The sequence below is a fragment of the Barbatula barbatula genome, assembly GCF_947034865.1.
Source record: "Barbatula barbatula genome assembly, chromosome: 6".
Lineage (NCBI taxonomy): Eukaryota > Metazoa > Chordata > Actinopteri > Cypriniformes > Nemacheilidae > Barbatula > Barbatula barbatula.
This window is the reverse complement of record NC_136765.1, coordinates 15,342,733-15,414,821: the sequence shown is the minus strand read 5'-3', so window position 1 is coordinate 15,414,821 and position 72,089 is coordinate 15,342,733. Positions and strand designations below refer to the sequence as shown.

General features: G+C 38.3%; 1 protein-coding gene across 1 annotated transcript; it reads left to right on the top strand.

Moving 5' to 3' along the window:
• Window positions 1–33,529: 33,529 nt before the first annotated feature.
• spata17 (spermatogenesis associated 17) lies at window positions 33,530–63,005 on the top strand. The gene is made up of 10 exons (XM_079457955.1): window positions 33,530–33,660; window positions 33,878–33,967; window positions 35,888–35,969; window positions 37,091–37,141; window positions 38,811–38,914; window positions 42,485–42,608; window positions 45,097–45,273; window positions 46,620–46,768; window positions 50,309–50,444; window positions 62,872–63,005. Exons 1-10 carry the CDS (start codon window positions 33,593–33,595, stop codon window positions 62,950–62,952), a joined length of 1,062 nt encoding a protein of 353 aa, XP_079314081.1. The 5' UTR covers window positions 33,530–33,592; the 3' UTR covers window positions 62,953–63,005.
• The last annotated feature ends 9,084 nt before the right edge of the window (window positions 63,006–72,089 follow it).

Below are 72,089 nucleotides of genomic sequence, written 5' to 3'. Positions count from 1 at the left end.
AACTCCAAAACTATCAGGCTGTCAGGGGCTTGCTGCGGTAAAGGGCCTGGCTCGAGAGATGTTGGATGGGAGACAAGCGGTATAAATTTACCTGTTGTGGCATCCCAACTACACACACGCAGACACACAGACAGTGTCTTGGACAGGTGAGCCCGAGGAACACCTTAAAGCTCGCTTTAGTTTTGCCCTCGTAGACGTGACAGCAGTAAAAGCTTGTCTGCCGAGACATTAATTTGTAAAGGATACTCTTAGTGTCAGACAAAAGAGAAAATAAAAATAACAGGCGGTAAACGAGCAACAAAACAACACATAAAACATCATGCCAGGGTAACTCCAGAAGTGAGAAGATTGAAGCCACCATTCATGTTTATCAAACATAATTTTGTTGCCTGACAAAATGCTCTGCACTCACACCCTGACACTATAAATTGTAACATGGATGAATTCAATGTGCTTAATTCTGAAAATCTGGACATCTCTTTGTTACATTAAAAAAGGTATTGCATCCGTAGCATGACAGCCATCCAGTAGATGAGTAGATATTACAAACAGATGACACTTTATTATCTTCAGTGTAGTGTAAGCCGTACTATGTCACAAGCATACAATGCATTTGACATTTTGGATACAGCAAAGAGCAGCACAACAATAACAACTAGTAACAAGATCATGAGCCTTATTATATAGTCAAATCCTTTTATGCTTAAGTACCTGTGTTTTAATTTGACTTTACTCTCAATAAAACAGTCTAAAATGTAATAAAATTAACTGTTTTATTAAATAAAACATAACTGGAAATATGGATTCAAATGTGCAGAACAAATTGATTTAGATCCTTGTCCAATTTGCTTGATTTAAGTTAATTTTACAAAATTTTTACAGCTTTTTTCATTTTGAATGATCAAATCCTAATCCAAATGAAGTTTGAAGAATTACATGAAGGATCTGTGTTGTGTTATTATAAAATTGTCTAAATTTCCTGTTCAGATTCATCAAAGACTTTTAAAATACTTTATTACATTTCTTTGTGCCGAGATAACCATCGTTCAGAAGACTGTTGCTTCTGCTCTCAATGGTTGTTTATAGCTACCTGATATTTCTGTAAATGTTATATCATGGAAAAGATAAATAAACATGTGAACATTTTAAGTCAAATTAACTTAAAATATTTGTTTAATTCTTCTTTTAATATCTGACTAATAATAAATACTAATAATCTGAATCTGAAAGCCATAGTAGGGAAATTTACAATGGTAATCAAAAGTGTCCAGAACAGTTTGCTTTTCCTACATCAAAATATCTTCTTTTCAACGGAAAAAAGACATTTATTAAGCATTTTTTCTACTATGGTAGTCAATGGTGGCACAGAGAAAAATAGTTGCTGGTAACCAAACAGTTCTGTGTTTATCAGAACACAGAAATGTATACAGATTTCGAACAACTTGAGTGTGAGTAAATTAAGACAGAACTGTTCCTTTGATAAATACATCCAGTTCTGAGTTGAAAGTTCCCAGCTTCATATTGTCATGTTGTCTGTTACCATACAGTCTCTAAAACAGTGGCTCAAATTGACTCTACAGTCGAATTAAAACCTACAGATGTGGCATCATGATAACAAACACATCGAACCACACCCCCATCCCAGCTCTCTTACACACACACACACACACACACACACAGAAGGTGAAGGCTTTAATCACCTCTGTGCGCTCCGACTCTAATGTCCTAATGGAGAGTCACAGCGCACCTCAATGTATTTATCATAAAACCCAGTGCCAGTGTAAAAAACCTAAACAGCTTGACCTTTCTCCCTCTCTTTTTCTCTTTCTCTCTCACCTCTCCCCTCTCCCTCTATTCCTGCGTCCCCCCGGTGAAAACATGTAATTCGACTTCCATTAAGCAGAATATGCAGCCCTTCACGTCGGGGAGGAAGCGAGGCACGGGTTCAGTTCTTCTGCATTCAGTGCATACAGTAGGTGCGGGCGGTTAATTTTATAGCAAGGAGAAGGAGGCAACCCTGGAGGTAAGGTGAACCAAGTCAGCCTCTACCTATTTTTGAGAGGTGAGACTTCAGCTACATAGATTGTTTATATCGCCAGTATAGGGGAAAATTCATATGTTATGGGAATTGACAGATGATGCTGTGAGGAATAGTTTTATTTGCCATTGTATTAAATAAAGACAGGCCATTAATTTAAGTGGAGAGGAAAGGGGAATGGGATCTGGTTTAAACCTGCACGAGCACCACAGCTCCACATTTGTGAAGCCAGGTTAAAGTGCAGTTTATAGTCAGGCGTCGTGTATAAGCGGTAGGTACGGTGTAGCCTACGCAGAGACGAGTACCCAACGCCGTAGCCTGACGTGCACCTTTCCAAAAATGTAACAGCATGTCAGTGCGACATGGAACCAAACTCTGTGATTGGTCTGCTAGAACCCCCTCCCTTCATATAAAAAAACTCTGCGATAGCATTGGGATTACTGAATTGTCTAAATAAATTATGTGTTTTTCTGTATTTTCTGTTTTTACGGTTTACTTGCCGCTATCACTGCTAAATGCTTCTCAGACAGCCTACACCATAGATATAAATAACTAGATGCCGCATTAGCATCTGTTTCTATGGGCAGCTATTCATAGGCCGTCAGCCATATTGGAACGGTACGAGCCGGTCCGTTAACACTCAAGATCAGGCTTACTGTGTATGGTTATGAAAACATATTTATTGTTTTGTAAACTCAAACATTATATGTACTGCAATAAGATAATAACTACGAAAGGTCATCGTATTTTTCTGGAATTTTAATCCCCGTAGTGGTGGAGCATTCTAGTCAACTTTGAGTGACATCAGTGGGCTGTTCCAAGATGGCGGACACGTTAACGTGCCTGGAGCGCTTTAATACGGCATCTACAGTTGTTATTGATATCTATGGCGTACACAACAAACCGCTTCTTCTTTGGCTCTGTCTTGGTAACACAAGCAACATGCCTGTGGACAATGACGCCTAGTGCCTGTCGATGCAGACAACAATGCACAAATATAAATGAAAACCCAATGTAGAGGCTACGCCGTAGATCCGATGGAGAAGTGAAAAAAACACAGGTGTGTACTCTGAAAATTCACTTCATCTCAGAGGTTCAAGTTTAGCGTAGTCATGCACATTTTCTAGTGTTTATCAGTGCAGGCCATGTGGCACAAGTTGTGAAACACACTTACATGCAAACACGTCTGGCTCCTGGTCGCCTTTTCTCTCTGCATTTATTCCAGTTTGTTAACCTTGCACTGTAAGCAAGAGAACATGAACAGAGACACCTCGCATGAGATATTTGCTTTTGAAAAAAATGTCCAGGCAAGATCGCATAGCCCGAGAGCCTGGCGTCTGATGCAGTTGTGACAGCTCTGTGTGTCAACAAGGATCAAGAATGAAGAGTAAAAAACAGGTACTCTCTCACTTTGTCTCTCGACCTATCTTTCTCTCTCTCTTGTCAGTCAGTGGATCAGCAGCAGTGGCTTGCTCGTGCCCCCCGGCCCGTACCGGCCCAAAGGCGGCTTGCTGCCACCAGGCCGCCTGAAACGGGCAGATGTGACTATGGTTCCTGGCATTTGGCAAGACTGCTCAGCGTCAAGAAGACGGGGATGGGGGAGGACAGAGCATCAGCTGTAGCACCAGCGCGGGGGGCCCTGGCAGTGTCACAACATAAGGGGGGCACAGAATCTCTCTTTTCCTCCCTCGTCCACACACTCGTCGCACACCGGCCCGATGCGATCACGACCCGCCACAGCCAACAGCACCCACTGTCACAAGCAATCACTACCCCACAGGGAAAACTGCAAGTGCACAGCACAGACGAAAGAGTAGCTAGCAAGCTAAGTGGCCGCAAAAGGCGCCGTCACAAGCGATATTACAAATGTCCTCTTGAGGTGCTTTTTGCACTGTGATTTTTAACATTGCCAAGTCGGATACAGAATAACTTGCCAGGGCCAGCTAAACAAACTTGCAACGGAAGACAAAACAGAGCGTTTAGAAAACCAAACAAAAGGGCAAGAAGATAACCCGTGGCGAGATCTGAGCAGGGGGAAATTGTTGAAGACATCAGCAAGATGTAAGTCTTGGCCCAAGCTCGAGAGGACATAAAAAATATAAGAAAATAAAACCAGCTGAACTGTGCAAAAGGGATCATGCAAGTAAAACCAAGAACAGTCTTGCTCCTGTAAACAAATTGCACAATTAACAACAAATAAAACTGTTGAAATCTGGCGCGCTTCCCCACGCAATGATAGAGTGTGAGAAAAGCTGTCATGTGACAGTGAGCAGTCTGTGTCACCGCTCTGACGTGTTGTGGTGTGACACTTGTCTTGTTTCATTGGCGCGGCTTGCGGGAAAGGGGCAGCCCCGCGGATACGCTCAGACTCGGAGAGCAAAGTTTCTTTCTTTCGCCTGTTGTCTGAGGTTGAGTGCATTAATCTTCATTAGAGTGCGACTGGCACCACACTGAAAGCATCGAATCCTCAATTGTTTTACTGGAGATCTTGTTGTGTTGAACACAACAAACGTCATGACGAATGACCCATTAGCTCGCAACAGCTGCCAGTCATCACCTCGAGAATTACAACAATTTCAGGCACTGCTAGCACATATTTTTTAAAACAGCACTTGACAGATACGGATATTTTAGAAACGATACAGATTCCGATATGGATATGAACTGATTACCGATATATCTGTCACTAATTTTATTTTTAAACATGATGCAAATACCCATTTCTTTATAAACTGAATACAATGAGTTTGAGTAAAACAGCTTCGCTTTGAGTTTATTATTCAGCAACACATTTACATTGTAAATAATAATATCAATAACAGTGGTACAGTAATACTAATACTACAGTAATAATAAAACAATCATTTAAATAAGCAGTTTAAGACATATCATAATTTGTATAGAGATCCACTGATATATCGGCCAATAATCGGTATTGATCTATCTGCCAACTATTTAAAATCAGCCGATAATCCAGCCAATCAAAAGAGGAACAGGAAAATGCAATGAATTTGTGCCCTTTATAAAGAAAACGTTTAGAAACATTGTCAGTTTGATGTTCAATAGTAAAAGGCTTCATATGAATTAATAACATTCTGAAAGTAAAAGAAAAATCATTTCATCTTTAGAATCGGCATTGGCAGAAGTCACTATGAATAATCGGCTATCGGTATCTGTGGAGACATTTAGTATCAGTGCATCAAATTTATTTTTATTATTTTTATCTTTATTATCAATTAAACAAAATACCTGGGAATGAGTTATTTAGCCAACGTACCCATTCCACCCAATACTCAATATATCTGATGTTTAATTCATGGATAATAAAATGTATCAATTGATAGGTTAGATTTAAAAACTGTGTATTTCCACTGCACCTTCAGCCTTCTTATACTTTTGTAACATTTGGATCTAGAAATATGATCATGTGCCAGCACACACTATATTCACATTTCAATGAACGGTTGAATGAATCATTACAAAAATCTCAAATGATCTCTTCCATAAACAACATTTGTGTCAAAGATCACCAAATGAAATAAACCAAATGAAAGACTATGAGGATGGGGTATCAAGTTGCACTGAAGATTAATAACAGCTGACTAATTTGCTTTGTTGGGCCGGGGTGATAAAAGGCAGTGATTTGTATCCACTGATGAACATCGGAAAAGGCCTCAGTGTTGTAAATGAAACTATCCCTCAATGGCCAGCACCTGTCTTACCTCTGTATGAGCATAAGTCATGGGGTCTGAGGAAGTTGGCACCTTACAACGATTTGAGAACGGTTGTGTGGTTTGGTTCACTGTGTCAGGGCAAATCTATCCAAAGGCTGTTTTGTAGAATTTCTCACATGGAAATTTATTCTGTATCCTGTAAGCAATTCATTTAAATTAAGCAGCTGTTTATAGATTGTTTTTTAACAAGTTCTCTATGTAAAGTACATGGATTTATTAAATGTTTTTTTTATTGCTAACTATAATTAGTGCCACTAATTGCCCCCCAAAGCCAGATTTCTTCCACCAATTGAAAGTGCAGATCATCATCAACATTGCTGGCTGCTGGTACACTGAAGACAGTATATTTCATGATTGACAGTCACACAATGCATTTCAAGCACTGTTAAGTCAGGACAGGATCAGCCAGGGTGAAAACGCCACACAGAAAAACAGAAGAAGCTATGATGCTGAGGAGCTCGGTTCAAAAATGAAGGGACAGGGGGATGAGAAGCAGATGCGTACAAAAGAAAAGAGACTTTACCTGCTGGCAGTTTTTAATGAGCACTGTACTTCTTATGGCCAACCACATACACAAACACGCACACACAAACAGACCAATATGTCTCTCATGTAGCAAAGTATATATATGAGAATGTATAAAAAAATATCCTATTGTGTCACAAACACATTTAAACAATGGTGAGTAACAGGCTAATAATAATGATAATCGGACATATCGTACCTATTTAGGCGATCAAAACAAAATAAAATTGCATACTTAGATTCTGTGTAAAGCTTGTATTTGTATCTTTGTGTTTATGGACTGGTATCTATTCACTTTTAATTTAAATGCCCCATTTTAATGGTGAATTTTAAGTAAATATAGTCACAACTTTTTTTATAGCTTCTACAAGTTCTGTTGACTGATCTTAACTTGAACATGGGATATTTTTGTACATGCTTAAATTAAATTTGTAGACGGATAAATTGGACATTTCAATTATTAATGTTTTATTGTCACAATAAAATATCCACTTTCATACTTTAATTATTCATTTTGACCTTTTTTTGTCATTTCCAGTGTCCATTTTGATGCATACGGGCCAAGGCCTGCACAGTTTCCTGAAGACAAACAGGGCAGAGAGTGCAGTTTTCCTGCCAATAGAAAGAAAGTCTTGTAAAGTCATTCTTCACTGATCCACAAACTCCTAGATCTGATCTGTAGTAATACTCCTGAATTATGAATAGTTCGGTCAGCAAATTTCATTTCAAGCTTTCACACACCTTCATCTTTCCTCCAGTTTCTCATTGTTTGCTGTGCATTAACAGTAGGGTAAAAACTGAGCCGAAGCAATTCAAGAACCATATTGCACAATGGACTTTCCCACAATCTTCACCTTTATCTAATTTCAGTTTTATCTTCAAGGAAATCTTGTCATTAGAACTTACAAACCCGGCTGACTGCTGACTCCTCTCTGATACTTTATTCTATCTCCCTCTCAAATGTGAGAATCTATTTTCAAGATTCATTTTTCATTCATTTTCTCTATTAATGGTGGTGTTGGTGCATATCAAAGTGGCGTAATGAAGATTCACAGCGTTTTCTCTCTTGTTCTAATACCTTATCAAAGTTAAATCCCTTTCTGGAAAATCAATTCTCTTTCATATCATTAAGTTCTTCTCTGGCGTGATTACATGCCTGCTGTGACTGCTTAGCGCAAGGCAACGGGAAAAAACCAAAGCATGGTAATCTATGCATTCAATGGGATACTGCTTCATAGTCTGGGAAATATCTGATATCAATATTTGCCATCATGATATTGATTGCCTTGATGGTGTAACACATTAAGCAAAAAAGAGGGGGAAAAGGATGAAATGAAAACAGAGGCTAAGATTTAACCTTAAATTGAAATGTTTTGGGCAGCGTCTACCTGAAATAAGCTTATCACCAGAGAATAGGAGAAGATAAGAGTGGCGGTTGACCAAAGACAGAAGTAATTTCTGTTACTGAATACATTTTAATCAAATTATTTTTAGGATTTATTTTTTTCAGACATTCACTCTGGAACTGATATATTTTTATTTACACGACACACCAAAAACTTTTCTTTAAAAAAGTGTAAAATAGTGAAATAATTTAAAATGCACTCTTTTTGTGATATGATTATAAAAGACATCAGATTAATAGAATTGTATTATTCTAATTCATCAAAAGCAATATACCAGTATTGCCAATAACCATGATATTAACAACAGTCATCGATATTGTATCAATACCTCACAGCATGTTTATACTGTAAATAATTCAGCAACAATATCCGACACCCTTTGACATTTTACCCAAATCCAATAGCTGCAATGGCTACAAACGTTCTCTCTTCATTTCCGTACAGGAATTTCAGTGAGATTATCAAACAATAGATATCATGATAATAGCGTTACCGTGAATTGATACACCACAATAATAATGACAATCTGTGGCCCTACCTTCACACAGCCAAGTCAAAAAAATCAAAGAGGGGGACAAAAAGTGGGTGGAGGAGAGAGGAAAAGAGACATAAATAGCACAGGGAATAAATGGATAATAAAGGGAGAATGCGGAGGGAGAAGTGCATCTGACTGGAAGGAGGGTGGTGATGTATGCGGGCCTGTCAGCAGGGGGAAGATGCAGTGCGCTCTTCCTCGGGGAGGCTATCTCCCTCCCACCGTGCACTGAGTGTACACACACCAGTAATGAAGTGGTCCACCGGCAGTCGGCACAAACACACACGTGCACACAAACTCTTATCATCTTGGCCTCCCGCAACCTCCCGCCAGGCCCAAATTACATACCGGCAAGCAGACGGCATTCGTATTTAATCATACTTTAACCTAATTGCACAGAGACCGACTGTATAGTAATTTGTTGTTGTTATTGTTACGTGTCATTCGCTTTGAGTGATTTAAATAACACCATCAAAACCGCAACTCACTGAAATCACCATCAGGAGATGCCGAGCAAAATAAAGTGCGAGGTTCGCTCTCCCTCAGTGCACGGGAATGCAAGAGAATGGAAATGTGTGTAATCCAAGTGTGAGAGTGTCGAAAGGCAAATGATTCATGGAATAAGCATTAAAAAGTGAGAGAAAATGAGGGGGGAAGAGAAATCGATGTAAATGGGTCCCAGAGGACTGTGGGTAATAAGGATTACTTCTGTAAATATACCAATCCATACAACGGGCCGATGAAAACTTGTCAAATGCAGAGATTGTGCGAGTGTTTCTCGCATTGGGTTGTGTGTGTGTGACTGCGGCTTGCAGATTATCGAAGCGTAAGCATGTTAGCATGTCCTCGGAATTGATTTGCATTTTATATTCTGAATTGTGTATATGTGTGTGAAAACAGTGTTAAGTATATTTGTTGGTTTGTGTTTTTGAATTTACGCTTGACAATGTGTGACTTGAATCTGTGGGTTTTAAAGAGAAAACAATTGCTTTTTGGCTTTTGGCCTGTCTATCATCTTATTATATGAAGACGTGAGGTGTGCTAGTGTACTCCTTAAAGTTGACAAAACACATTTTTAACACATGTACACCTTTTTTATCTTCTAGGAAAACACACTGAACTCATCTTCTAAAACACAAACTAAAATGAGAATGCCCGTTCCTCTAATCCCGACTGCAATTTAAAGGGATAGTTTTACTCATCCTCTTGTCTTCTCAAACCTGTATAACTTTCTTTCTTCTGCAGAACACTAAAGAAGATATTTTAATGAATGTTGCTAACCAAACAATGTTGGTGCCCATTCACTTCTTTTCAATTGGACAAAAAAATTCAAGTCAATGGGTACTGTCGGTTCATCAATTATACATTTTTGACAATTCAAAATGCGATAACCAAACCCTTCTTACATACTGCTCCAATTTTCTGTTTCAACAGGAAATGCATCAACAACCGCTCTCGTCAGGCATCACAGGGCCTTTCCCAAACCAACACACAGCTGTACAACCACTTCTTTTCGTGCTTAAACACTTTATGTCGAGTATGTGTGTCGGCGGTGTGCACGGCCCATGTTAGTGTGCATGTTTTGGCTGGCTACATGCGTGTGTGCACTTTAATCTGGCTGCTATCTCAGTGGCAGGTTGAAAATGGGTCTACGGCGTGCCACTGGAGCTCTGTAATCCATTCTCAACAGTAAGGCATGGAGGCAGAGGAGCCTGCGCCCATTGTCATGCTGAGTTACATGGACTCATGATCACATTATCTGGCCCTGGACCCCACTGATTCATTCAGTTTACAGTATTCTCTGTTCACAGCCAACTTATTTCCTTTAGCCCGGCCTGCCGACAACCTCTTCTACGCCGTATTAATCTTATTTATGGACTTATCGTAGCGCAAATATCACAATACCATTCTGCGCTGGGCTCTCTCCCTCACACTGCTAGAAAATAAACATGAGGCTGATGGAAGCTGAGGCTATTCTTGAGAATAAAATTGGTTGTTTACTACCTGTGGGTTTAAGAAAGTAGTGGTTTGAGAAGTGGGAGGCACAGAGTGGGAAAGATATGTACGTTGTGAAACGAGCTGTTTGTAAGAAACAAAGACTAACATGAGGATTCACAATGGCCAAGAAAATCTTTGTGGGTTGGCATTAACCTTAAAGGGATAAATGAAAGTTCTGTCATTTCTTACTCTTTTGTCATTTCAAACCTCTATGACAGAACACAAAAAGAAGATATTATGAAGAATGTCGATAACCGAACAACGGTGGTACCCACTGACTTGCATTGGTTTTGTGTCCGTCTAATAGAAGTGAATGGGTACCCCCGTTGTTCCGTTCTTCAACCTTGTTCTTGTTTGGGTATCCAATCGATGTGGAAAAAGTGTCTCAACCAATGGCGTAAGTTTGTGTCAGGACTTTCTGTTTGACTGACCAACAGAAAATGGGTTGAGTGTTCGGGAAACCTGTTATAATTATTTGTTATAAAAATCGTTATTTGTTATAATCAAAATACTGTAAATACAATTCCAGTGGAGCAGAAATTGCATTTAAGCTTCATTGGGTTTTTTCTGTAAACGTTAACCATATTTTCCTTATTAAATATGTTGCAGGCACTACAGTAAATGAGGAGAAACATTTATTATAACTGCATCAAATCTATAGTCACGGTGGGATTACGGCCAATCACATCATCGCAGCATTACAGGTCATTCGCATGACACCGAGCGTCTGAACGTCCTCACTCTGCGAACCCGAGAGCCTGAGTTTATGATGCGTATGATTATTGGAATGTCATTACCCTGTTACTGTATACAGAATTATGACAGCCTCGGGGACCGATTACAGGAAAAGATTCATTCCAAACGCTGGAATTTTCTGCACAGATAGAGAGAGCGAGAGAGTCATCCTGTATAAAGACAAGAGGCATGTTAGAGAATGATTAGGTTTATTCTCTCCTATGCCTTCATCAGCGTAATATTTACATTAACTCCCGCCAATCGAAGAAAGCATGCGGAATGAGACTCGCAATGCATGAAAGCAGCACATACGTCTTCATTTCTGAGGCTTTATTTCTTCACTCTCTTTATATCCCGACGGTTTCAAAGCTGTGGACTATATTGATTTGACTTCCCTTTTCCCTGGTAAAGCTAGAATAGTGAATGAATGAGCATTAGGAGGGCGAGGGGAGCTGGTAGGATTAGAATGATTTCATTAGTCCTCCGTGGTGGATTTGGTCGTGAATCCCGGGCTTAGGCTGACAGAAACACTTCCCTTTTTTAATTTCTCAGGCGGATCACGGCGTAGTGCACGCTTCTGTATGACAGGATGAGCCGCCGAGTTGAGTGGGGGAAGGAGACGCGTGTTTCTCATCTGAACTCTAGCCAGTTTTTAAAGAATGAGATTAAGCTTGATCAAGTTACCCTGATTAAGTTCCCATCCGCTCCACGAGCAAAAACAAGTAAATATTGTTAACACTTCTGATCACGTTTAAAGCGCACTAAACCTGTTATATTTTGAGAATAATTTTTCAAAAATGTATCCAATAAAATATTTTTGTCCTTCTAAACATAATAAAGTAATACATTTTATAATATAATAAAGAACAATTCTTTACAATAAGATCGCATTATGTGTGATTTTCTTTCTTCTGCAAAACGCGAAAGATATTTGGAAAAATGTTGGCTAACCAAAAACCGTTGGTCCCCCTTGACTTCTATTGTATGGACACAAATCCAATGCAGGTCAATAGAGACCAACAGTTTTCTGTTACCAACATTTTTCTAAATATATTTTGTGTTATGTAGAAGAAAGAAAATCTTCGGTCAAAGGTTTGAAATGACGACAGAATTTTCATTTTGAAGGTGATCTACTCCTTTAACATTATAGTAAATTAGCTTATATGAATTATCAATAAGCTCAATATTTTACAACATTTATTTAAAAGAATTAAAGAAACATATTACATTACATAACAATTAATGTTAACACACATTGCATTTGATTTTAAATATATTCATTAATGTTGAAATGATGTGCTAAAATGAATTAATGCTGTAGAAGTATTGCTAATTTTTATTTCATGTTAACTAATATAGTTCACAAAAAGACCTTATTGCAAAGTGTTACCAAGTAAACATCAAATACTCTGATATCACAGTATAAACAGACAAGGATAAAAAGCCATATGTGAGCGTGTGATGAATCTAAAAGATGACACTCGGAGGTGATTTTAGAGCCCCGTGATGGCATGTGTAACATGGTGCGCTTGTGCAAAATGACACCTGTATTTACTGCCTTTCGGCTCTCCCCTGTAATCCACATGCCTCACATTCATCATCGGCCGATCAATTGTCCAGACTCCAGTTAATATTTTTTCATGGATAAATCATTTATCAGCTTTTAAGAGCGACTGACTGAGGATTTTCTGCATCGGATCAGCCTACAAAGCTGAATGAGACACAAGCCGCGCAAAACCATGCCCGTGTCTCCCCATACCAAAAGTATATGAGCATTGAAAAATATTCAATAAAGAGTTTCAGAATATTTGCTAGCACCGTGTATAGAAAATCTTTATTAATGAACGAATAAAATACGTAGCCAAAGTGTATTGTTTATCATAAAAATAACACAAATATCAGCATGCATTGCGAACTACAGTTTAATGCAGGGAATGCTTTGTGTTTGCATGTAAAGCATGCTAATGAATTTGTACAGGCATGTGAAGCAGATGTGTGTGCGTGACTGTGGGAATGTGTGTGTGTGTGGAGGCAGGCACTGAGATGCAGAGCAGCGTCTGACTGTCAGCTGTATGATATGCTGTGAGTGGCCTCTGCTGGCTAACTCAGGGCAACATGAGTCATGGAGCAAAAACCCTACAAACACACACAGACACAAAGACACACAGACACACAAAGTGTCTTACACACCACAGAACATCATCTATTGCACTACTGTTGTAATACACTTTACTGAAACAAAGCCTAGGAGGAGCAGCAGACTGGAAGGGGTCCAATTTAATGTCCAACATCCACCCCTCTTTTTGCCCCTGGCCGCCACATGCCACTGAACACATCCACGTCTATGCATTCCCCTTCCTACACTCACGAAGAAAAAAGTATCGCGACAACCCTACACAACTACCTAAGCCCTTAATTGTAGTATGTATTAGTTCTATACAGGGGCTGCTATTGTTTGAAGTTACATGAGGTTGGGCTTTATAAAGATGTGGTCATACAGTGATTTCATCAGAGCCGCCCTTACAAACGGTGCTATGAAAATACTGGATAGATATATTGATGTGAACGAACGGTGTTATGAACGCAGAGGAGGTCCTCAGGGGAGCTTTTCGGCAGAAATAATCAATAGCACGGCTCGCAGTAGGGAGATTTATCAGAGGATCGCTTTTGACTATTTTTGCGAGGCACTACAAAAATGTGCTTTCAATGTTTAATGGGGGCTGAGTTGATTCCCACCGAGGTGTTTAAAGAATCGTAATCATCTCAATGTCGGAGGCGGGAGAGTTTTTATCTCAATAACGAAAGGTTCTTACAGTACAAACCGAGTGTCGAAAACTATTTTATATTCTATCAAATACTGTTATTTTTAGTGGGGGTTTTCTATCATCCATTCATTTAAAAGAAGCAAAACAATATTATTTCTAAAAAAATAAACAAGGTGTAATTTTAGTACAGTATAATTTAAGTCTTAAAGCAAATTTACAGTGAAGTGAAAGGAAAGGGTGTGCATTGATTGAATTACATTACAAGTAAAAACAATCTATGTTTTACAAAAAAGGTCTAAGTAAAATAAAGTATTTTTAATCATTTAAAAATCATTGAATCATATTTTTTTAACAGAAACTGTATATAAGTGTCTGGTTAATGATTTTCAACTTTAACATTAACAGACACAAAATACTACAATTCCTGTTCTTAAAGTAAATCGGCTGTAAAAGCTTAGGAAGTTTAATAACAACTAATGTATTTAACACTAAATGTCTCCGACCGATTATAAACAAAAAAAACGTTTGTCCCTATCTGACAGAAAATGAGTACAGCAGATGCTGAGGTGACAATGTCTTGACCTCATATGAAAGCAGTCATGTGACACAAACAGCCGTCAGTATGCATTTGAGGACAGAATTTCCAGTTTCACTGGGAAGCTGTAGCTTTGATTCTGATGTTTGGTGATGAGTAAAAAAACACAACAGTTACGACTGTAGGAGTGTGAGGAGGGTGGACATAAGTGACATGTCTCATGCATTGACCAAACGTAGACTACAGTCTAGCGTCAGTAAAATTATTTTTTAAACTTTCAGTAAGAAATAACAACATTTATCTAATAAAAGCAAATGTGTTTTTAACACAGGCACAAGGATTCGACAGATCTAATGTGATATGTGATCTGATGTTGAAGTGCACCAAATTAATTATTGAAGACAATTTAAAGCGTTAAATGTATAGTTTTATCCATTTAAATGACAAAGCAATCTAGTAATGTTTAATTTGTGTTGTTGTTAAACCAACCAATAATTTAATGAAACATATTTAAATTGATCTCTTTTCAATAAACTGTTTTGATATGTTAATATCAAAATTATAATAGCTGATCATTTATTTTAAGTGATTATTCAAGGTTAATATTAAATATTAATTTGAGGTAAACATTTTTTACGGTTTTATTTCAGCAATGCGTGTATTGTACTGGTTAAGAATGATTAGTCGGATAAATTAAGTTAGATGAAATTTCAGTAATAAAATCCCATCAGGCTCTAGGCAGGAATCGCAGTGAAAACAAATAAATATGTCAGAGCTGTGAGCTGGTAAAAAGCAGGTATCTATTTAACATACACAGAACATTCAGTCCTTGAGACGGCGAGTATCCAGTCACATCCATCACTCCTCTCTCATGCCATCATCAGAGCTCTCAGAGACATCAGCCATGAAAACGCCGGTAAATTACAGTGATGGATCTAACATGCACTGGCCACAGCCTGATTATCAGTGTGTGTTAACTCTCAAGCACATAAAACATTATGTGTGTACACACCTTCCGCAATTTAGGGATGTGCTTAATATTGTAACATTTGAAGTTGTTCAAAAAAGAAAGAAAGTTTTTAAAGTAGAAAAACAGTATTATAACAAATATTTAACTTTTTTATATATTACTTTGATCTAACTAATAAATCATTTATCTAACTAAAATGCAACTATCATCATTATGCTCACAGTTAAAAACTAGGAAACATTATTAAACTACACTACAATACTCATGAAACAAATGTAAAACGAAGGTAGGCTTTAATCAAAGAACACTGTGTTGTATAGGATTTGTTCTGTTTAATGTCAGGTTTGTTTCTAAACCGAAAACTGACTTTCAAAATTGATTGAGAAATATTCACTGGAGGCAAAAGTACGACAACCATTTACATTTACATTTAGTCATTTAGCAGACGCTTTTATCCAAAGCGACTTACAGATGAGGAAACATTGGAAGCAATTATAACAACATTATACATTATATAAGGCAACAAAATACATAAGTGCATCAAACTAGTCCATTAAAGCCTAGCACAGGCTTATTACTGAACAACCAGCCCCAGTTGCCCCTAAGATACCACATAACTATATGAACAGGGTGTCTGCGGACAATTTCAGTAATAAGTTTAACACACCCCGTGCATGTGTGTATGTGTGAGAGAGTGAGAGAGAGCAAGAGCGAACACCAACAATGCTGAGAATATAACGTTCAAGGGGGAGTTTGGGGCCGGACAGTGATGAAAAGTCCATATGTTACAGTGCCACCATAAATTATGTGGAAACGTATGGTAAGGCCACCAAAGGGGCCTCCAAAAATAGGCCACAGAACAGCCTTTGACTGGGTGGAAAAAAATTGCCTAAATTTTACTTCGTGATGTCTGTAGCTCCTGACACCCCTGTTTATACAGCAATCGAGAGTCAAGAGAGAGGGAGAGAGGAGGGGGGAGAGTGGGGGGCATGGTTGGGTCTTGCTTCATCGCCCTCTCACCCCACACACCCATATGCATCAGTCCAGCACCTCTCAGGGAGCTAAAGATTTATCACTACTTGCAATACAAAGACGAAAGGGGATTCTCAGGGTCTGGGTCCAAGACCCACAGGTCACTGATGAGCCATGTACAGGAACAGTACAGCAAGCTGCTCCAACTCACAGATAGTTTATTACTCACAGGAAGTATTGACTCAAGGCATTAGTGATCAGTTTGTGCCAACTTATAAAAAATATATCGGTACAAATTGGGCCCTATGATTTCCGCTAAGAGGGAAATGATGAACTCATAAAAACAGAATTTGCTATATAAAACAGAATGGCACGTAAACTGGAAAATGTATTATTTCTTAACCAGAAAGGAGGCTGAACAGCTAACAAAATTCAAATTGTGCTATAAATAACATTAGAAATATTCAGATGTGGTTTAAATATGTTATCTGATTGATTTGTGTGAGTGAAAGAGTGGTGGGATACATGTACTGCATGCACGATGCAGCGTCCATCTCCCTTGAATATTTTTTTACCGGACCACTATGTATATTATTTAATATAATTGGAGTAAATGTGTAGTTAAAAATAGTACTTATTCTTAAAAATATGTTACCTTATAGATACAAAATAGATACAATTTTATTTTAGGTGTAAGATACTTGTACTGCATACTGACAAAATATAAGCTGCTTTGGATACAAATGTCTGGCATAAATAATATTACGCTGCTGTTCCATCATCTTAATATGTTTAGAATATAGATTTGTATTACTTAGAGTAAGCTAGTGTGTATGGGGCGTTCTGGCACAATATGGCTGCCGTCGCATCATCCAGGTGGATACTGCACATTGGTGGTGATTGAGGAGACCCCCCCCCCCTTCAAGCGATTTGAGTGCCCAGAAAATGTAATGTAATGATTATTATTACTTTTGAAACTTACATAATAGTACACAATTCTAAACAGCCACCCACATTTGCTAAGTATTTGCTAAGTGCCTAGCCTGGTCTCTCTCGCTGAGACTGAGCGTCCGATACCAATCTGAGGTGATAGACAGCTTTAGTCTGACTGGTCTGAGAAGGGGGTAGGTAGAACAGGGGGGGGAATCCCATTTGCAGCATACCAGATGGGACTGGCTGGTCCAGTGCAAACAACACATCTCTCTTTTGGGCCTGCATGTCCGGCTCACCTTAGCGTGGGGCCTGGCAGGTAATGATGGATCTTGAAAGCCTGGCGTAAGTGGGTGACACCGGCTGCCTTGTTATAGCTGCCAGTCTTCTCCCTGCTCCTGTCATTATTACACGCTGAAGATTTATTTGAGTTTGGAGTTGTGCGCTGGGTGCCAGCCATTTGCAATTCATCACCGGGGCTGCACAAGCAGCCGGACGCGGCCAGTAGTCGGGCCTGTAATTGCCAGCGTCACCTGCCGGCGGAAATGATGAGGGGTCGGAGGAAGGGTCAAGCCCCTGTCCCGGCCGGCCCTCATCACCAGGGGGTTCTGCTCGGCTCATGCGTGCATGAACTTCAGAACACACACAGATATATAAGATGTTTTTAAATAGTGACAGAACCATTGTATATTTTTATCAGGAATTTTATTTTTTAATATACTTTATGAAATGGAAGCTTGGCATGATAATTACACAAACATTAGATAAGATTCAGATATTTCTTTCTATGCTATACCAAGGTTGAATAGTCCAAAGTTGTGCCTCTGGTATGATATTTCATTATCGACACTAAATCATTATCCTGAACAACAAATAAACAGCCTCAGGTGACTAATCACATAAAAGTAGGGCAGTCGTTACGTTCAATAACATTTTGTAATTAATCTCATAGAAGCTCATACACGTCGAACATTTTAGGGAAATCAAATAAGAACAACTAAAATACTATATTCAATAATATAAAGTAATACACTTTCACACATACGTTTTTATTATTTCTTCCTCTCAGCCTCATTGCAGCACCTATTGCCCATACAAACTTTTTTGTTTTCATGTCCTACGTTTCTTTGGAATAAACAAAGCAAAAACAACAGCCGAAATACAAAGAGGCACCTTTCTGTCCCACCAGAGCAGCTGTCCTCGCAAATATATTTATTTACTCTATAAATCATCACAATTAAACATCATAAGTAGGCCATCATAATTAATTGGTCTAGTGAGAGTTGGTGTGACAGGCAGGCACCAGCAGTGGGAAACTGAAACAGCTTCTCCCACATGGCTCCATCCATCTCCACACTGTTCCGGCGCTCAAGACAATGACACAGAAAACAGGTGGAAACAGACCGCCTATCACCGCCAGCACCAGAATGCTCTTAGAAACCATCATCTCTAAAACAGCACAATCCATATTGTCTGTTTTGGACTGAGACGACTCGCTTTAAAATCTGGTGTAAGTGGACGGCAAGAAATGTTGTCTTACTTATGAAAACACAGCTCATTTATTTGGGTAGAATTAACTACTGTACATAAGGCCATTTTGGCTGATAAGATTTGATGTGTTAACATTTAAATGCTTCTGCTAACATGAACACACAATAAGCAATATTATTTTTTAGCATTTATTCCATTTTAATGTTAATAAACACTAGTACAATTGTTCGTCAGACACAACATTAGCTATAAAACATGTATTAGGAAATGTTGCCATTAACATGAAGATGTTAACAAATACAAACTTTCCTTTTAGAGCTTGAATTATAAAGCACATACAGTAAGCAAAAAAACTATTACATTTACACTTAATATCACCAATTAAATTAGAACAAAACATAACTGATATGACCAAGTGAAAAACACTGATAAACAGTCAAATTTAACTAAATACAGTATTCTAATCTGTTTTATATGAAACGGCTTCAGGGTTCTTTTTCATGAAATGCCAGACAAACCAAATTATTAAAATAAAAGAGAATTTAATGCTTTACACAAACAGATAATTTAATTAATACCTTCATTTGTTCTGCTATAACTTCGAATAGATAAAACAATGTTTTAAAATGAGTACATATACCCAATAATGCTGGTTTCTGGTTTATTTTTCCATTAAGCTACTTCAACTTTCCTAAAACATGTAAAGTTTAAATGCAGTTACTTACTCCCCCGAACTGTTTAAATACAGCATACTGTATGATATCACACAACGTTTATCAATACAGCCAATACCAAGCTTCTAACTAACATCACTTTCACAAAGTTTACACACGGACACCCAGACCAATGTTGTCCTTCAAAGCCTTTTCTCTTGCCGTTCCCTCATGCTAATGAATTCTCAGTGTTGTGTGTGTCACGCATCACACACACACACTCTCATGTAAGCTCTCACGCCGGAACTCTGCTACTTTCAATCTCAAGCATCTCATTGTGCCCTTATCCCTTAGATGTCCTCTCCTTTTTCGTCCCCTCATTGTGTCTCTGATTAAATCCTATACCACACACACACACACACACACCTCACACACTCTTTCTCTTTCTCCTAATGGCACGGGCAGCACATTGTTTCCCATGCTTAGAAGAAGTTGCGTTTAAAGCAATAAATCTCATGCACAGTTAGACGAAGGTCACCAGGCCTGGATGCAAAACATAATGAGAGAGTACAAGGTTAAAGTTGTCTTTTCCTAAGAGCAAAGGTGCTTTGGATAGCTGAACTGAGGCGAGATCACAGCGGTCTTTTAAAAGGAGAAAGGAGAGGTCACCTTTATCGGGAAGAATGGATGACCGGTGATATCCATCTTTTGATCGAGGGAAACAGGTGTGATTGTGTTGTGAATTATTTAAAAGACATTTTGAGAAGCGACAGGAAGGATCTGTTCCTGCACAAACGCTAATGCAAACAAGAAAAGCGCTTTAGAAAACAATTTTCGTTTTACGATAAAATAACTGATTGTACGGAATGTGCAAAACGCAGTTTATCCGAACACATGGACAATGAATGCATGATGTCCTCGGAAATGGCATACGCTATAAAACAACATGCCACGAAGATCATTGAATGATGTGACAATTTAAAACATTTGAAATGCACTTTTACTTTTATGATCATCTCATCTTACTTTTTCCTTTCGTGATTCAACTGTTATACAGTCTATTATTAGAACTATTTTGTATTATTACTTTGTCTGTAAAGAGAAATTAATGTTGATCTACACATTATTAAAAAAACACGAAATTATAAAAACAGGAAGCGCATACATTACTGGTGGTAAATGCAACCAAAATGAATAGCAATACCAATATACAGTGCCCTCCACTAATACCGGCACACTTGGTAAATAGGAGCAAAGGCGGCTGTAAAAGAATCTGTATTGTTTCTTCTTTGATCTTTTATACAAACAAATCTACAAAATTCAATTCAATTTCATTTCACTTAAGTAAAACAATTTGTAGTGTGGGGAATATCACATTGTGACATGTGGGGGAAAGAATTATTGGGACCCTTGAATTCAAAACTTTCTGCAACCTCCATTTGCATGAAAAACAGCTCATATTATTTTCTTCTATGTCTGACGAGGTTTGAGAATAGGCAAGTCATCCTAGTCCATTCCTTCATACAGAATCTTTTAAGATCCTTCAAATGTCGGTGCTCTCTTATCTTCAGTTCATCCCTCTCGGAGTGTTCAGATCAGGGAACGGGGATGGCTTGAACCAGTGTGCTGATGGAAGATCTAACCACGAATCATTATAACATTTCTAGCAGAGCAAGTCAAGTTTAGATTTTTTTATTTGTTGGTTTCGATATAAAACATGTTGCCATTTATCTGAACAAGATGTCCAGGACCTCTGGTATAAAAGTATGTTCACAACAATAAAGATCTGGCGAGATATGTGGACATGGGGCTTTTTTGATCCCTGAATATGTTGAAGGCGAGGTGACGAACAATGGAAAGAGTTTCTGTGAAATAATATGAGTTGAAATTTCAGTCATCATTTGCTTGATCAAACTCCCTCCTATATTTTGCCGCATATTATCCTATCTGCCTCCAAATGACGTCACATAGCTTGATGACAAAAAAATACTTGACTTTGCTGTAACATTTAACACAATCTTTATGAAACTCTTGCAGCATTTACATTTAGACGAGTGAAAATTTGCAAACAGCAGGCTTTAATGTAAGTGATGTCTACAGCCACAGAGAGGCGGCGAGATTTATTGGCTTAATTTGCTGACCTCTAGCTCGTGGATCTTGAGGCCAACGTGAGTGTGCATCGGCAGCCGACGGTGCAAGATGGTCTGCGAGGAGTGGTGGAGGGGGGTTCAAGGTCAGCTCGTTTTAGCTGGGTCAAGTTCAACCTGCTTCCACAGCCTCCCTTATGCATTCAATTACACAGTCACCTGACATTAAATTAGCATGACAACCTAATTTACCTTTTCACCCCGTTCGCGTATGCATTCTTCCCTCTCCCAAAGCTGAAAAGCTAAAGAAAGGTGAGTATGAGAAAATTTGATAAAGAAACAAAGAGAGAAGAGTCAAATGGACAGACTTAAAAATAGAGACAAAGGTGGAAAGAGAGAGAGAGAGAGAGAGGTTGCTTGTTCAGCAAAAGCTCCTCCTGAAGCCCACTGACTCAAGACCAATAATATTTTCGAAATGTCTGACTATATTAATTATCGAGGAATTGGAAAATGGCCTCAATCAGGTCCTTAAGTCCATGCTCAATCCCATTAACTCCATCAGCGACGGGTGCTGAAGGTACAGTGTGCAGTAATGAGTGGAACCTTCACGCCTGCAAGCTGACCTAATGAAGTGCTGCCTACTTAGAACAGCTCCGCACCGCCAGAGCACACGAAACAAATGACAGGCAACCATAAAAAGCAACTGTAAAAAGGGAAATTAATCCCAGTCTGTGATGCCTGTTCTCATCACTGACCTTGTTATCGTACATGCGTTTGGCCTTGTGTTGAGGTGGTGGGCCCATAAGGAGTAGATGTATCATAATACGAGCGAGCTGATGGCTGTTGAAAGCTAGGGTTTGAGGTGCTACGATCGCAATTTTTAGGAAAGCATGTAGTGTACAAGTATATTGTGTGGACCTTCTCTGAGGATAGAAATGCGAGTGGACAAAGTTTCGGTAAACTAAGAATAGCACCCTTAGAAACAATCCAGTTGCGACCTGACTTTTGTTTTTGTGTCGATAGGAAAAAGTAAAATTGCATTAAAACTACAGACAGTTTCATCGGATGCACAGGCATGGCCCAAAGTTAACTTTCGGTCTGTGTTTGGTTATAGGTCTGGATAATGGCTGGTAATATAACAATTTATTTTATATTTCATTTATATTAATATTGATTTATATCAATATTTAATTGTATATTAATAGCATTAAATTAAAACTACTCAACAGGTATTAATTATTTGCGGATGTCTATACCAGAAGTTAAGTGTGTATAATGTTTATGTTGTTGCTGCTGAAACATTTCAGCTGCTTTTCACAAAGTCAAAAGTTCAAATTGCAAAGAAATGTTACAGGTTTAATAATCGCAATACTTATGTAAAATACTACTGAAATAAACTTTTTAAATGTTTTGAAGATAAACTTAAAGAGATTTTAAGTAAATATTTCAGTAATTTAAGTAAATTATTTAGGTCAAAGGGGTTCAGCTGACAAAAAAAAGTTGGAAAACCCTTGACATACTGTTGGAGAACAAATGGAGCTGAATCACAGATTTTTCAATTTCTCTTTAAAGGATTTACTCATCACAGATAAGGGATTTTTAATCTCTTTAAAATTGAAAATATCAGAGAGAAAACAAAGAGTGATTTAAGACTGATTTGATAGTTATATAATTTACAATTAAAAGGTATTGCAGGAAAAACATCTGAGACAAAGTTGATACCTTAATTAAACCAAACTTAAACTTCTTGAGTTATTAAAAAACCTATGATCATAAAATTATCTTTTGATAGATTTAATTTACATTTTCCAGAGCAATTTACTGTGAATTCAAGATACTGTATACAATATTATTAGCTTATGTTTGACAGTAATCGAAACCACTCGACTTTGGCCACAAATGACCTACCAAGCAGAAGGTACTGTAAATATAATCATAGAATACAAACTACAGTCCATAAAAAATTACTAATAATATGCAACCATAAAACCTCCGGTCTCAACAACTAAGTCACCTAGAAGTGACACACCACATGTGTACAAAGGAAGCCAACAAATTGTGCAAAACAGACTTATTTTGTTTTGACATTAGCGATCTGCGTCCCAGAGGAGGAGGCTGTTTTCAGTTCCCCGTGTGAACATTTTCAGCATCAAACCGTCGGCCTCTTGCCCTTCATAGTCCTCACAAGGTAACTGCACTCTCATGAGTCTAGCCGTGTCGCTGCTATATCGGGACAGTACAGCATCCTTCGAAACCTAGCCCCACACGAAGACTCGATCAATTCTGCGTTCCTCCGACTTTTCCCCTCCGCTCTTTGTTTCAGTTTAAACTTAGCGTGCGAGCACAAACCTTCCTCATTGATCAGAAATTCAATTCAAAAGTCTATAAATAAAAATAAATGAGCGGTAGTCACCCGGTACCTCCCAGAAGGTGCCAGCTGTATGGAAATCAAATGTATAATCCTTCAACTGCCGACAGGAACGCATCCAATAATGGCCCAAGCCAAATAATTCACATGCAAGAATTGAATGTCGCAGAATTAAATGAATTCTATAATAATGGAACGAGCGGCGCAGCTTGAAAGCGACGTTCGCAATTTCTCATACATGACTAGTTTAAGAAGAAAGATGGAACGAGAGAGGGATAGCAAAGGGAAAAGATGGCTAAATCTAAATTAAGATGTTAGATGTGTAGTTTCCAATAGGACCTTGACATAACTGTTGACCTACTCATGACACGATCACAGTGGCGAGGATTTGAAATTCTATTAGTATTACCAATGGGAAAAAGTCAAGGAGTCATCAGGAAAGCAAATCTATAGCATCTACTCTACCAGACAATTACTGTTGTTAAAGTAGAATTAGATGGGTATTGACAATGAGAGGAGGAATGGGATTAGGTTGACAGGGCCACTGCACCGGGGAGAGACAGAGAGAGAATGAGAGCGAGAGATGGCTACAGCTGAAGGATGTGTCATAAACTTCATCTTCATCTGGTTCATTTCCAACGTTTATAGTATTCGGAATCAGCCTGGTTGGCTAATTCTCAGAACACCAATTTTTTTTTAATCTTTTATGAGTCTATACAAAATTTATTAAAATCGAGAGTTGTAGCACACTCTACTGTTTTAAAACAAAATAATATATATTTCTAGATTACAGTGTTCATTTGTAAATTGATAATAGGAAAGAAGTCATATATAGATGTACAAATGAACATTGTATAACAGGCGTAATGGGATGTGGACAAATACAGCAACAACACAATTCATTGTAGAACACTCAGCTTTTAAATACGGTTCATTATGTTTCAATTGATGATAAAATGTTTACATAAAACTTGTGACAACTAAACTCAGACAGCTAATAGAGAGAGAAAAAGAGAAACAGAGAGAGAAACAGAGTGAGAGAGAGAGAGAGAGAGAGAGAGAGAGAGAGAGAGAGAGTCTCTGCCCGCCCGGCAGATCTTTACTTCATATTGGAAAACTAGCTGCAGTTAATATTGACACAGCGAGGTGTGAATCAATACATTGAGAATGAGCAATACATTTTAATTTCAAACTGCTCATACTTCAGCAGCAAATCCATGCAGTTAAGCTGTGTGGGAGTGGATGGGAGGGGGGATGGAAGAGATAGAAAGTTGCTGTAGATCCGATCCTGGATCAGCCTCCTCCAGCGTGACATTTCCTGTCAGCTGATATAGACTGGCTGAAGTGACTTTTTAACCCGTGGTTCAGCCTGTTTAGCCCATTGCTCTGTTGTAGTTCACTGTGAGGAGTGTTCATAAATGCTACGCACATTTAAAGCAGAAAATGTCTAAAACAAATATTTAAAATGTATGTACACTAACCCTCTCTCTTTCTCTCAACAGGTAGTGGTCTAGCTTATGTTGACAAGTAACTTTGTATTAGCACCTATTGTATTATTGCTCCTGTGTGAGATATCGCTATTGCTCCCTGAACTCTTTGTATGTCGCTTTGGATAAAAGCATCTGCTAAATGACAATTTCAATGAAATGTTAATGTAAATGTAAATCTGAATTGCTAAATCTAAACAACAAAATTGCTAATAAATGAAATAGTTCGTAGTATAAACAATGAATTATTTATAAGATAGTATGTACTGTAAAGGTGCTCAAAGATGCTTAAAGGGATAGTTTATAAAAAAAAATGCCGTCTTCATTTACTCACTCTCAAGTTTTTCCAGAACTGTATAAATGTTGTTGTTCTGCTGAACACAAAAAAGTAAACTTGGAAGAATGTTTGTGACCAAACAGTTCTGTGACATTATTGACTACTATATTGTAGGAAACAACTACAATAGTTCCTCAGAACTGTTTAGTGTCCCAAATTCATTAAGATATCATCTTTTGTGACATACATAAAGAAATGTGTGAAGGTATATAACAACTGGAGGATGAGTAAATGACGACAGAATTTTAATTTTTGGGTGAACTATTCGTTTAAATGTACACTGCGTTATACATTTTCAATTAACCTGTATGTTTGTCCAGTATTTCAACAATAATACGTTTTATTTTTAAAATCACAAGCTGCATTATAAATCATTGATCATTGTAAATACAATACATAAAAAAAATTAAAGGTCATCATAGTGCCGTTGTGACCATAATACAAACCAAATAAGCCGATGGTTTTTAGTTTAGGCGCTTCGTGTCACACACACATACACAAACAACATTCATTCCTGGTTATAAGAGACTTCTTTGAGTTAAGTGCGAAGGTAGTAAACATCTTGTTAAAGTGCTTTTAGCCACAACTCTCTGCCATCGAAGCTAAATTACATTGAGCAGAGCAATGTGAGGAACGGCCTCACGCTTACCCAATGTACATGAGCATGCGCCAAAACCCACTGCAAATGGATCTATGTCTCCTCCTTGCTATCGATAACAGTTTATATCACAGCAGACAGCTCGTGTCTCTTTATCTACAATTTCTCTCTCACACTCCACATGCAGTGCATTGCTTAGTCAGTTTCAGAATCAACCCCATATCATTAAATTCCAGAAAATAGATTTTTTATGTTTAGCTGCATAACTGGATAAAGAAAACTATATTATATTGTATAATATAATAAATACCATACACCTTGATCTACAGTATATTAATCAATACAACGCAGAAAGGCTGGAAATATACTTATAAAACATACTGTATAGTATGTTTTATACTAACCGACGCTCTTGATAATGAAATGCAGCTATTACAGTATATGCATTATTCACAAGTCATTAGCGATGTTTATGTATCATTTATGAGCAAGTCATAAGTCATGTGAAACAGCCATTAAGACGTATTAGTACTTTTTTATATCACAGCTTGTGTAAAGGTCCAATGTGCATCTATTGACAGGAATGCAATATAATATACATAACTATGTCTTCAGTGGTGTATAAAGACCTTACATAAAGAAGAGTTATTTTTTATTACCTTAGAACGAGCTATTTCGAAAAACACCTTGGGTCTCCTTACATGGGATTTGTATCCCTATGTGGACAAACTGCTCTACAGAGCGCATTTCCCACTAAAGTTAGCTCCTCTGGCGAAGAAGCGAAAACATGATGGCGTGGTGGCCGTGTCAGCCACCGAAGTGTTTCGAAATGGAGGGGGAATGGTGGAGTGAGCCGTTGATTTCAATTCGAAACCTCACCACTAGATGCCGCTAAATTTAATACACTGGACTTTTAAGTGCTTACGGTTTATACAGTATATCAAAAGCAAAAACATATTACAGTTCATATGATACAGATGAAATCATACACTCAAAGATCTGGAATCCATTTCAAATTAGACCAATGAAGTGACAATATTTACTGCAAGTCTGCGCCATAAAGATTCATTTGGTGATATATGTAAGTTGAACGTTGGACTGACAGAAGGGGCCTCCAGGCAGTCGCACAAGGGTCAATGTGGCCCTCTCTGCTTTAGTGGGGCCAGACAGAAGAACTATGCACTTAATCACACCCAGAAGACTGGTCATTATTGCAGTCAGTCAGGGTGAATTACCATATCAAAGTCTGACAGACAAGAGGACAGAATGATTGACGTGTAATGATGACAGTTACCGTCGAAGGGAGAGGACGGTCCTATCACGCAAAACGCCAAAAGAGCAGAGAGAATAAAAAACTGTTATGTTATAGAGAAAAAGAGGAATGGGCTATAAATCCGTTTTCAGAGCGTTGCAGTTTGTCCAATTGCAGAGGGGCATTCAAATACTGTATACGGCGGTAAAACCCGGCAGTTAACATTTTTTTTATTAAACTTAAAAACAAAGTATAAATATTTAACATTTTGCATTTCTTTCATCTTATAATCAACATTAATTAATGGGCTAATTGATAAATGAGGGGTTTTCCTAGACAGTTCTTAAAACTGCAGTAAACTACGTTGTTGTTATTTTCTATGTAATGCAAGAGCCAGTAATTAAAGTCTTGAAGGGGAAAAACATCTGCTTCCATCCCATATAATTAGCATAATTAATTAACATTAATCAATCCAAACAAATTATTTTTTAACACCTAGAATAAATCACAAAGCCCGGTTTCTTTCGACTGACCCTGTCGGCGTAGAATGGGTAATTGATCAAGAGTAAATTGGACAATGTGCAGCAATGAGGCGTATTGTATCCTCGTCTTTGAAGCACACCCAAATCATTAGTCTGAGAGCACAGATGGATTGAGGACTCTCTCTTTGTGAAATAAAATCTTGGCATGAGAAGGAAACTTCTAAAGTCTTGGCTGAACATTGAGCGGATAAACAGCAGCAATAAAAAGGAAGCGTTTCAAATCGCACAGCTGTCCTCAAACTCTTTACACGACAGGCCACAACGAGCCAATCAATTCATAGCCTCAGGTAACAGGGAATGGCGTAAATTATTTCTTAACATGCTGAATGCACTTAGTAGGCCTGAACTTCAGTGTCTCTCTAACCCGGCATTGTTAACAAAAAAAATCAGACAGCCATGCCCACGATAACATGTGCACGCACACACAGGCCTATAAAAACTGGTTTCAAACATGTCTAGAACGGTTTATGAAAAGGCAAAAAGAGGGCCCGGGGGAATACCTCCCGTACACGGCAGCGGTATATTGCTGTCAGGTTCACTGTAGGATGGGTTAATCAAAAACTCAAGGGGAAAGGTGCTATCTTCACCGCACACTGCCATCTTTATCGATTCTATTTACAGCACCTCACCAGGATTGCACTGCTTTAACTATTCAATTGGTTCCAAATAGATTTTTCCATTTTATGCAGGAGCGACGGGGAAAACATTAGACCAGAACAAACGTGATAGAAATGTATCACAAAAACAGACGAACAAACATTGTGGAAGATTTATGGCTGGGATTTTAATAAATCCGCGGGAGATGAATTGATTTTGGTTAGGGGTGTAAGCAACAATTTATTGGGTGGGAAAATGCATCATTTTCCAATTGTTATCAAGCTACAGTAAAACTGATTTGTGTCCTATTGCATTTTATGGATAAAAGGAGGAGGAACCTTTACATGATTTAGATTAAATGTATTAATCAAAACCACCCAGTGTGAACAATATATCTACAACTTGAGAAGATTTCTGACATTTAATTCTGTCGCAACATTTTGGCTCTGCACCTCTTCCTTCAAATTCGATGGCCGCCACAGCTGAGGGAACGCTCTGTTTTAATTTTATGAGGCTTAAAGTAGCTTTTAACCAGCCAAGCGGCAAATAACATAGGATTAGAAATATTTAGTGTTTTTCCGACTCCTTAACAGGGATAATCCTTTTGAAACAAGTCTGACCTTTGCAGCTTAATAACTTGGCAGTAGTTAACTCTTTAAATGATAGCTGGGTAATTTAAAGAATGATTCTGTAGCAGTAATGATTGGGAGAGAAATCAGGAGAGAGAGAGCGAGAAGGAGAGATACTGAGCGAGTTCAGACGGAGGTCTGCGGTTAAAGAAAGTGTCATTCAAATTATTTTTAATATGTCAAATAATAGGCACACAATAATAAACAACAAACATATCCATAAACCCGATACAGGCAACTGTTCACTACTGATGCAAACACCACAGTAGAAAAAAACTTCACGATATTAATCCATATATTCTGCAATGTATTTAAACAATAAAAGACGATAAGAGCCGATATTCTAAATGACTTCATAAGCTTTTTACTGACCACTATGCTTAAAACCGACCAGAGCAAACAATATGAGTTAAAATGATAGACCCAAAAATGAAAAGGGCGAGTAAACGATGACCGAATTTTGTCATTACAAACCTGTATGACTTTCTTCTGCAAAACACAAAAGAAGCTATTTTGAAGAAAGTCGGTAGAAGCGGCACGCATTCATTTCTGCAGACACAAAAAACTAAGTAAATGGGTGAAAGGTAACAACATTCTTCAAAATATATTTTAATATTTTTTGTGTCCTGTGGAAGAAAGAAAGTCATACAGGCAATGAAAGAGTGTGAGTAAATGGTGACAGAATTTTCATTATTGGGTGAACTATCCCTTTATGTCTATAATAATGATAAAATGCCCACAAAGGTCTCTCTGAACAGAAATCCATTTTGTTGCAAAAGCACCTGCTTTTAGCCACTTACCCTCCTGATTTGATAGTGAAAGCGGAGAACTTTTCGGTGTCAAATAGTGTTTTAAGCCCACAACTTAATAAAGTTCCATGTCATCAGGCCCATGAAAACTAATCTTTCAGTAGTAATAGCTCTATAAAAGTGGACAGAGCTATTGAAATGGAGGCAAGTAAATAGGCAACAAATCCTTTGCCTGGCTCAGGTGGGCAATGAAGCAAACAGAAAGGTAGAAATGGGATCGGGCCCTGGATGGAGCCCATTGGATCATGACTAAAATAGGCCAGAGTTCATAGGTCAAGGTCTTTACGGGAGCTGCTCTTCCCCCTCCCAATGCTCTCTCTCATCTACAAGATGGATAGCTTTGTACATTCGGTTTACTTACACCGAGTTCAATTCCCAGCGATTAAAAACTCTGTCAAAGCCTGTAACAAACAATTATTGTTACTCAATTTTCTTTTGTCAATTTTCAATAGTTTGTTTTATAGACAATCATTATCAGCCTACAATCATTAATCTGAAATGATCAAAATAATAATTGAAAATAATTTTCAATTCTGCTTGTGATTCATTTAACATGTAAACTTATATATTGTAATCCTTAAGTACACAATGGAAAGGTCTCTCACCAGTTTTTATATCAGTGTTAACCTGCTCCCATATGATGCAAGTGTATCTTTCAATGGAAATAATGAAAACCAAAGTCATAACCAAAGTCATCACCTTTGATTACCGATCACACCAGACAACCGTGTTCGAATAAACGTTTTAATCATCTAAAAGATGCTCCCTGCAGGAGGGAAATGTCATTTTCTGTTTTAGTGAGTGTAGACACTCCACAGACAAAAGAAGTGCATGCAAAGAGATTTGTTTGAAAATGATATTCGTGAATCCTTACAACACAGTGACAAGCAAATCCCACAAGACTTGTCGTCTTATTCAATCTCAAACCGCTGTTATTAACAACAGCACAGTAAATATGGCACAGCTCCAGAAATCAAAGTCGGGCTTAATCTAGGCAACGCACAGTGACTTCACATTTGACAAATGGTTTCAAGTCCTACATTGTTCCTACATCTCGCAGAGTAAAAGTAAACACTTCAGAAATACGACTGTAACGCTGCGAGGATTTGATTGGGTTGTTTCATGGCCTCTAGACGATACCTACGACAACAACACAACAGCCGCAACATAAAAACAGTCAGACTCGATGGAGAAATGAAACGGTAACCGACAGATGAATAGTGAAATGATAAAAAGCAAGTTTGCGCTTACTGTGGACGTCCACAAAGAGAGAGATAACAGAAAACAACATAGCTTGATTTATTCTCTCTTCGGCTCTCTTCAAAATTGGATGGCGAGCACCCCCCTTTCCATTAACTACACTCCATATGATTTTGGCGAATAAAACTGTGCAGAAGCATCTGTGCACCTGATACTACGGCAGAGAAAATGCGAACGCAAATGATATGTTTTATTATGTGCCTCCATCAAATAGGCCCTTGCATCTGCTTCTTTGGCGCGGCATCCACAAACACAGCGCGTTTGTGGAGATGGGAGAGACCTCAATCAAACACGAGCTAAGCCTTTCTTCGGGACATGAAAAAGAGCTCTCCTCTAGCTGATATTATGTTGCCAGAGAGAAAAGAGGAAGATGAAGCGGTAAGAAAGGAAATGCAAAACAGAGGGAGGATGAAAATAACATGAATTACCAGATGATGAATACTAAGCAATTGGACATGCATGCGATATTTGAGGTATAGCTTGCCTGATAATCCCATCATGCGTGCTAGTTTCTATACAGCGTATAATATAAATGTATTTACTGTTTCTGCATTTTTGTATTTATTGTATAGATAGATAAGAGAGAGATTATAAAAATGAATATGACAGACAAAAAAAGCGAGTGTGCCATTCCAGTGGCCGGAGAGAGAAGAGCTATGATGAAACAGCATGCAGGAGTGTGCAGGTGATGTATCCCTGCACACTAGCTGTGGGGCCGGCAGCACTAAATGCCCTTCTGCATGGGGCAGAGGAGCCTCAACTTCATCAAACCCCTCGCAGGATCAGCCCCCTACTTAATGGATTACTGCTGTCTCTGTGGAACCACACTGCAAATAATGATAAAACACCTCTAGATTAAACCATTTTACACAATACTCAATTCATTACCTTTTCCCCAGATAAAAGCCAGCTAATAAAAATATGATTTTCTCTCGCGCCAGAACATTCACACCTTTATCCTTTAAAGGAAACAAAGGCAGCCAGGGATAGGTGACATCATCCAAAAGCAACAAAGGCCTTCACTACAATTACAGTACAGTGGACGCACCATTGTGGGGAAGTGATGGTTTAGTAAAAAATCTACATATTTTTGTATTTATTCATTTATTTCAAATAGCTACTGTCTATATAGTAAACTTGAGATGTATTTCCATACAGACCACAAAAAACGCCCGGACTCTTGATACCTTTGGCAATGACAACAATATACAAGTTACTCACATAATCCGCAAGGTGTGATCTCTAGAACTGAAGTCGTTGTAAAGAATGCAGTTGTGGTGTGATGCGGGGCAAAACTGGGTCACCTGGCTGCATGTAAACATGTGGGCTCTCAACAGCTCTCTCCAGGTGACACCTCATCACCGTGCTGCTAGAATGATGGCTTACACCCGTCTGGCTTGTCAAAACACTGTTTCGCAGGCAATTACCACGGTGGCCAGCCCACCACCGGGTTCGGATGGATGGGCGACACAGCCAAAGGGTCACTCCTCTGCCCATATTTCTAGCGCTTTGCTCTGGTGCAGCGGGACAGCAAATTGGCTGCAGTCTGTCAGTGGTTATCTGTATTGCTGAGATCTTGTACGGTAGGACGCCTTGTATTGTATCTGCCGCTACCACGTCCACAAAGAATGTCTGAAAACACATGAGAAATTCATCTTAAATATTTGATATTTTCAGGATACATTTGAAACAGCCGTTAAAAGTAGTTCTTGTAGCTATATGTTTTGAGGCTTATAGTTTTAAAACAGCAACCAATCAAGAATGCATGTAAAGAATTAGACATTTGAGGAAGGTTTGTTTGAAAACAACAATAACAAAAGAACCTGTTACTGAAGTACAATAGTAGGCTGCACTAAAATATAAATAACTAAATATTCAAAGCCTGTGCAAGTGCAATAAGAGGAAAAAAACTATATTTGCAAAATGTAAACAATATTAAATTCTTGGAATGTATATTGGAGATGTATACATATGCATTCAGTTGGTCGTGATGGATTTTTTTCACAAAACAAATTACAATTTCGTTGGATGTCGTACTAATGCGCTATAGCCTACTTGCAAAAGTTGGTCCATGGCAAAAATAAAAAAGATTAGGTAGAGAAATAACTCAAATCGAACTGTGAAGTATTAACAAATGCGGATTATAGACAAGATTCTTGTTTGCGACTTTCAGACAGATACATACAGCTGTTTGACGTCCTTTAAACTCATGCGCGTTCAGCGTCCACGTTGCCATCGTGTTTCCGTTAAAGGTTTGCAGGCACGTGCCTGCGCCTGCGTCACCCCCGATGTGCTGATGGTCTCTTCCGTCGCCATGGACACACTCAAACTCAAAAAACATGGCGACGCTTAAGAAACTTTACGGTCAGCTTGAGAACATTAAAGAGCAATATTTCATAAGAAACAGGTAACCAGATACAAAGTTTGTATTATACATAGCAGCTTTTTAAATGCGTTACAGCTATAAACATTAGTTTTATATAATAAATGGAATGTCAAAAGGTTTCCGTTAGTACTGTATGCTAGCATTCTTCACGCAAATTCTTCACGTATTTAAAAGGTTTGGGGGATAAGACAAATACATTAAACGGTTTAATATTTAAGTAAAGCTTTTGATTTAACAGGATTGCTGAGGAGAACAGAAAGAGAGATAATCAGTCTGCTGTTAAAATTCAGAGCTGGTTTAGAGGTTGCCAGGTGAGAGCATACCTCAGGTAAGACCATATTAGCGCGATATGCGTTAACTTAAATGTCATGCTTTAGTAAGAAGAAACCTGTCAGGGAGCTGTTTTTATACACTGCTATGTAACTATGTAAACATTACAAACGTGCTTGTGAGAACAGGTATATAAGTGTACATTCTCGACATATACTGTACCATAATGTGGCTCCTGAACCCTCAACCTTCTGCATTTGTTCTGTATGAATCGGCCCGTGCACAGGGCACTAAAGTGTGTAACCTCAGCATATTTCTGTGCATTGAGCAGACAAACTCCCAGACAGGAGGTTCATTTAGATTACTTTAGTTAATTGATCAATGTGTTAAGTGGCTAATTAGGAACAATCTAAGGCTTCTTGAGTGCAGCTCCAGGGTTGCCGCCGCCCCGTACGCATTGATTATTTTGAGTTATAAATGGCCTTTTGGAAATGAATGGCCATGTTAAGTTCAGAGTTGCCATAGACATGCATTTAGAGGGGGTTAATGATGAATGCAAATGTGCAGTTCTCTACAAAAAGGACCCCACAGCAGTGGCGGCCGGCCAATAGAGGGCGCTAGGGCGCCGCCCCCCTTAAGCCACAAAAAAAAAATTTAAAACAATTAAAACAAAAATAGTAATAATAATGAGAAAAACATCAGTATGTCAATATTTGTGTGTTTTAAATATGGAATGCACCCAGTAATACATGTAAAATATGATACAAAATCATATTTGCAACCTTTCCTCTGCCTGTCTGACCGCTTCATCAGCTCTGGGGCGATAGAGAAAGCGCCCCAAGGAGGCGGGTCTATGTAGCAGTTAAGCCAATTGCTAATTTAAGATATGAATGTATGACATAAAATTTAGCCAATCAGCGTTCTTAAATAGAATCCAAGAAGGGCGATCATTTTATCGCCCCAAGCCCTGATAAAATAAGGACTGGGCTCTAGGGGCGCCATTTTTACTAAACGACAATGGCGAGCGCGGACGTTACTCCTCCAAGACCCAACCCTAACTCGGTGAAATCTCTCCTCCAAGATCCGTTTGAGAGGAGAACTTTGTCGGAGAAAGTTCGGGTGAAAGAGCTGGGCCCAGATCAACCTGACCTCTCAATCAAACAGCAGGCTAGCGAAAAAGGGAAGCAGTATATGCGCGGCTTCTCCCGTAGCTTCACACACACACACACACACGTTTCTTTGTATATAGTTGACCTTAGCATAAAAATCATTCAGTTATATATGGTACTCTAAAAAATGTTAATAGTGTGTTTGCTAATATTACTGTATATATGTTTTGTATCAATTAATTGTTGCAGTTCTGGAGCACATTAACAATTAGTTACATTTAGTTTGATCATAAAATACTTTATGCTATTCTTCCAGTCAAAGGTTTGAGTTCAGCCACTTGATATCCATTTCTATATTATACATCCTTTATACAGTGTAAGAATTCCTATAAACTTTATAATAATTTAATGTTATTGTCCACTTTCCACTCTGTTCTGACAGCATGCATATTGTGTTGCCTATTTACCAATGGCACCAACAGCCTTTCCAAAAGATGTTACTTATATGTAGAAATAGTCAATTGTTTACAAGTTCAGTTTAAATGCAAATAAAAGGCTTGTGTTTGTGCATCATGATGTTTATGTTTTTGTGTACGAATGCCTCAACTTTTTAATATTGGCATTAAATAATTACTGACTATTTCACTGAGCACTGCTGTTCTGCAGTTTGTGTTAAATTTTATTGCGATGGTTACGGAAACAAAAAAGTATGGCACAGCCCCACCGAGAATATTTTTCACCAGCCGCCACTGCCCCACAGGCAGGCTGAGGGGAAAAGGGTGGTCCTTGAAAGGATTTATTTTATGTTGTCAAGTTTAACATCTTTAAGAAATTGCACCTTGGCGAGTGTTGTTTTAAATATTTTTCAGTCATCTGCATAAAAATGCTACAGTAATACAGAGAATATGGAGAGGTTTTATCGCAAGGAAGCTGTTCAGACAACGAGTAAAGGTAAGTTGCGGAGACATGTGATATTGATGGTGTTACGAATATCCTCATCAACATTAAGCGGTTAACAGGCATGCCGTGACTTACATTTATCTGACATAAGTTTGTAATATGACAAATCATATTGATTTTCGATGAAAGGCTTTTATCTCACCCATGTTTTACAGGGGTCAACAACTTTGCGTCTGTCTTCCTAAAACGTCATGTAATTGATTACATTACACCTATAGTAACAAGAATATACTGTATGTTCTTGTATGACCTGCATTAGCCAGCGTAATATTTTATACCCTCCTGAAATGTAAATAGTTTTCTATTATATACAATACTTTGAAGTAAATTAGAAGTTACAGTAAACACGGTTTCATTGGACGGTTTCAACTTTTGGTCTGTGTTTTTTTATAACATAGTAATTTATTTTATATTTCATTTATATCAATATTAGTTTATATTAATATTTTACTCTATAATAATTGTATTCCTTTTAATTAAACCACTCCACAGTTAAAGATTCTTACCGGAAGTTAAGCTTGGCAAAAATAAAGTTTGTTGTCGATATTTAATATAAAATATGAAATGTAAATGACTGACAGAAATTCAGATTTGAAAAAAGTAACTATTTACAGGGAATGATAAATAATGACCAGCCTTGAGATCTCTATATTGAAGACCATCTCGCAAAATAAATTTTTTTTCATCTGTTTTTTTATTTATGTCTTTCCTTTCCCATGAGGTAGATCATCATTTTAAACTTTATTTTTGATGTTGTCCCCTGTGTGTAAATCATAGCCTTGAGTGTTGTGAATATTTTCCACCATAGTCGGTACATTCTCAATTCTATCGATTATCAAACTCAGCGAAGAGCATTTTACCATCATACATCTCCATTACTTACCGCCGTGACTTCCATAGATTTTCCCAGCCGTGTCTGCATTACATATTAAAAACAGGCGCTTCCTTTCAATACAAAGTATGACTTGCCACTCCACCCTGTTATCTACTGCTGTGTCTTTGTGACTTTTATGTATTATGTATAAAGAGGGTTTATTCCTCACATGTTGAAAAAACATCAGGGACCCCAATCGCAGTGCTTGTAGCGTAATGCTATCTCCCTCTCTTCACAGGCAGCATATTTTATCATGAAGATACATTTCTACAATAAGATGGCTGTCAAGGTAAATATGTCTCTTGCTATTTAGTGCGTGAAAAGTCAGTGGGTCACACATTTGATTTGGATCAAATCTTTGAACAGATTTAACTGGTGCTTGATAACTACATCAAAATGTAAAGTGACAGTAGGGCCTACAGTAATATTTTTTATGCTTAAATAATTACGTGTACATTTTTCCTATATAAAAAAATCATTTAAAAATGTAAATAAATTTCACTGTTTTATGGACGTAAATCAATTAAAAACTCATACATGCATGAAAACTAAAGTAATGCATAAATAAGCAAAATTTTGCTGCAGTGTTTTTTTGCTTCAGGTCTACATCTGTTAAAAAAGTTAGCCCTATCTGTTCAACACACGGTATTTCACAGCCTGTAAATCAAACTGGTTTATATTTGACTGATACATTGGCACTTTTATAGACGTATTGGTATGCATTAAAACTTAAGTTTTACAATTGCTCACCTCCCTGAGGTGAAACTTTTAAAGAATTTTACAAGACTTACAAAATTTCATTGCTTATTGAAAAATGTTGCATTTCTATGAAGGATCACATATTTCTACTGTGATCTTTGGACATCACAAGAAACGTGAACCAAGGAAGTGATTTATACGCATATCTTCTACGTTAAATCGAGGGTCCACCCGGGATTCCTCATTCAGTTCTGTTATGCGAGTATAATTTGAAAAATGAAGCCTGACCTCTTCTCAGAGGTCACAGAATATGAGACTAAAGGTCCCGTCAGCACTTATACACAAACAGAAGCTGGTTAACAGGACAGACAGCTTTTATAGGCCTTGTAAAAGATAGAGTGTTATGTCCGGGAAGCACCAGCAATGTAAAAATCTGCAGAAAAAACATAAAGCTTGACTGTGAAAACAAACAGTTATTGAAGTATCAGTAACAGTTTGGGTGTGTTGGATGGATGACATGGACGGTCAGTTGTCCTTTTGGGTTTGGAAAGCTATATGGGAAAGTTGGCATGATTCATGATAGAAGTATTGATTTGAGCAATATTTCAAGATCACTACTAGTAGATATTGAAATGAAAAAAGCACAAAAACGGTGATTGAATCACTCTTTTTAGTCATTTATTTTCCTGTGATGTGTTTATCATGCACTTTACCAGAGGCCACAGTGCAGGCTTTTAATAGAAATCAGTGTTTACAAGGGAGGCCCGATTTGTATTAGATCTAATTGAGCAATATGCATCATTGATTTTACTAGTCTAAGAGGTCACGAAGAACTCAGAATCCAAGCCTGCAATTACTTTATATAAAATTATCTATTGACTACTGATCAATGGCAATTGTTCTTTTGTTTTGTTTTTGCCTTATTTTTTTAACTGGCTATTGTTTTAAGTGCCTAATAGGTCTGAAGGACATGTGTCCTCATTGTTTTGGGCCCTCAGTGGTGTTGTCATAGTGACACTAACTAGCACTCTCATTCCTCATGTAGTGACAATGAGTGCCACCCTTAAAGTGACAGTGACTGAAAGGACATCTCTAATTGGCTCTGCCTTTGATGTGACTTGTAAACTTAACTTCCAAATACTTTTTCGGATTGCATGAATACCATTTTTTTCAGTGGAAGTGTGAAATAGTAAAAGGTTTTTATTTTTGTTATGGAAGGTAGAAATGCATCAGATAATCTAAACTCACCCTTTTTACAGATACAGAAGAGATGGCGGGGCTATTACATTAGAAAGTATGTACACAACTTTTACGCCCGCAAGATCTATTTACAAGCCCTGACCAGGAAGAATAATCAAATCAGGTGAGAATATGTGTAAGATATGTTTTTCTTTTATTCATTTAGCTGATGTTTAACTTACTAATAAGGAGACATCAATACATTTATATTGTTTACTGCCTGCTTCAAACAAACACTTGCAGACTTTATTAACTTTGTCTTTGTAAGAATGTTTGTCTAAGGAATGCCCTGCATTTAACAGCATGTTCAAGACATATATTAGTGGCATATTATTCATAAACTGCCTCTGGTTACTTGAGAATGAATACCTTTATGAAATCCAAAATGAGCCTCTGATTTGTGCACCCCTGAACATCTCTAAAAAAAATCCTGCTTCTGGGCACAAGCAAGATACATAGTCTTTTACTTTTGACAAAAACGTAGTCACTTTTATTAATGTGACCAATATATTTTGTTGGAAAATATCTTCAGGGTCTAGCCAAAATTAAATGTAAATCTGTTAAGTGCTCCTTGGATCGCTGACTCTCAACAACACCCTCCCCCCTTACATCCAGTCTTATTTAAAGTCGGAATGTTACTTTTTAATAGGGTTTCTCACATGTGAGTCATTGCAATGCTCAAAAAAAACCTTTAAACCACTGTGTACTACAGGATGTCTTGCAGAAGTTGAAACTGGTATTTTTCTGCTTTTTTGAATGGTTGGTAGTGAAGTTTTTCCCTATAGCCAATGCAGATGGCACAGTCACAGAGTGGGTTATCACATAAATAATGACAAATATATTTATATCATAACGTATGAATATACATTTAGATCAAACTTGATATTGGGAAGACCCAGGCTAGTTGTCACAATTTTTATTTCAGTGAATATGTCCTGAGTGGATTGAAGTAATTTCAGTCACATTTGACATTTTTATGCATTTGGCAGACGCTTTTATCCAAAGTGACTAACAGTGCATGATACTTTACATTTGTATATGAAGGCAAGTAAAAAAAAGTAAAGAATTTTACTTTGATTGGTGTTCAGTGTCTTATAAACAAACAATGTCTTCTGATCTGTTTGTTCGTCATGTCTCTCCTCTTCTTCTCAGTAGATGCTATCTGGTAGCGCATTAATGACTTGTTTGTGTAACGCTTCTGAGGTCGCGGTCAATCAGTCAAAGATTGAAGTAAAAGATGTAAAGTAAAAGATCACCATGCCGATTCTGACAATCTGTTCCACGTTGGGCTCAGGATCACCCAATGACTGATTAGTCACCCCTCGAAGGTCTCTGCGCCAGGATTTTAATCCGTACAGCACCGGTGCCTGAATAAATTATTCGAATTTTCCTAATGGTCCCATTTAGCACAGGCCGACCAGACCGGCATGCCAATGATGGGAGGCCAGAGACAGCCTGAGTCAGGGCAGCCCCTCTCTCATCCTCTCCCTGCCAACGATGAAGGATCCTCCCTCACGCAAAGTGTCCATGTCGTTTCATTAGCTCTAGCCTGACGACAAGGCCCGCTATGTTCCAATGTCCATCTTCATTCAACTATCCTTCTTTGCATGCCTTAATGAAGTCAAGACCCGGGTTCGCCGCAGCAATTCCACTGCAAGAATTTGTGCAATGTAACAATTTATCACTTGTCAGGAAGACACTTAAAGTTCCGGCACTTAATAAGGGCTTCCTCTGGGCTTGAGTAATTAGAACCAAGCGGCTTGCATATTTACTAAATGTGGGTTGTCATTGCCACCATGGCCTATTGCCTGCATGAATTATTTCTCTATCTGTAATAAACAGCTGGGTAATTATTACTGCCATAATCAGATAAATTTCTCTCTGTAATGTTTGAGCGTGGCAAATCTTTAACTCTTTGGAAGAAGAGAGGGAATTTATGGACTCCCATCGCTTAGGCTACTGTTTCCTTCTCTCGTGTCCCTTTCAAGGACATCTGTGAAACTCACTTCTTAACTGCAGGCCTTATTTAAAAAAAAATGTCATTATAAACATTTCATAATATTTAGGGCAGGTCCTTTATCAAAGCGAGACTCAAATACACGGGGCACGGTATGCATATGCTTAATCACACAAATGACTGCATTCATTAAAAAGAATATACCAAATCCTGTTTTATGGGAAAATTGATCTTGTTGTTTTAGTTTTTTCTTTTAACCTTAAAAGCATTTAGCGTCTTTGTAATTAATAAGCTTTTGCTTCTTTAAAACTGCTTTTTCAAGAAAAACAACTGGTAGTTGGTGGGCTTTGCTGCTCTGTTAAGTAATTTGTTATTTTTCCCTTACTTTTTAACTGAAGTTGTTTTTGCAACTTGACAGTTTTGTTTTATAGATAAAAACTGATATTACAATATAACCAATGACAAAAAGCATACTGTTTTACTCCAAAAACAGTTGAAAAGTCTTGCCTGATTTTTATTAACATCAAATATGACACTGAATAACATTTAATGTGAATAACATTAAATAACATATAATAAATTGCATGTTAAAACAAACTTCTTAAATAAACAAAAAGTTACCATTTAAACAAAAGAATGACATCAATTGCAATCATCACGTATAATCAATCTATGTCTTTTTGACGTTGCATTATTTAGAACACTGTCTGTTGATGGCTACGTATGGGTGATTTTCACCTGGTGAGTTCTACAGTAAGTGGATGCAATTCAGTGGGCGCAAGGCACTTATGGCTTTTTGTCGTGTAAGGACGTTACAAAGGTCATCTGAGTTAGCTGCTCCCATGTCTCCCAACCGGCCCATCAGCACTAATGAGGTTTATGTGTTACCCCAGCCTTCTTTTAGACACAGATCGAGATCCCCTTCCATGGTTACAAATCTATTTGGCTTTTGTCCACTACAGTGCAATTAATAATAAGTGGGAGATATAGGTTAGCTAAGGTCAAAAAGAAAGCAAGATGCCAAGTAAAGGAAACCAGGTTTGGTCAGAGTTGAAAATGCAACCTCAGGCCACAATAACAAGACATGCCAAAAGACTATAGACTATGGGCTACTTTGCATATTTGATTATGTTTTGTATTTCTTTCGTGTTGAAAGAGAGATTTGTTTTTTTAAGTAAATAAAGTAAAATAATTGAACAAAGACACTTTCTTCCTGGTGAAATTTATGTTTGTTCAAACAACAATAAAAACAGATTCTAACCAGAAAACAGTAAATCTATAGTTTTTTCACAATTCAGATTCAATTACAGCACCATACCTCGAAACCTAAAACAGCATTTAAGCCTTCATAATATCCATCATATACAAAACAGCTATTCGCCATGTCAGCTACAATAAATGTGGAAGCAGTCGTACTAAGAATGTATTTGTTACATTCAAGTACAGAATAATTGTAATAGCACATGTACATACACACTCAACAACCCATATTACCTTATAAATTATCATTATGTAAAATATGGTCTTGTAAACTTCTGTCCTGAATCAGCAGGGAAAAACACAGACATTCGGAATTAAATTAAGTGTTTCTTTGCAAGTACAGCTGTTCTCTTGAACAATCCGCAAGAGTATTGAACATTGTCTGAAACTGCGAATGTCTTGGGACTGAGACAAGAGTTTACAGCCGTCTGGGTTGAAAAAACTCTGGGTTTATCTGTACTGTTCTTTGCCTCCCAGGAGAGATCTGAAAGAATTTGCAGAGCTCCAGAAAAGAGAGCGAGAACGGATCGCTCTGGAAAAAGAGGAACGGGAGAAAAACGTCCAGGCTCAAAGATTTCACTTCCTCCTAAGCACCAAACAGGTACAAGATGAATCAGTGAGGACATACTGTATATCAGGGTTGTAACACATTTAGAATTATAATAAAAAATAACTAGTTTCCAGATTCATGCATGGTTAATGGGGCGGAAACAAGATGCAAAATTGTCGTTGGAATTTAAAGTAACAAAATCTCAAAATAAAAATATTCCATTAACTTTTATGGGCCATGACTGAAGTATACGTTATTTTCCAGTATATGCTTTAACTTATAGTGAAGTATAAAATTCTGAAGTTTGTCCAACCCTGAGATCTATCCTGTGTACTGTACTGTATACAGTACATGCAGTTGTTTAAGGTCATAGAATTAAAGTTCACTTCAAAATAAGCCTCTGTTGACTTTCCCTAGACTATACTTAAAAGTGAACTACTACTTTAAAATCCCAAAAAAATATTATGGAGTGCAAAGCACTTAAAAACATTCTTATAGCTCTTAACAATACTTTGCTCAACCATTCTTCTCAGACATTTCTTTTGGCTTTAATGTTTTATGATGATTTATATGAAGCGAACATGCCGTTGTTGATTCAAAAACAGTGCGTGGCAAGCAGATATTGCGTTTTGTGCTCTCTCCTTCATTCTTTTATGGCCATCAGGCCTCTTGTGGCCCTCGTCCTGCCCCTGCCACCACAGCTCATGCCCATGTTTCTGCATGTTCACTGGACACGCCAACCACAGCACGGACAGGGCAAGAGGACATCACTGCCAGCTGCCTGCAGTCTAAGGGAGGAAATCAAAAAATAATACACATCAGCTAACAGCTAATGGACAACAGATGTGAGAGACCACATGCTAGTTAAAAGATGCAGATGAGATAGGGAGAGACGGGGGAGTTGAGGCAAGGGGTTTATTTTAATACAAGATTTTTGGTGACTGTGAACATCATGATTTTTGACATATTAATGCCAATAATTTCTTATACAGTATGCGCAAGTGATTAGAAAAAATACAGTTCATTGGTGAAACCGCATAGACGTCACATGTGGGCTATCACAGCCTTATTTACAATGACATTGAACATGGCTCTTTCAATCATACTTCAATCATACTCAATTGTTTTACATTTCATGGTACTTTCAAAAGTATTTGTAAATAGACTGAGATATATTAGATAAATAATAACAATGTTGGGGTTCACAGTATTCCGTAGTTCACAGTGTCTGTAAGGGTTGGAATCCCCTGATATGGCACATATGACCATGCGCATTATTTAGCCCTGATGACGCATCCCAAGAAAGGCCAATCATTTAAACCTCAAACCCAGAATTAAGTGCTTGTCGTTGCAGGAAAGCCTTGAGCCACTTCAGAGTTCTTTTTTCTCGTTTTCTTAGTGTAACTCTCTCCACTCCCCCTCCCTGGTTCGTCTCTCTCTCTCTGTGTCTCTATGCTGGGCAACTTATGTTCCCACAGACTGACCTTGTCTCCAGGAAATGGATGGGTCTCCCATGGTTCATCGTTAACCAGAGAAAATTCCGCTGGACAAAAGTGGCTGTGCTGACATAGATGTAGTTCCTCTGTACGAGGGTCAACATCATTGCTCTTTTCCTGTAAGTCCGAAGCAAGTTGGGAGTTTGCGGTGTACCCCCCACCATGTGACACCCAAAGCTACGCTATCCAAACCCAAGCCCAAATGGGGTGTATTACCTGCAAAAGTTATTAGCATATACAGTTGCAAAGCTTTCACTGCTAATAACCAGATGTGATCGGAGACCAATTATTCCAGCCGTTATTCCGGAGGCCATACCCAGATTCACTGAAGTGCTATGGTAACATCAGACAGCTCGTAGTTAGCTAGCAGACATTTACGCTAGCAAACGTGACTGATGTCAGAGTGATGGATGGGTGTCCATTCGGGGGAGGTGACAAGTATAATTGTTTTGCTGTGGTCCACCGAATAAAGTGGGTTCCTTTCCTGAGAGCTAAATGTGTTTTGGCTGTGGGTTTTGCATGGATACCTGTAATGAGACGTGCAATGAAAAGCGTTACCAGTCAGGTGAGAGGGAAAGTCCATAAATAGCAAATAAGTTATTAAAATATGGTATGGATGTGTTTGGAAGCTTCAATGTGGGGTTTGATGGGAAGGGCAGTCGTTTAGAATAGCGACTTCATGCTAACAGAATTTTTCAGAGGAAGGAGTGGGCAGCTGACAGTGATTCTCAACCAGGGGTCGGGGCTGTATTTTAAATTTTTTTGATGATTTCCCATGTTTTAAGAAACTACTTTTACTTTTAATCAAACTTTGATCCCACATGTATTGTAATGCAGACTTTTTATGTGGAGCATGTAATCTTGGTAGATAAAATAGCCAAAGTTTAATATGTTAATTGTAACTGTTGTTTTAAGAAGAACAAGAAAGGATTGGACATTGATTATGGGGCGGCCTTATTAAGTACTACATTTGTTTTCTTATAGTATGTTCTTTTTTCCAAATTGTTTTTGCTAATCCATGTTTTATATTTTGCTCATTTTAGTGTCCCGGTGTTTACAACTCACCATTTAGGATGGAGCCTGATGAGATGGAGCTGAGACTGAGACAAGTTAAACCACGATCAGCTCCTAAGGAGAGGAAGACTCCTAAAATGACCCCTGCTCTTTTTAACCTGATGCCAAACAGAGAACGTCTTCCACCCATACATCAAAAGCCACAGGTTACCCAATTCCTTTTTAACTTCCCTACATCTTTGCAGGATTTTTTTATAACATACTGTGCAAAGTTTATGTGTTTGTTATAGTGTGGTCAATGTAATGAGGTTATTGGGTCATTTAAAACTTAAATTAAGATGCCTTAGAGTCGCTTAAGTATTTGATCAAATCACATCGTTTGTTGACGTCCCCTTAAAGTCTAGCAATGAAATGGCCCCAAAGAATTGACAGTGTGATGAAAATTAACAAAAGTGATTTTGAGCTCTGATTTAAGCTGGGATTTATTGTCGACGTGAGATCATTTAGAAAAATTTGCCAGTTAAAATTAATAATATCATTAAAAAAGCCTTTCTTCTCATCTGGATACAACAAAGCATTTAGATAGCCAGATAACTGGTGATAAGCACGCCTGTCAACCCAAGCCCCTTTATTCCATGGATCCCATTAAGCAACTCTCAACAAGGGAATACCGCAACATGCAAAGGTTCCCCGATAAAGAATATCTTTAAGTACTTCCAAATCTAGCATGTCATCTTGTCCAGCTGTGAGAGAGATTTGATGATACGTATTTGCCATTTGTGTTATTTACGGTCCGTGACTTTTATGGTAACTGGTTCTTATTATTGGTTTCTATTAATGTAAAACATAAGTGAGCAGAAATGAAGCGTGAGTCGTTTCATTTTATTAGATCCCGAGTTCTTTCTCCCGGCCCGGCTTTTCACTCCAGCTGGGCCCAGTTAGTAGGGATTCATTTAAAAAACTGCCACATCTATCGTGCAATTCGCAATAGATGAAGATGCATTATTTATCTACATTTTGCCCTTACAAAGACCCCAGAATAAGCCCCCCCATTCATACCATCTCTCTATCTCGTCTCTCTCCCAATTATTTTTGGTCTGAGGTGGAGCCCCCCCATGCATCGCTCCCCGTGCGATAAGCATCTGCGAGTGATAGATTGATTATGTGTATTGTTAGGGGAAGTGAGGGGATTGGTCAGTGCCAGGTGCTGATCTGGTCTTGATAGTATCAAGGACAGAGAGTGTTGCGCCGGCATGAATTAAAAACAGCAATGTCTGAAGGTCACATTTAAACTAAAAGCACCAAAACTATTACTTATGCAAGTGTGTTTGCTTGAGTTAAACGGTGTATTACGTACACTTGAAGTTTGTACCACTCATACAGAACCATCATCACTGTTTGGTCATCCTACTGCCAGTCAGGTGTGTTAATATCCAATATGAGAAGAGTCTGGCTTTCAGTGGTCCAGCTGGCCGTCCACAGGGGCCTCATCAATAACAAGGCAGACTAGTTTGAGCAATAAAACATTTACCTTATCCCCCTTACCTGTCAGGGGCCCTTTCGCCCGGCTCTGGAGGTACAGCAGCAACGCCACCGGCCCCTGGAGCCGAGTTTGCGCGTGGCCACATCCATCACTGCCCTGGAGGAGGCCAGAGAGGAGCTCAAACGACACGAGTGGAGGACTCGCGTCGTCGACCAGACGTAAGTCACACACCAGGCCACACTGCGAAATGAATACAGTCTGTGTAAGATATTAACACTACATACGGTATAAGTATTTGATAATGCAGGTTATTCTGCCTTACCATAATTCTCGATTATAGATGTTAATAGAAGCAAAACATTTTACAGCATCATCCCGCTAAAATCGCTTTCAGTCTTCGGGCGTTGTATGCTCTGTGACATTGTGTAGATGCATATTTATATCAAACAAGAGAAGCCTTGCATTATATCCACCCAGTGTACAGTGCAGATGGTGAAATCTCAAATGAGCTTAAATAAGTTCACAAACAACACTAATGCTGGTCATAAATACAGACATTATAACAAATAATTGCCATTGCACAACTGCACTTTGTGCAATAATTATTGCACAAGATTACTACAATAACATTTACCACTGTTCCATATCTGTTTTGGAACCATAGCATTTTATTTTAATTACAAGTTTAATGCGCAATGTTTTTTAATCATGTTTAATATTTTTTCTTTTGCTCCGACTTTAAAGCGTAAATTAGCTAACCCCATTAACACGGAGCATCCCAAACCCGCTGTAATAGGAGAGGTGGTTACTGCGCAAATCGTATTATACATGTGGTGTCTGCAGGGCATGGCGAAGCATGATTAGAGTCTTTTTGATCCAGGATCTCACTCTCGTTTCCTGCTAATTTCCTCCGGAATGTTTCAAAGAGGCACCGGAATGTTGCCGCTTCTTTTGCTTCTATCGCAAGCTTAATTTCAGTCCTAGTGATGTCTGTTCAGCCTCCATTGCAGATAATGCAGGGATCAATTACCACGATTTGGAGAAATAAACAGCTTTAATAGCGGATTAAACTATTCGGTGTATAGTTTGACAGGAGATGTTTTTTCACGTCACAATGAAGTGGTTTTGTTAACAGTAGTAAATGCATTTAATAGTATGAACTGACAATGAATAATATAGTTTTCATTTAATAATTGATTAATGCCAATACAATTGTTCGTGTTAGTTTGTTGTACTTTAATAATGTTACATTTTAAAGAGAGAAAATGAATCAAAAAATGTTGAAACTAAAATTAATTAATATAAATAAATGCTGTAGTAGTAAAGTGTAAAAATTCCCTGATTTATAAAACACAGGTTATAGAATTAAAGCATTGTGGGGTAATATTCAGATGTTCATTTCTTTAAGTATTGGCTAAATCTATGAGGGTAGATTATTTTTGAATATACTGTATGCACACCGGATATATTACATGTGTCATATAGCCATTGTTTTAGTTTTTTTGTTTAAGGGTTTAGTAGCATTACTACATTACTCTGCAGATTTGTACTCTCTGCAAGAGAGCGTAAACACAATGTCTCAACATACTTCTCTATTTCTTTCCCTCTCAGTCTCCTCCTACACTCCCCATTTCAGTGGCCTCCTAGGATGTTGTCACTGGGCATTGGTCTGCACTGCCAAAAGATCCCCTGTGAGAAGTCAAACTTTCCTTAATGGCTTTCAATGAATAAAAACTACCCTATTAAAATGCAATTCAATGGCAATGAAAGCAGTAAGTGAAACAGCCGGCAAGCAGCAGAAGCATTGTGTATTCTGGGACATTGGGGCCACATTAATTTTTGCTCTGTGATGTCCGTCCCATGTGCACATTAGCATGGGTTGCACTGTAATCTGTCTTGTTGGGAGGCTGGTGTCTCTGGTGGATAAGGATGGCTGTGGGAGATTGGGCCATTATTTAAAGGGCCAGTGCAGTGTTGATGTCAACCTCGGTTTTTGCCTTGCACCATCAAAGCGTTAGAAAGCATTACTGCTTATGTGGTGCTTCCGTGACACAAAGCCCTCTAATAAATAATGATCTTGTTTCAGGATGGTACGCAGAAAGTTTAACTTTGCCATTAGACAACACAGCCAATATTCACTCAGCGGCTGTCCAAATTGCTTTTACATAAAACGTTGTGTCACAAAGAGTCACAATTAATGATGATTATGGTTACAATTTTTAAATAATTTTTAAATGCTTTTTATAGACCTTGCAGATCCAGGTATTTATTTCTAGTGCTTTGGCTTAGCCAATCAGAATTCAGAATTAGAACTACCCGTTTTATTATATCGTTAACAGAAGTTTCAGAAATGCATGTATCTAATATCTCATATCTCATCTATTGTCTGTTTAAAGGATGCCATCTGTTTTTTTCTATACTGAATGTGTGCCAATGTTTCGCTGTATTTGTGTAGCACAGTAAAACTTTACCTTTGCCAGGTGGAGCAATTATTGTTTAATTTCCTGCGTTTGTCTGTTTTAATTGCGTTTAAAACAACAGACAACCTGCACTTCTGGTTTCATCATCATCATAACACGCAATGCAACAAGCACTGGGAATAAAAACACCTTTCTCTGCAGACCGTGTTCGCCGGAAAGTGCCAAGGTTGTTGGTTATTTGTTTGTTTTGTGACAAGCCAAGCCAATGCCCAGCGGACGTTTACCCGGCCTCCGCGCAGACACCTCTTGTACCACACTGGATAAATCTTCCTCCAGGCAAAGTGTCTTGGGTACAATTTACAAAATCAACCTCGCTGTAATTAACATCTGGCATTTTTCCTAAGTAACCGCTATTTGCGCTCATCGTGTGCCCAGCAAACACGCAGCATGTGCAGAAACTACCACAAGACACAACAATTAAGAAGCTATTTAGGTTTGGAAATGATCTGGACTAGAATGAAAAGTGCCTGCGAGGGAGAGATGAGGCAGTGTCCTGATACATAAGTAACACGTGCTGGCTTGTGGAAAGAGCAGAAGCATTAGTTTTTGGTCTGCGCGTTTGCCAGGACCAGAGGGCCGAGGACTGAGACTCTCCCCCTCTTGTGCAGGAGTGAGGGCAACAGGCCGACACTTAAAAGGACAAAGTGTTGGTGAATCCGTAAAATGCAATGAAATGTTATTTAATTCACTCTTTAGAATTTATTGCGTTAAAAAGTAAAACAAATCCTAAAATGAATAGAAAGTTAAAATAATGCACTGGCTTCAAATAAAATGATAGTTGACCAAAAAATTATAATTCTGTAATTGATTCAACCTCATGTCAATCAAATTCTGAATATGACTCTTTATTCTGTAGAACATGAGAAGATATTTTGAGAAATGTCCATACAATGGAAGTCAGTGGTGGCCAATGTTGTTTGGTTAACCCCATTCTTCAAAATATCTTCAACGCAATTATATTTCAAATAATTGTACTAAATTTGAAGAAAGAACGTTTTTTCAACCTACTAGGTATCTGTAAGTCCAAATTTTTATTCATAACCTTTCTGTTTAGTTATTAAATGTTTTGTGTTTGTTTTCTTACAGAATTCGCTGTAAATAATTGTGCATAAAAAGTGTAAATGTCTTAAATGTAGTTTTCTTAAATATGCACATACCCTGAGGAAATACATCTCAGCACAGCTAGTAAATTGGTTCTCGTTTCATTTGTCCTTGTAGTTTTCTGTACTGTGCTTTATTCCTATCTGTATTCTTATTTCTTTGTCTTACGGCACACAGTTTCTATCCACTCTCAAACCCAACCCGAAACAAGACGTATGAAAGCCTGATGCACACCAGCACCCCCTTCGAGCAGGCAGCATATGGGACCAAGCATTTCAGAGAGGAACACAAGGAGCTCCTACAGGGGAAAAAGGTACACGTCTCGCTAGCATGCACACGTAGAGCTGCCAAAACGCATTCTGGGCTGGCATGATTCAGGAAAAGAGATGGGGCTGCAGACGGTGATGGGAGGGGGTACCATTCTCAGTCCCCCCTCCTCCCCAAAACAACCTCCATCTTGAGCATCACAAATTTGTCAAATTTGACAGCAATTTAATAAATACCCACAAGTAAATGAGGAGAAAAGGCTTTCTCTCCCCCCTCAACCAAAGTCTTCACATTAGGTAATTGACTGTGTCTCTGCCGAAGGCCTTTCATGGATGAGAGTTCTTTATTGGCCCTTACCAGCAGGCACTACCCTCTACATCCAGCGCAATTGCCCGGAAATACCTCCTCCGGAATTAAAATAAATAAGAGAGCCCCTACTGCTGACACGGCTGGTGTATGCCTGGTTGCCGCTGGATGAGGCGGCTCGGTTCCGCTTTGCGTTTTAATTGTTGCTGTGTCCGTACAGCAAATTTTGGGCTCAAAACGTATCAGGTCATTATCAGAACACAATGATGAACTTTCTCTTTTAGTTGTATTGCCTGTGAGATTGTAGTAGTTCTAGTCTAGAAACACAGTTTAGATGTGTAGATTGACTTTATTCACTAAATACATGCTGCATGGCACATCTCTACAATTCTTTTGGAAAGTAGCCCAGTATGTCTTGATGTATACGGTAAGGCTGGTGCCCGTGCCGTCTGCCGGTAATGAACACTCAGCGTAACCAGCGTGCCTGTAATCAACATAATTGATGTGGCAGAGGCCATATTAAGGATTATCACTGATCCACAGCTAAACAGCAAGTAATCCCAGGGGCTCACCAGTTGCATCTTTAAGTTCCCAATCTATATGACTTTCTTCTGCAGAACACAAAATATATTTTGCCAACAGATTTACATTTGCTTCCACTGGTTTCCACAAAACCAATGAGACATTTCTCAAAATATCTTTTTCATTCCACAGAAGAAAAGTCATATACAGGTAAATGACATGAAGGGGAATAAAGGTTGACGGAATTAAACATTTTTGGGTGAACTATCCAGAAAAACCTTGAGTAAATAAGATGCCAGTTTACCACCAGTAAACTGTGAAAAAACACACAGTTTTTTTGGTGTGTTTGGAAAAAGGCGTGACTAGTAATTTTGGCGCTTTTTGACGCAGGTTCGAATCCCCCTTTAGCCAACACATCACATATCAGACCGTACACGCATTCATTTTCATCAAAATTTTTAAATATATATTTGAAAAAAGGTTAACAAATGTTCAATAATAAAGTGTGGTATGGTAGGGAGTAGTAGGGAAAGAAGTATATTGTCCAGTAAGTTGGCATCCATTTACATTTAGGCATTTAGCAGACTCTTTTATCTAAAGCGACTTACAAAGAGTTCAGGGAGCAATAAGCGATATGTCATACAGGATCAATAATACAATAGGTGCTAATACAAAGTACATTTAATAATTTTAGTTAATTTGATCATTTACACTGTAATATTATTATATAATATACAACAATACTTTTGTCAAAACGAAATGGAGTTTAATATATATTGACTCTGATTGAGCCAGGTGACATGCCCTGTGTCTCGATCAACTCGTGAATCAGTATATCGTGTACACGGATCCAGGATCTGGTAAGGACCCTGGCTTATTTCACTTTGGGACACTGTTCACTTATTTTCCTGTGACATAACTGGTTAATGTGAAGCACGTTGTGATACTTCACAGCTGGTATTCATCAACATCTGGCAAAACCCACATCTCTCTGACTTAATCTTTTAAATACTGGTTGAAGTAGATATGAGCAACACTTTCATTATTCTGTTACATATCAGTGCACAAATTTGGTGGATTATAAAATTTAACTCTTAAGGTAGATTGTGTTGCCTGCCTGTCTAGCAACGTTTGTTTATACATAATATAAAATAAGCGCATGTCATTTCAAAAGTTCTGTCGCTTTTCATGAAGTTCATTGAGTTAGTTGGCTCCTGTGATTTCGGTTAAACGTCTACAAAACTTGTCATTGATTGATTTCTGGTAAGGGAACATAGGGAGTTTCAATGTTTTTGCGGTGCATTGTGGGAATTTTTAGGAAACCAACGTTTCAGTGCACTGGAAGGGTTTTGCGAATGGGACAGCACTTAAAATGGCTGACTGCCTGGTCAGTACCCTGACTACTGAACAAGGGAGCTGATTGAGACACAGCCATGGATTTAAGGAAACAGCAGGATACCTGTAGCTCAGGCTGTAGCTAAAATGCGTAATCGAGTTTCATTTGCAAAGACTTTAAATGAGCCAAGCCGAATGGATTTGAGGAAGCAGATGGGTGAAAGTCAAGGCTGTAGCTATAACGCAAAATGGAGTTTAATATAACAAGCATTCCCCGATTGTCACTCTGTTCTAAATAAGAGCCGCTAAAAGTGAGTGGGTCCAATATCATTGGTCTTAAAAAGTGAGTGGGTCCTGTCTCACCCACATACAATGGTTCTGATGCCCATGTTGAGAATAGTATACTTGCTTCATAAATGCACCGCTTAAATAATGTAAGAAATACAAAGTGTCTATCCATCAGAAGTAAAGTAAAAAAGACACACAATACTTTTCTTCTGCAGTGTTTAAGTGGTAAATTACTACAATTTGGGAACTGATATTCTGTGGTTTTGATATGGTTGCCCATGCCAGGCTCATTAACCCATAACAAAGCCACTTCTATGGCTGTAATTAAAGCAATCAGCGCATGCAGCACGGTGATGCCGTCATTGCTTTGAATGGATTAAACTCTCCAGGGCTGTAAATGAACTTTTTCTGCACATTGCACCGGTGCTACAGAGTTTTAAAGTTTTGTAGCACAGGCCAAACGGTTGTAGCACAAGTATACGTCTTTTATCATCTTTAAAAAAAGACAAGTGCAGGTCATCACATAAATAGACAGATAACTGAAAAAGGACAGTAACGTTATACAAATAGATAAATTAGAGCCATATAATGTTTTGTTTTTAGTTAACACATTCTTTTTTTCCTTTTAAAATGTATTTAGAGTTCTTTATTTTAAACAGTAGTAAATACACTAGTATACTGTATTTTTATGGACAATAGTATTTGCTACAGTAAACTGCGGTATAATTATTGTCTATTATAGTATATTTGAACCTTACTATAGTAAAATTATACTGTAGTGTTTCCTACAGTTTATACATTTTCCACGAGTTAATTATTTTATTATTTGGTTCAAATTAAACTGACTTTTATTTTGGTGGTTGTTTGTAAAGACAATCGAAGTGGGTTAATCAGTGGGTTACAGTACATTTTATAACTGCTAAAGGGGTTATAAGGCGATTCCATCCATGTTATCCCTGGCATATGTTCGTGGCATACACACAAAATTTGTAATCGAAAAAATGTGGATATTCGGAACACGATTTAATAGTGTCAGTGAGCACAACCTTTTTTTAATGTTACTCGACTCGACTTTCTTTCAGTGTCACTCATTTCAATACACAGACTGCATGTGTATTTACATCTTTATTTTTAACCTGATAAGTAGTCGTACATATTTGAGGATGTGGCTAACCAACACCTTACTTCACCCCAAACTCTAAAATCACAGCCGCAAAAAGGCTAATTTTGTGAATTTCACGAGGTGGAAAAACAATGATAAATGGCTCCCCTAACCTCGCCCCTAGACCTAACGTCACGGGGGGAATATAAAATCAAAAGAAAACATAGCAACGAGATCATAGGAAATAGAAATTCACATGAATGAGCCACCTTGTAAAAACTGTATGAGTTCCCATCAGATTGCTTTGATGTGTATTTATACAAATAAAAGATACCGCATATTAAAATACATTAGATTGAAAGTCATGCTGGGTGACACGAAAAAAGTTGTGCTGACTGACGCGCGAAAAAAGGGGGAAATTAGTGTCAGTAAACACAAATGAATAGAGTTAATTAGAGTTAATAGAGAATTAATATGTTTTTGACAATGTCACGCGTCATGACTCAACACAGTCTCAAGGGAATTCAAGTAAAGATTATCAGCTCTTCTATTAATGTTTTTCTATGGCGGTCATTAGGCGGTACTTGGAACAACTCATTTTATTAAAGGTGTTACTTAATCTGAAAAGTTTGAGAACCACTGCTCTCGATCAATGGACTCGATGTAGCCGTAAAACAAGTTTTAATTAAATAAAAAAACTAAATAAAAAAACAAATAAAAAGTGGCTCGCCATTAGTTAACCTCACACACGGACAAGCACAACGACAAACGGCACTTCACATCTAGTTCCTAATGTCTAATGCACCTGCCAAACTGTATCATACGCGTGCTACACTAAGACATTTATTCATTGCACAGACCGATTTATTTGTAGCATGTGCGACATGTATGTTACACTGTAAAGCCCTGCTCTCCCCTGAACACATGTCTGATTAGTTATCTGAACAAACTCTCAGTCTCTTCCACAACTCATCACCATGCCCATCCTTTTCACTGGCGGTGATGGGTGTGTTTTGTTCGTCTAATTGTTTTATTTATTTACCTTTTCTAAAGAATCCAAGCACGGCGCTTGTTTTGATGAATCAAACTGCATTCTAAGTGATGTACTCCAGAAGATTCCCTCTATTTAACCCGGGTCACAGAGAGACCTAGGAGCTGGAGGCACTGGTGTTCCCATGAGAATTGTGGATGTTCTTCATGATTTTGATATTAGATTTATGCAAACAGTTCACTTACCACATTTTGTATCTCTGTCTTGCATGACTAAATATGGTCTGCTGTTGAGTACTTCGGATCTTTCCAGATTTACGGAAATCTGTCTTATTTTCAAAATGTATTTTAACTGTAGATCCAGATGGATGTAAAGATATATTTTATCCTTAAGTACATGTTTTATGTACATATAAAAATGTTTACATTGCGATACAGCGGAAGGTATGCTATACATTTCTTTTTACAGGAATAAGCTTTGTCCCTTGATGACGATACCGAGCTTTAAACATCAATTGATTCTAAAGAGGAAATTAGATGGCACTTATTACACTGTCTAACTAGTACCCCAGTGCCATTTGTCTGTGGCTTGATAAATGTTTCGACGTTAACCTCGTCGAAAACCAATGAGAAATAAGTCGCACACAAACCTGTTTTTTTATATATATATTAAATAATAAAAAATTTGATTCCCCTGCATTGACTCGCAAGAAGATAATGATGGATATGGTCATTTCCAAGTGCATTTCTGATTAAATTATGGCTGCTCTCTTTTTCCTTCCTTTGCTCATTTCTTCAGCCCACCCCTCACCAGACTCACACCTTGAAATGTGTTATTTCTCAGATTAACATGTCTTCACCTGAAAGCAGTGCTTTGTGATTCATCTCAATTGTGGAGATGAAGGAGGTGATGCAGGAAGGATTACAGAGGCTTCAGACACGCTCAAATACATAACTATAATGAACTTTACCTCTGATATTAGCATCTGGGTCCTGTTCCTATGGTTCTTTGAAGTCCAGATGGTTTTTTTTGACCACTGACATCCATTAAATAAAAAACAGTCCTGGTTTTCTGATTTGGTTCATTCAAGTAAACATGTTAAATTGAATGAACAGAAAAAAAGTCATTTAAACTACTAATGTAAAACCACTTTCACCTTAAACTTAACTGATATTAATGCAGAAATATATTTATATACAATAAACCTTTAACATGTATATTCTTTTCATTTACTTATTTTTTGAGGTTGTAACCTGAAAGACAGTCATTTTGTGTCTCAAAGGTTGATTCTTTTTAAGACTAACAGATTTCACTTGTTATCTCCAAGTAATAATTTTGATAATGTAAATTGTGGGGAAATGATTATAGATTTTTTTGTTTAGGGCTGTCAAACAATTAATCGTGATTGCAGTTTGAATTGGAGATGATGGAAATCAAAGATAAAGATATTGTTAATAATATTTATTTTACATAAACTATTATATCTAGTGTTATGCAATATTAGCAAGTAATAGGACAAATTATTCAGTTCAACCACAAAGCTAAATGTAATGTGAGCTACTATATAGTGGGAAATGACATTTCATTGATAGTTTGTAGAAGTTGATACGCAAACAACGGAGTAAATTCTGATGCATGTGCCCCTGCCACTGGGCAGAGTTAGTAAACAAATTAAATCAACTGTTTGAAAAGTACTTTTGAGGGAGTTCAGATTTTAAAAGGCCAAAAGTGCCAGTAGTTGAAAAAACATCCTTAAATGCAAATCAGCAAAAGGCTGCATTACAATGATTTAAGCGTTTGAAGATATGAAGTGACGGCACATGGCGATGTTTATGATCAGGAGTGATGCAGTCAGACAGAATGGCGCAGGGTCCGTGCTTTCCCCTCTCCTCTGTAGTTAGTGCATTAGTTAATAGCCCCTTGACTAGGATGACCCTGCATTGGGCCGTACGGTGGCCACTGACAAGCTAGGCCTGTGTTTTGATGTTTGCATCATCACCAACGCTCACAAATGGAACCAGCAGGGCTAATTACAGAGGCTAATACAGTGCAGGAAATGGCATTGCCGCAGCACAAAAGCCGTCTCTATCGCCTTGCATTAGACTTTCATCAATCACATTTTTATACTGATATATCTTAGCGCCCGAATACCAGCACACTGCCTGAACCCACAGTTATTTTCCTTCTATTTTAATGTTGCTTCAGTAATTGCTTTTCCAAACCCCGTCTGCCAGACACCCCCACACGCGATGGCCCCTGATAATATTGCCTCCAAGCACAACTTCAGGTTTTTTTTAATTATTGCTGTAGCACAGACTTCAACAAGAATATTTAGGCGAAAATGATGCTTTGTTAGCAGCTTAATCATTTCCGGAATCATGCATCACGGCATTATGTGTGATATATGAGGTGTGTTTAAATGCGAATGATATTCATAATGCGCAATAAACAAGTTTTAAAAGTAGGACAACCTGCTTTGAGTCCAGTGTAGGAAATCACACATGAGTGTTTCTATTACGGGCACACACACATGCTTATATCCAAGACCGGACTACATTAGTGACCAAGACCCTCTGGGTGATTCACTATATCCACTTTATAGGCATATAAAATCCCTCGGCCTCTTCATTTGCCACGTGATAAACAATTAGCCTGACACATTTCTCACTTTTTTTGTTACATATGTATCAATTAACTTTAAATCTTCTACTATGTCAGCATTTTGTGTTTTACCATCATTCATATAAATAGTAAGTAAATATACAGTAAATTGCTGAAATTGATTCGGAACAGCGTTTGACATAAACGTTACGAAATACAGCAAATATGAGTAATTTAACTATTTCAATGATGAATGACTATAACAATTAAGAGATGTGAATTTGTTTTGATAGATCAGGGGACAATTATTGTAATACGTACATATTCTTTATACAGTATAAAGTTCAATGTTTAAAAGTTAAATATTTAGTAAGAGCGCAATGCAAAGGCTCTAATAAAATAATACGCAAACACAAAATAGTTGATAAATATTACAAGAAATGTTATTAATATGGAAATGACATAATTCTGGTATTGTCAGTTAATCTTAGTAAAAATACTTCTGTGTATTTGTGCATACCTGTGTGTGTTTGAAGATTAAGTTATATTGGAGTCACAATCACCTGAAATATCTTGTGACTTAATTGTCACATACACAATTGAAAGAAATGTTAGCAATGAGATCGTTATCGTGACTTTTTTTACATTTATGCATATGGCAGATGCTTTTATCCAAAGGAACTTACATCAATACAATTGTATCAGGGTATGTGCATTCTCTGGGATCGAACCCATGACCTTGGCATTGCTAGCACCATGCTCTAACCACTGAGCTAAATGTGTAATGTGTAATGTTTTTTTTATCCCACCACCGTAACAAATTAATGTTTTGTCAGTGCTGTTCTGTTTTTATCAGGAAATAGGAAAATTAAGTTTAGTGCTAAATTATATTCGACTTTATTTATATGCATACTTTATCAATTATCTGCCAAACAATTTAGTAATTTGGCACAATAAAAAACAATGTGATGTCACAGGTTCATCTAATCAGATTTTATATTTGCACCTATACATCTAAAAAAGGTCATTTGTACCTAATATTCATCCATCCTGCTTGTATATCATTAATACAAAATCAAATTACATTTCATGTTAACAGCTTTATGTTCAGAAAATGTAACAAACACTTCAATGTACATCTGAGGCGCCAAATACAAGAGTGTAAACCGATTCGAATGAGTCAAAAACTAGCCATGTATGAAAGGGCGCTCCACGATTTCCCCGCCGGCCCGCGCATTGGGAATTACTCCGTCAACTTCTCACGAGCTAAAATAATGTAAACTCATTTCGGCTGAGGCCTGGCTAAGATGTCAGTGCGTATGAATGCGAAAAGTGCATTGGACGCATTAGGACTTGACAGGGGCCCTTCTTGAAATAAGTGAAATTAATGGAGCTCTTTTCGTGTACGACAAGGCCGCGGCACCCCTTTCAGGCTGCTTACAGTCAAAGAAAAGTCAATACTTTTTTATTACTCCAGGCTGACCTACCTTCTGCACTACAAGTGCTAGCTGTGCTAATTGGTTTCAGTTGTGCAGAAAAAAATAGAAAAGCTTCATTCCAAAGAACACTGGAGCAAATAAATCAATCTCATATTTTTTATCCCTTGTCTGTTTTTATTGGGTGACGTTGGAGAGAGAGGCAACAAATGCGGAGTTAAAATATGGGTTCCACAGGCTAAACAGTGTCTAAGTGCCCTGAGTGCTCATCTGAAGTCAGCTGTTGTTCCACTAGTTATGTAGCCCTTAAATGTAGCACACGCCGAGGTGAAAGATAACACAGAACATGGACAAAAGCTGTTTTGACAGAACGGGTGACAAATAGAACATTAAGAGGAGAGATTAATTTAGTAAATTCACGAAGACTGAGGGTATTTTATTTATGCTGCCTGCTATATCCAATAAGGGAAATGTTAATTTTTAAAGATATAGTGGGTATTTGAGTAGGAATAGCTACAATTCTGAAATATAATATTTCAGACATTTAAAAAAATAGCATACCAGTTTTAGAATGTAGTTTTAAGTTATTAATAAAACATTTTTGTAAAAAAGTAACTTGTACATTCAGCCATGCACACTTTAAGCCATGCAAAATTAAGAGACCATTCCAAACTTTTATTTAATCTGAATTTCTAGATGTATTGTGGCCATTCCAGTTCAGTCTCTGTTGAATTTCAACAAAATCAAACCTCAGGAGTGACAAAGTCGGCCAACAGCAATGTGAAAGTGTATCTTTTCTATTACTTTGACCCGTTTCTCAAGTTTTATTTTCAGCAAATAAATGCATATAGAAACAATATATTTTATTTAATGCACGGGTAAAATATAGTCAGTAGTTCACAGAATAAAACTAAAATAATCACATACCTATAAATAGTAAATCAGTTTTTTTTAAGTCTCTTTAATTTTTTCTGCGGCTGTACAGTGTATCTCTTAAGGAGATTTTTAGATCATCAGTAACATGCCAAATGTCTTTCATAAAAGAACAACTTAACTTCAATTTGTCTGATGATTCCAAATGTTGTGAATCCATCTATTTTCCACTTTTAACTTTCGCATTTCTTGTCAGAGCGGAGTGCTGTTTACAAAGACAGCTAGCTGCAGCTTTCCTGCGGCTAAAGCACACAGATGATTGTCATGCTTGCATACGCTGACTGACAGAGAGATCACATGCATGCCTGCCAAAGGGAAACAGTCAGCGCCCCAGTCTTTGACATTACTTCGTCCTTGCTCAACTTCAGCTTATTTTAGTCTTTAAAAAAATGAAATATATAAATAAATCGCCTCCCCAAACCACTCCCGTCATCTCGCCATTCTTAAATCATGCCCATTATTTCTATTTTAACACAGTAGTGCTCCTCACAAGCTCTTCTTTCAGGCAGTTTTGGATGAGGTGTTGTACACCAGATGAGCCTCTAGGGGGGGTAACTGAGAACAACACAGACTCTCAGTCGCTGCTGTAGCAACTAGGCCACACGCATAATCCAGTCCAACTAAAAATACCTGAAGTAGATTTTTTTGCAGTACTGAGAAAAAGAGGGCAGGATTTGTTGTGGCTAAGGTATTTATCATTAACAGGCTGATGTATTATAGCAATGATGAAGAGGCAGTGCTGTGTTATGAGGTTAGGGTGTTTGTCCATGAATTAGAAAAGAGAGCGTGATGGTGTGCGTTTTTCTCTGTATGTGTGTGAAGCTGGACCAAATGACTTCATCTTTTAACCCAATAATTATCTGATCCTTACTAATCTAAAATACATGAGGCATTTTATTTGAAGGAATTTGTATAGTCTGTGCAAATCTGTCTTTCTTTAAACAAAATTCCACTTTTTTCCTTTATTTCAAGACAACCCGGTATCACACCAAAGCGTGCTAAGGCTGAAATACACTACTTTTAATACAAGACTTTTGCTCAGTTTTGCACAGATTTTCAGTCTGGACTTGTTGCAAATTTGATCAGTTTGTGTGTTTCTATCTGAAATGTCCAAAAGTCTGCAAGTGCATGATGTCTAGTTTAAAAAAAATCTGTTCAGATTTTAAAAGTTTTGTAGTGTATTCCAGCCATAACAGACGCGCCGGTCCATTCGAAAATGCGTGTCATTGTCACACTTTAGACTCCTCTAGGCGCTCAGTTCTTTGCACTTAAAAAACAGAAAAGACTTCAACTATACACATACATTAAAATTTTATATAAAATATTAGATATTTAATAGCACTTAACCCGTCTCCTACCCTAAACCTACCCACCTCTCGAGGATTAAAAAACAAGCAAATACAAGTCAGCCACAGGCATTTATTAATACGCACACCAAAAACAGTATAAAACATTACAAACAGGTTGTGTTGCATCTTTTATAGCCAGTAGGTTTTAATCGCCGGCAACGACCACGCTGCCGGAACACACGCAAGTGACGTAAGCACTCCAGTTTAGCGGGTGACACAATTGGAGCAGGACAGCCAATGGCATTTCATAACGCAAGCGAATGTAATGACGCAACCAGTCACGAGACACATGCGAGCAAATGCAATTTCGTAATCTAAGCTGACGTTTTACGGCAGACAGAAAAGGGGATCTTTGGGCACGGAACGTTCGGAATAATATAATTTTTTTATAAATGGCATCTGTGGCCATTTCTGCCTGTTATGTTTTGTGTTTTATGTTATAATATACAATTTGTTGGGTGTAGGGGCCGGGTCGGGTTACGTGCTAAAATGTGTCTAAAGTGTGTGCACAAAGTAATAAACCTCTGCAAAATACCATGTACACCCAAGATATGTCACGTATTTCAAAACGATATCAAAATTGCCCCGTTCTGCTAATGTTACTCAGCCTTGTGTGTCAAGTTCACGCCTAGAAGACTGCGACACATTTTCGAGTGGACCGACGTGTCTGTTACACACTTTGGCGTGATACTGGGTTGTCCAAAATGCTCTAAAACATTTTTTGGTCATACCCCTCATATACCTATGAAAAAGATCCCGAGCTCGAGGGCTCTTCACAGAAATGCATGAGAAAGTGTTTATTTTCATAACACGCTTAAACAATATGTATGTGTATGTAGCACCACCTACATTTTTTGTCATTCTAGACAGATGTTCTCGTCCTTCGGACATAAATACGACAAATTGACATGAAAAACATGTCATTTTATGTGGCTACTGGAGCACATATTTTACAGGATGTTTTTACAGTAAATGCCATAGAAGACCCAATTCTTTTCTAATAAGGATTTTATAAGAACAATTTCTTTCTAACATTTTATAATCTTTTCTCAAGAACAATTTTCCACCATTAAATAACGTTTCATGAAACAGTAAGGTCCTTTATATGTTAAAAGTTATTTATGGAACTATTCAGGCAAAAAGTGGTTCTTCATTGTGTAGTCCTTTTATTTTTAAGAGACTACAAAGGATTCTTCCATGGCACAATAAAGCACCTCTTAGGTTCTATGGATGTTAAATGGGACTTTTAGAAACCATAAAGTCAAAATTTAATTTTTAACAGTGTACAGAAGATTTTCAGGACGTAATGTGGACTTATTTGAGACTCGTGCAAATGTATATACAGTGTACAGTGCATGCAATACAGAACCTGTCAGACCTCAAAGAGTAAGTTCATCCAAAAATCGAATTTGTTTTATTTTTGCTCACCCATATGACGTTTAACATGTTTTGAAACCTCCCGGCATCTTCGGAGCACAAATAAAGATATTTAGGTGACAACCAAGAGAGGGGGGGGGGGGATGGAAAAACATAAACAATTGCATCATGTCTTCTGTGTAAAACACTTTTTCCACACTCCTCACATCCAATCAATGTGCTTATCATTTCAGGCCTTCAAGACAGTCTTTACCTCCTGCCACGTCTTTGACAAGTTTGGACGACTGTACTCCAACGCTGGTAATATTGTATGAGATGGCTGAGTGGAAAACAGACTCAATCAATCAATAAATGAAATGAAATATCCAATTATGCATAATTTGTTTGTCTGGTTCAGAAAGTTTCAAGGTGATATAAGGTGAAGCAAACAGTTTTACATTCTGTAAAAACATCTTATCCTTTTAACGCAATCACTATAATTGCGATTTGTATTACGTTCAGTTGCTTTTTGTAGTCAATATGTGCTGTGTTGATGAAGAATTCTAACTTAAGAGCAGCAATGTTGGTCCTACAAAAGAGACTAATGAAATTCCTCCATTAGTTTACACACTTACAGATGTCACAAGTGGATTCTTACATCACTTCCATTAATCAACATATGCAGACAGAGCAGACGCCCCATTCATCGGAACGCTTCTGGAATTGAGCTTTGTTTTTAAGTATTTCCCATGACAAATAAATGTCATTTCATTTCAGTGAGTGGGTAAAGGTGAAGAAACTGATCCAGTCCCACAGCAGTTTCGTTTTCACAAATAATTCTGAGTGCTTTGTTCTACTGAGTGTGTGGAGGGGCCTACGGCTGTACATAGTTGACTGACCGGCATTCCCACCAGCACCCTCTTGATGAATCGGAGGCTCGAGCGGCAGTAATTTGGAGATGCAGGGGCTATCTCTTTGATTGCTCCTGGTCCGAGGTAGTTCATCACTTCACAATAACTCAGCCTGCTGCTGACTCCTGTCTCCAAAACACTGACGCTTTTCCATCATGGCGATTAAAAAAGCCCTAGTTCTCTGATCTGATTACTTCCTGTTTTTTGCACTAACTTTGACCCTGTGGAAAGTGGCATCCCACCTACGTTTACAGGGCGTGTGATGTCACGTTTCCTTACAATTGCAATAGAATTAAGCTATACACTAAGGGATCTTTCAGACCGCAATTTTCGTTCTTAGTATTTATACCATGTTTAGTCATTTCAATATTGACTGACAATTGACCCTACGCAAAGCCCTTTAGTTATGTCCGACATCAGCCAAAGCGCTCCCAGTGCACTAAAGAATATTTATGGTGAAATAATCATTTCTGGGGGGTAAAATATGTGTTCTTTCAGCCAAAAGCAATAAGAAAGTCTGCAATATGTCTTTAAGGTATATATTCCGGACATGATAGTGATTTGGAATAAAGTAAACAAAATAAAGATCGAAGGTTTGGCCTACCATACTGTGCTTGCTGTAATGACATGATTTCTGGATAGCGCCATTGGTTTCTGACAGGTTTAGGCAACGGGGGCATAAAGATCAAATTTGACCTCCGATAAACTTCTGGCAGTGTTGACGAGATTCAGTCCTTCAGCACGGATCATATGACAGTGAGTTAAAACTCCGGACAAGTCTTCTTTTTTGAGTCGGTTTAATAAAGTGTTTATTGCTGTACATTATGACAACTAAGATTCCACAGTGACAAGCCTTTTAGCTGGGATCATGTGCGTACAGTGTGAAGGCCAGCAACAATCGCAAAGGACTTTTTAAAACCGCATAATACGCAGCGGGTTAAACTCTATTGTTTGATTGTCGGACAAAATGGCGAATTGCAACAGGGGGGCGCATAATATCAGCGTTATGATTGGTCCAGTCATCTGTCAATCAAAGCTAAACCTCACAGATCAATGCTGTCTGAGTGTGGGCGTACATAGAGTGCTTTTTGATGGGCTATCTGGACAGGTCTTGGCTTCGGCTCTGTAGTGGAGCTCAGCCAACATGTGCCGAAGAGAATGAGGCACTCTGACGGCGGGACGTCCTCTTCACAGAGTGAAGCCATATGCAAGAGAGAAGACACACCACTGAGGAGGGGAAGAATGGAGAAGTGTGGTAAAGCCTGCTAATGAGTAGAGACAGGGAAATATGAAAAAGCCTCGTCTTCATATCCCAGGGAAGTCCATTGGTGTAATATACTAAACATATATTTCTTAACACATTTGCACTATAGTGTGCACACAACAGGAATATAAAATGTAAAATTTGCTATTTCAAGACTTGAAAAGTAGAAAGTAGTTTTTGTGTGCTTCATTTTGAAGTTTTATGTGACGAACAATTCAAGTAACTTACCTATTATCTACTTTCTGTTTATGGATGACATCATTAAGGCAAGTACACGCATCAATTCAGTCTATTGCATCACTGCTACACTACATAAAACTCTCTCAAGTTATTTCTAAAGTACATGAGCCATCATTCATTCTTTTTGGCTTTGAGAGAACAACTGTGTGAGGCCGGTGAGCGTCTGGGTCGGTCCAGGTTTAGGGTCAGAGTCATCATTCAGACCATCACTCACAGAGAAAAGGGGGGTCCGGGCATGGAGGGTGGGAAGTCCTCCTTTTTCGACTCCCGGCCGATGGCTTGTGTGTGCGGGAGAGCTGGAAAAAGAGAGGGGGTCAGAGTACTGACAGTGAAGTGATGGGCTGTCTTAGTTTACCGCTGAGCCACAGCAGGACGTGTCAGAGTTGCGGGCTCACTGCCCGCGCTGGCTCGCCTCCTACCTGTCTGTCCGGCTTCTCATTTAACTCTTTCAAAAGAAAAGAAAAATTATAATATTTGGCTTATACAATAACTTTCTGAGCCTAATTTTCATTATCAGAATCTAAAATAATCAGTTTACATGGTTTTGATGAGTCCGCTATTATTCAAAATTGTGGAAAAAATATGGATAAGCCATTCCCCACTTTGGAGGTTAGGAAGGGGTGCGAGCCCCACCTGTCCCCAATAGCCAAAAACAAAATGGTAAACGCTTTGGATAAAAAAAAGCGTCTGCTAAAAAGATAAAAAGACTAAATGTAATAAGGTCCACTGTCTGTCTTGGCTTTCTATGCGGTTCCCGAATCTCCAGTTTTCTTTTCTTTGCGATCTGATATTGTTTTAAGTAATTTTAAGTTTTGAGTGTATGGCCAATAATAAAGTAAATAATTGAGATGACAAAATGTCCACCCATCTATCGCGCCCTACTTGTCATGTCTTTATTCCCCATCAGTGGGGCCCGCCCCACACTTTGAGAAACACTGGAATAAGGGATTAAGTGACCTAAAGTAAAAAATGTTTGTCTCTCTCTCTCTCTCTCGAGTTTCCTACTGACACACAAAGCAACCAGATATATATATTTTAAATTGATCCATTTAATGTTCACAGTACTATGTGGTAAAATACTATTAGCTAGACAAATGCTTACAATCAATCAAGCGTGTGTGATTCTGAGAATACTGTCCGCTTCAATTCCCAGCTAAGCTTTTCAAAATGTGAGCTTGCCACCTACGGTAACGTGTCGGCGTTCATCCATCTCTCCAAAACCTGGAAAGCATTCTCAGCCATTCATGCAAATGCATCTCATTTGAGACCGACGCACAGCAATCTGCAAAATTAAAAGACACAAATCTCCTCTATCGTCCCCTGAGCGGTGAATGAACCTTAAGTAGAGGCTGAGCGCTTTGTAATCTGCGTTAATGTGCTTGTAGGCATGGAATTTGAATTGTACAGAACGAAGCGGGCGAGTCAAGATGAGAACCTCGCCAGATGCTGTGGCAGATGTGTGGCTCAGCTCACTTGGGTGATTCCATAATTACATTTCGCATGCAGATCCGAGCAGGCATTTCATGCTGCTTCACCGAAAGCCTCGGCCCCTTTGACTTCCCTCAGACTAATGCATAATATTGTGACAGTACGAAGTGTGATTTACTGATCATCCTATTGATTTATATGTTACAAAGCATCAGCTGCAAGCAGCGACAGATGCTTGTGGTCTGCGATCAAACTGTGTTTTGGTTTTGGTGGTGTTTTGAATGAGATATGATGTCTGGTTGGGTCACAGAGAGCTTGAAGGTGACGCTGAGCTTGTTTTCTAAGGCTTAGCGCTTGGAGATACTTTGAGCTTTTATGCTCATTTTTGTGATGCGCGTTCACATTTGAACTTTCCTGACACTATTTTGCTTACAACTTCCTTGGATTTTGTCATCTTTTGACAACCTATAATAATAATAATAATAATATCACCAGAAAACTACATATGAGCAGTTATAGCACATGCATATAGGACACTTACAAAAAGTGCTTTTGCTCTAACTTTGATCCAAAGTCCAAACAAACTGGAATTCTCCACAACAAATTGGGACACAAATGGAATCCAACAGTCAAGGCAATGATGAATACCGATCAGAAGAGGTATTGACAACCGTTTGTTCTGCCCGCTGCATCACGAAGAGACAGGTGTCTATCTTAAACAGCCGTATTGACAGGTTTGTACCTCTGGAGATTGTCAGCCGTCTGAGTGACAAGGCGTTATTGATAGATCGGATGTGCTGACGTGCTTTAAAAAAAGAAAACAAAGAAATTACTTTTGAAACGACAGTGATTACACGCAAAGCACTCAACTTGAGAATCGAACCATAGAATCGTCTTCCCTCTGTTGACTGGGAATGAACAGCACCCATAATGGTCAGGAAAGCTCTCAAATAAAGATGATGCTAATAAGCAATGGAGGAAGTCATCTGTGGCCCACGCAGAGTGACCACAGGCCCTGGGTTCTGGCGGTGGACCGGTACTGCTCACCGTGAGGGCCGTACCCCTGCCTGGCTCTGCTCAGAGAATCAATCAGCCCAGCTGTCAGAGACTAACCTGTGCAGACAACCCAGCTATGGAGAAGCAGAGAGATGCATTCCCACTGGGACACCACTTGCTTCTGTGTACCAATACTGAGATTCACCCTTTGAGAGACTCAGCCTTTTCTAATACTGGATATATCTGTAGTTCTCTGCATGTGAATGTCATTTGGATGTCATAGTAGCCGAACTCTTTTAATATATATAAATTGTGCCCAGTCTAGCCTAGCTACGCTAGTACAGTTATTAAATGGCTAGTTCACTGGAAAATGAATATTCTGTTATCATTTACTCATCCTCTTGTCATTTCAAACCTGTATGACTTTCTTTCTTCTGCAGAACACAAAGGAAGATATTTTTGAAGAATGTTGGTAACTGAACAAAGGCAGTTCCCATTGACTTGCATTGGTTCTGTGTCCATGCGGTTGAAGTAAATAGGAACCGCCGTTGACAGAATTGTCTCTTTAAGCAGATGTCACTTTTAGATGATCAGATAAAACTGCCGGTTAGCTGTATTAGCATATCATTTTAATTATTTATTACTTTATCAATATCACTGAGATCTTTTTGGTTACTGACATTCCTCCAAATATATTCTATTGTGTTAAGATTTGGAACAATATGAGGGTATGTAAATTATAACAAAATGGTTTTAATGTTTAAATATCAGTGCCTAAATGTATGAAAATGTATACGTTTAGTATTTTTACCGTATTGTAGCATCACAACCTATACACTTGTGTGATCTTTTCTGTCCCCACCATTCATGCACTCTCCATTTAAACTGGATAAGATCATTTTGGAAGTTAAGCAACTGTTAAGCACTCTTTCTAAATTAGGTAATTTATAATCCCAAACATATGTTATAATGCCAAAATGCCATCTTTGTTGGACCACGCATCCATGTTCTCTCAATACATTTTCCCATTCAGCATCACAGCCTGCATGACCTTCGCTTCTTCAGCTCCTGAAGCACACACTCGCATTTACACAAACACTAACACGTCCTGCCTAAGTCTGTGTCTTGCATCACCTCAGGAAACTTGTGGCTAATTTCATTATTTTTGGGGGGAGCAGCGAAGAGAGAATGCAAATGAATACAGACAGCTGGTGCCTTCCTGGTGGCGAGGAGTGATGGAGGGCCCCAAGGCCTCGCTCATCAGCCCCTCGTCCTGCTTCCTCTTTTCAGACAGAAGCCCACCGGGGAGGAGGTGGGGAGGCCGCTCCGACAGCGGGACCAGATGGTCTGAGAGGTAAAAAGCGCAGCTCATTCAGTTAGCCCGACGCTATCGGTCACCTGGGCGACGGTGCTAATGCCTGTGCAGCCTACGGGTGTCCGATGAGCTCTAGGTGCGGAGCTTCTACGCTAGGCCCCCTTGTGAGGACAGATAGGCCTTCCAGTCGATCACACACAAACCGCACGCACACGCGTATCGTGGCTGCTGCCTTCTGGTCTGTGACCTGCCTTCATTTGTTTAGAAAGCTAAAGCAGCTGTGCAGTGTTACTGGTTATAAAGATAAATGTATATGTTTGTGTATATGCATATTTGTATGAAATTGTCTGGTAACTTTGTTTGCAGACTTGCTTACTGAGCACTGGAGCTTTATAGTTGAACGAAACAAAAAGTATTCTCTAAGTAGTCCTGTTTAAAAACATTTTATTAGTTGTTTTTATTTTACTTTATTTTAACTTTATTGTATTTTTATTCTTATTTACATTTATTAATTTTATATTTTGTTATTTTATATTTTATTCACTTTAATTAAATAGTTTTCTGTTTTATTTAAATTTTATGTCATTTTTATATCCGTTTTGTTTTGTATGTTTTGTTTTATTTTTTATGTTTTGTGTTGTGTGTTATGTTAAATTGAATTTTTTCATTTTATTTTGTATTAGTGCAATAATATAAACTTGCATAAAACACACGGCATGTTCTCCATTCATGTCAATTACTTTTACAGAAGTACAGAATATATATATTCTCAAATAGCTATACAGTATATTACATGTAAATATATTATTGAGCAAAATGCACCACATTTTAAATATTTGGAGCAGTTTGTCACTTTCAGTTACTTTTTTGTCAACCTGGCTCCAATACCATATTATCTGGACATCTATAATGTAAATATCATTGCACATGACTATGGTAAGCATTCAATACCTTGTTGCAGTGGTATTGCATTTCAAAAATACCCATCATTTTAACATGGTACTATCACAGTACTTTTTTCTCACTTAACACCAATGGCGTTCTGACAAGTACGACTTTGTTGTATAATTGTAGTGATCATATTCCCACTTGATGACCTTGTTTTAAATAGGTATGACCAGCAGTCTATAAATTCATACTGGGAACCCCGAGGCATGGGCTGTGTCTTCCTCTATTTGACCCTTGACACCTGATTAATTAACATATTCCTATTTTCCGCCATATTTTGGGCATCAGAATAAGTGATGTCTCCGGGCTGTCTAGAAAGCAAGATGAAAAAGGACTCCACTGTCAGGTGTCACACAGCGAAGAGGTAAAAGGCCACATCCACAGTGCCCATCTACTGGCTTCCGCTGAGAGAGTTGTCAAGTCGTCTCGTGAGCATGTCTCTCTCTCTCTCTCGCTCTCCTCCGCTGTTTGACATCTGCCAGCTAGCTTCTAACTCCCAAGCCTCCCCGTCCAAACAACACTCCATTTACAAACACAGTCGCTGTCCGTATCTCTCTCTCATCAACATTTAGATATAGCCATCATTTACTGAGCCGGGCCTGTCAGGTAACATATGGGCATCACCGCACAGCCTGTGTGAGAGAGGGAAATGGGAAAGAGAAACAGGGAGGGGGGTATGGAAGTGAGATGTAGGGGTCAAATATGCTGTATGAGGGGGAAAGGAAATCAAAGGGTGAGTTCCAAAAGTGAGCATCGCTATGCCCAACTGACTTCTAAGGGCAAAGAGCTCAGAAGGGAGCAAGATGATGTTTGGTGAACCCTACACGAAGAAAACTACTCACTGCCAACATTCCGCAAAGTTATGTTTTATTCAGTTTCCTAACGCTCTACTGGTAATGCTTATTATCGTTTTTTCTCCTTATTTTTAATGTATTTACTCCACATGGCATTTTTAAATCAAGAATGAAACTATGTAAATATTGGGGCTGAGAGAGATATCTAAATTTTCGCCATATCACAAAAATCTCAATAGGTTACAATAACTGGTTTATTGTAGTACTTCAAAAAGTTGTGTGATGCTTTCCTTTCCCAGAATGTAATTTTCTATTTTCAAATACAGCTGCAGAAGAAAACGTGTTTCTGAACAAAGTAACTCAAAATGAGCATCATAATATATGGACTGTACCCTTTGTCAACATCAGTGGAAGGGCCCTTATTAACAAATTAAGTTGTTAACCATAGTTTCCTTACATCCTTTCACGCAGAGGCACAAACATGTCATTTGGAATTCATCCATAGTCCCTGCTCTTTGTATGACATATCGCTTATTGCTCCCCGAACTCTTTGTAAGTCTGCTAAATGACTAAATGTAAATGTCCCTAACACAGCAAATAAGCACTGGCTGCATAAAAACAAGTGAATCTGAACTCAGTATGTTTACTGTATGTATATTTTTCTACGTGTGTCACGAAAGGGAGGGGGTGTCTACAGTGGATTAGTTTTGCGATTCACTCCAGAACTGCCAGCAGCCTCCTGATCTATCAAAAACTGATGGAAAGACACAGTTCAATTTGTCCCACTTTCATAAAAGATAATTAACCTGTCAGTCTTCACACTGTAACAGCTCCATTAGATCGGCGAAGGGACGCACGGCAGTTCAGGTGGAGCTGAAAAGGATGTGTCCCAATCTGAGCCCCCTCTCCCTTCACTAAGTACATGTCAAATATCAATGCAACCTAGACATGTGTTGGAAATAAACACAAGTGACATCGCACGGTAATGGCTTATGTAAAGCATTGCATGTATATGGAACGAGATCTTGACACGGGGTAATGCAACGTGGAAATCCATGAATAGCGAAAGGAAAAATCAATTTTGTACAGCCGGGGAGTGAAGTAGATTTGAAAGGCCTTATGGTGCGAATAATGCAACGCCGTCTAAAATTAGGGTCGTGAGGTCAGTCTATTGTCAGTGCTCCATAATCATATAAATGATGAGACTTCAAACAGTGACGGTCTTCAAGGATCTGATCATAAAGAGTCAGACATTATTCCAGAAGGGCTCAGAGGACCGTGGCATTGTGATCCACTCGTATCCTGATAGTTTAATGCAACTAAACATCACACCTTTATTTGATATCAGTAGACTGGACTTTTATTGGTCAGGATTATGTGGCCTTTAAAAGACACTTAGAAAGTTTACTACTGTATGTATATATAGATAAAAACAGGCCACACCGACAGGAACAGACTTTTTGAATCCCAATGATGATACCAAAATAATACACTTTTAAATAATAAGTTAATGCAGAACAAATAATGTGCAGCGGTCCACATGACACATCATTTTGAATATTTCACAACTTTAACG

What these genes read in the sequence shown, in the direction of transcription:
- spata17 (XM_079457955.1), top strand. Translation starts at nt 33,593, where the DNA reads ATGGCGACGCTTAAGAAACTTTACGGTCAGCTTGAGAACATTAAAGAG. An exon ending in ACAATAAGATGGCTGTCAAG is followed by an intron (nt 37,142 to 38,810) that starts GTAAATATGTCT and finishes CCCTTTTTACAG; the next exon opens with ATACAGAAGAGATGGCGGGG. An exon ending in AGCTCCTACAGGGGAAAAAG is followed by an intron (nt 50,445 to 62,871) that starts GTACACGTCTCG and finishes TTATCATTTCAG; the next exon opens with GCCTTCAAGACAGTCTTTAC.